At 35.4% G+C, this 72,089-nt stretch overlaps 1 protein-coding gene across 2 annotated transcripts; it reads left to right on the top strand.

Moving 5' to 3' along the window:
• Positions 1-38,618: 38,618 nt before the first annotated feature.
• Positions 38,619-59,792, top strand: TMEM207 (transmembrane protein 207). 2 transcript variants are annotated; one of them, XM_055381432.2, is made up of 5 exons: positions 38,619-38,737; positions 40,645-40,682; positions 46,985-47,029; positions 48,225-48,367; positions 58,647-59,792. In XM_055381432.2, exons 1-5 carry the CDS (start codon positions 38,663-38,665, stop codon positions 58,781-58,783), a joined length of 438 nt encoding a protein of 145 aa, XP_055237407.2. In that variant the 5' UTR covers positions 38,619-38,662; the 3' UTR covers positions 58,784-59,792. The 2 variants fall into 2 exon arrangements, 1 of the variants encoding a protein (XP_055237407.2); XR_008678042.2 differs by lacking the exons at positions 38,619-38,737; positions 40,645-40,682; positions 58,647-59,792 and having other exon boundaries at positions 46,872-47,029; positions 48,221-48,361.
• The last annotated feature ends 12,297 nt before the right edge of the window (positions 59,793-72,089 follow it).

Genomic DNA, 72,089 nt, shown 5'->3' with positions numbered 1-72,089 from the left:
GAGAGTAAAATTGTCCTGTTACGATCCTTAGGAAGTAATTGTCTGGAGAGGTCTATCCCTTAGGAGCTTGTATATTATCCATCTCAACTTGGAGGGAAGTCTCTGACGGGCGAGACAGGATTTTGTTTTATGCGTAATTTGAGTCAATGTTTTTGCTACTGGGTAAAAACAAATGAGATGATTTATAGCTACATAGTAAAGAACCACAAGATCTGTATAGGATTGAAGCTAAAGGCTGTAGTTTAACGGAACTAAATGAAAGTTGGGTCTTCAGTAGATTTATATTTCAAGACAAGTTCCTAAAATTTTACAGCTCTCCCCAAAGGAGGGAAGGTTTACTATTTTCTCAGCAAAAGTTATGTGTATTGCTTGTCTCTGCTGATTTCTCTTGGTGAAAGTAGAATCCTTAATGAATTTTCAGAGAGATTAATAAATACAGAGGATTTGTTTTCTTAATCTTGCTTTTTCCTAACAGCGCCTAAGGATCTGCCATGAGCTGTGCCTACAAAAAGCCATAAATCTGGTCAATTCACCTTGAAAAGATGAATCAAGTCAAGTGAGTGAGAAATAAATTAAAAAGGATGTTAGCTATAAAACAGCTTCCTGCATGATTCTATTTATCAGTTTGCAAATGTCAATAAGTGTCTTATACAGTATTATAAATAACCACAGACAATATGACATGAGTTTACAAAAGCTATAAGCATATATTATCATCAGCACATAATCAAAAATAAGCTACCATATTAATATATATAATATATACACATATACACATGTCTTCAATTCACTTTAAAAGATTTATAATAAACAATTACAGTATAATAGTAAAAGTATCTAATAATTATTGAGAGCATTCTACTTGTGAAGTACTGTTGTATTTTACTTATATTAGAGATTAAGTAACTCGTTTCAGGTCATACAGCTAAGAAAATTGGAATTGTTATATTTGAATCCTGCTGTGTCTGACTCCAGAACCATTTTTATGCACAACCAAGGTTGAAAGGAGACTGGAGATCATTTAGTGTACACCCTGTGTTGTTGGGTAAAAAGGACTGAGAATAGAAATGACTTGTAAAAAATGGACCCACACAATCAAACCTCAAACCTATACTTTCTGGTTCCTTGTCGGTTGTTTTCCATTGCATGAAGCCCATAGGAATATTAAATTCTACCTGGTGCTGTGAGTATGTGTTTCTGACTCTGTGTGAAAGGAGGTGGAAGGAGCAGTAGTTTAATTAGTTTAAGGCTGAGGGTATGGGATTTGCAATGTTCCAGTATAAATAATCAGTTCAATACCTATTTATTGATGCTTGCTATGGAAGAGTTACTATACCAGGTGCTATGGGAGAACAATAAATCAATCACATATAATTCTTCGCTTCAAAAACTCATAGTATAGTTGGGGAAATGTATAAGTCTATAAAGTAGTTTAATACATGGCAGCCCTGTTTAAATCCATATAAGATTTTTTTTAAAGGAGTAATAGCTTGGGTAATTAACTGCTGTGTCTTCACCAGATTATAATTTCCATGGTACATTGGTTAAGAGCTCAGTCTTTGAATTTACACTCCCTCTTGAGTCTGAATCTGAGATACACTGTTAGTTAATTGGATGACATTGGGCAGATTGCTAATTTGCCTGAGCTTCATTCAACCTGTATTTAAATGGGCATGGGACAATAAAAGCAGTCACCTGCTAGGGTAAGATCAAATTAGATCAGAGGGAAGGAAGGAAGAAAAGAAGGAAGGAAGAGAGGAAGGATGGAAGGAACGAAGGAAGGAAGGAACGAAGGGAGGGAGGGAGGGGGGAGGGGGAGGGAAGGAAGGAAGAGAGGAAGGAAGGAAGGGAGGGAGCGCTGTCAGATATAGAGGAGATATCAATTAATTTAATTAAGTGAAGTAGTTTTTGGCTCCATGAAAGTCACAGAAGGTATCTGAGCTAAGCTTTGAAGACTCTGTAGAGTTTCAGTATGGAATAGGATAATTTATCCAACTTCCAATTCTGTCTTATTTTCAGAGTTGTAAGAAATTTATAAAAATGAAAAGCTATTTTAAAACCTTCTTCTTTACCTCCGTTTTCACCATTCTTGATGGATAAACAAGACTTTGTATCCTAAAGTCTAAGACAGGGGTTGTGAACTTGCAGCCTGCGGGCCAAATTTAGCCATAGACATGTTTTGACTCACTTGTGAAGGATTTTTTAGACATTTAATATTGTTTACCAACCTTTAAGAAAATTGTATAAAAGTGGCATTTCCTTTATCTTCAGGACTGGTAGGAGCAGCCATGAATAAGTAAGATTGAGAAACTATTTTCCAAGGTTTCTGGGCTCTGCAAGCCCTCCGGTTTCCTGCATGACTCAGAAGGAGCGGGGAGACCCCTTTTCCTCTTCATGATGGCTGAGATCAGGCAAATCTACATATATTTGATGCAGGGTAACAAAAAATGTGAGTTTTTTGCATATAAACAACATGTATCATTTTCACAAATATGGTTATATGGGGAAAAAAGGCATTCTAGGTTGAGAGAGAAGGCAAAAAACAAAGTATGCTCAGGGAAGGTAAAAGGTGAAGAAATAGTTGTGTGGGATGGAGTGAGGTGGTAATGAAGAGAGAAGAATAAAGTGGGAAATGTAAAAAGGGAGATGTAGTCAGATCATAGAAAGTCTTGAATGCCAAACTAGGGAGTACCTCTTAAGCTCTTTCCTCATTCCTATTTCCCTTTGAAAAAGTTTTAAAACTCTTAAACACATATACCAACCTAAATAAAAATTAAAATGAAAGAAAAAATATTCAACCATAATCCCACTCAATTGCAATAGCTTTTTTCCCCGTATTCCTCTTGAGTTCTTGTTAATTATTTATTACATTCCTTAAATATTTTCTAAAACAGTTGTAAGAGGGATGCAATGTGAATAAATGATTTGGTCCCATAACCACCTCTCAGTCCAATAGTGCTTTAATGCTTGGTTTTACCATGTGCTTCGATACATATTATTATTCAAATCCCACAACAACTCTAAAAGTGGCTGAAATGATATTGAATTATGTTGAACAACCCTAGATGTGGCCGCTCCAGTAGCGGATGGCCTGAATATCAAGTCACAACACCAACAGGTGAAGCTAAAACAGTAAGCTGGGGCACATTAGCTGCCAGGGCCCGTAGAGTTGCCTTAGATGAGGATCCATTCTTAAAACGCTAACTTCCAGCTAGCAGATGGGGATCACCAACCTCTACTAATTAGAATAGGAGACTGAGAGAGCACAGCTTGACCTACCTCCCCAGGCACTGTTTGATGATGGTGGTGATGAAGAAGACTCCCAATTCAGCAAGCCAGAACTCCTCAGAGATCCACAAGCCATGCAGAACCATTCTGAAGTAATAATTTCATAGACCTATACTTTCCAGTCGGGTTCTCAAATCTTTGCAGAAAATTTGAAGTCCATCGTTTCAGACCCTGCCTGGGTCAGGGGGAAATAATAACTACTAGATTTTTATTGTTTTAAAACCGGCAGTAAATTTGGAAGCAGAGCTCAGCTTCTGTAGCCTGCCCAAGAGAGCTGAAAATAGGACTTGCTGGCAGAGAATGTCATCTGCTGTGTTAGAGATTAAAACAAAAGCCAGATGGGCTCCAAAGACAGAAGAAGAGATGGGGCAGATGGGAAATGCCCACCATGGGCTATATAAAGTACAGAATGAAAAACTGGTTTGTTTTTTACCCTTTTGAACCAAAAAGATGTTAGGGAAGAATTCACCTGGAGATGAAGTTGGAAGCTGTCTAAGAAGCATGATATTGAGGCTGCCGAGAAGTTCCTGAATGGCTCCACTTCTGAGAAATTCTGGAGCTTAAAACGTATGCTTACAGGGTTAGCTCTTTGATATGATGCAATCATAGCACAAAGGATATTATTTAAAAGAAAAACACATAAACAGCTCTTATAATAAGAGTGAAGTAAACCCATAAAAGATTAGTGCTGAAAGGACTTAAAGAGTTAATCTAGACAGCCCCATCCTCACCATTCCCAGTTCAGGTCCATTTCATAAATGTGAGAAAGCAATTAAAGGAAGATAAGTGTCCTTCCCAAGAGAGACATGGTAAAAGTTAAGGAAAGGGTCAGATATGTTTTAGTCAAAAAAAAAAAAAAAAAAAAAAAGTTGCTAAAGCAACGTGGGATTTGAATTTACAAATGCTGGGATTCTCCTCTTCTAAATAGAGTGGCTTCAAAAGTCTCCTCACACCCACATCCATGCCTATTCTTATGCAGCATCCATAGGCTCAGGTGTAGTGGGAGGCAGTAAGTCCCCAATGCCATCTGTGCTGCTAGGATGCCCTGGTATTTACACCCTCCACCCCTACATCTTATCTCCACCGCTATGTTGTTTTTCCTTTAGAAAAATCTGTAATAAATGAAGAGAACTGTTTGATCTCATTCTTCTCCCTCTTTCCACTGCCCCCACACCCGGCCCCTCCCCTCAGAAACACACATTTATCCCTTGAGTCAGTTTGTCAAACCTTTTGTTATTTAAACTTTAGAGTTACAAATAAGTCTGGTCTTGCCAACATTAACCACATTGCGGTATTATTTATAAAGCAGCAATTGCTTCCTGCATCTGTGATTATAACCTAGGGAAAGAACTAGAGCACCGGCTGGTCTCTCAAGTGTTTCCTTTCTGCTTAAGTCATTAACGTTCCAACATTCGGTGCAGGTTTTCTGCCACTAAACTAATGTTACGTTAAAGTGATAAATGATGCTACAAAAATGAGGAACCCCAGCTGAGGGATTAATGTGAGGTGCCCTTTAAAAAGGATTTAGATTGTGTGTTTTGAATGTATTTGTTATGGGATTCCTTGAGCATTTTAGTAATACACCAGCATTAAACCCCTGCATTCTGATGTTGCCTGTTTAAACAATGTCAGATCATCTCTCTCTACATAGGCACCAAAGAGAAATCTTCTCATTAAATGAAGCTTCTTTGGTCCTATCCAGATACAAGCCCATGGCAGACAAATGATTAAGCGGCTCCTCTGAACTCATTACCATTCATTTGGTCCACTGCCTTCTTCCTCCTGATCCCTTCCTTTCTTTTCACCTTCACAAGAATCACTCTGCTTTTTCACACCAAAAGGGTGAAGCCCTGCTCTGACATCCTACCATACAAAGGCTGTTTGGCAGTGGATAAAATCTTCATTACTAAGAACTATGCTACTGAGACTTCTCCCTAAAACAAGGACGGTTTTATGTGATCATTCAGTTGTTCCAGGCCACTTAGGAATACATTAAGGAAAAGCTCAAACATTTTCCCGGGTGTACATATGTAGATTTAGTTTATTTTACTTTTTACTTTTGTGGAAAGCTTTACAACTGAAACTCTTTCTCAACCAGTCATGCAAGTACCAGCTTTTAAAAGTCATTGCCTCATAAGACATATGTGCTAATATTTGCTATGAAGATAATTACCTTTCAATTGACTAGAATACTGACATTAAATTATTCCTTAATGTTACCTTTAGTGACTAGGTATTTTTTCCATCATGTCTTTAATCTTATGTCACTATTCTATCTCCTTTACTAACACTGAAAAACACTTTTGCTAAAGGGCGACGTAAGTTTAAGAGGTGTCATTGGCAAAGAGAAGAAGCTGTAATTATTCTGCATGCTATCAAGACAAGCAGTTTGGCTTAGCCGGCAGTTACGTTCTTTTTTCTTTTTCTTTTCTTTCTTTCTTTTTTTTTTTTTAAGAGTGTACTTCCTTTTTCAAGTTAAGGCAATTAAAAGTCTGTGCAGATTGGCCATTACATGGTGCCTTCAAAAGCACATCTAAGCACAGTTATTCAGCTTCTTATTTGCAATAGAAATAATACAGATTGGTGTAAAGGAAAGTGGAAAACTAAGGGAATTATATTGCTAATTCAAACCAAAATGCTTTGGGGGATTCCTATGTGCCTTTTATTTTATCATGAAATTCCTGACTAAATAACTGGAAGTCTTCTTACTTCTCAAGTCTTCTTATTTCTCTAGTTCTCGTTCTTCACTTTTCAAGAATTAATTCACAACTTGATAGATTTTGTATCTTTGGGCACATTCAGAGACACAGAGAAATGGTTTCTGGTTCTTAAAATCAAAACCCCAAAGTAAATCATAGTGATAATTCAAATATCACTTTCTGTTGATGGCTAATAAGCAAAATCAGTTTCCTATTTTAAAGGCCCCAAACCAAAAACACATTTAATATGTAAGAATGCAGTAGAAATACTGGAGTCTGGGCTTTACTTCACCCAGGCCACCATTTTCAACTCCCTGTCACTCATAGGTTGCCAAAGTCATGTGTTAGTTTCTTGCTATTTAAAATAAAAAAGATTTCTATTATAGGTAAATCTTCATTATAAAATTACTTGTGCCTGGTTCGTACATTTCTTATTGCCTCTTTTTTTAGGATTTGTTTATCAGAAACTTGTAAGGTGCCTTTATGAATATCTATGTGGCCCATCCAACATAGATGATGTGATGGGTGAAAATGTTATGTATTGCTCGCTAATTCTATAACTCCAAGGGTATTGGTTCTAATAAGGGTATTATCAATATTTTGAATGTTTTCACAAATGCAAATATTTAACCAATACATCTTTGTTCATCATATACAAGTTTAAAATGTATGTATTACCACCTCCATTTTACCCTCCTTGTCTATTTTCTACCATATAATAGTTTTAAGTCACACTTAATGATATAAATGATTTCTAAGCTTTAAGATATATCCCTCTATATTATCATATCTTCTTCATTCTGGCTGAACCTATATAGTCTTTCAGGAGTTTCTTAACAATCTCCTAAACTAATTTTGGTCAAATGAAGTAATCCTCAGATCCATCTTGAGAAATATGCTCAATTGCATTGGAATCAACAAGCCACAGATAGAAAATAATGGAGAAAGGTGAGCAAATACAGATGAGAAACTAAGATGGTATATGTAGTTTTAATTGTAATAGAGAAATATTATTAAAGGTTATTTGTTTTATCAACAGATAGGTTTTCTTCACACAATTACTTATCTCCCATCTATAATATTTTAATAAGTTACTTCTTGGTCTCTCTCCTTCTTTGCATCATTGCCCTGATTCTATCTTGCAGTTTTTCTCCATATATTCTCTTCTAGTTTTATCTTCCACTGAAACATTGTACATCTAAGTTTTAACAATCAAGAGTGTGATTAGCTTTTTTTTTGCCAAGCCAACATATAGGTTTTAGGCCAGCCTGTGAAGTAGCTGACTTCTAATACAATGAAGGACACTTGGAGACAAGGACACGTGGTCATAATCACGTCTGTCTAAGAGAAGGCCATGAGTGAGGGCTGGACGCATGAGTGCTCTCAAAGAAGAGGCTGTGTATAGGGCAAGCACTGCAACCAGTAAGCCAACTGCACCTCCACCTTCTCCCCCTCACGCTAAATATACACAGCCGGCATAATTGTCTTTCCTAAAAACCATTCTAGACTTTCCTATTTCTCTGCCTTTGTGTGTATATTTCAATCTGAAATGGCCTACTTTCCTCATCTATGTTTGAAGTCTTATGATTCCTTCAAGATCCTTTCCCAGTTTCATGATATTTCCTGAGCTACCTAAATAGAATTAAATTCTTTGTAATCTATTTTCTCAATGCTTCTTTTAAAAGGTCTTCATTTATATGTATGTATGTTTTTTCCTGTAAAGTCTATAGTGTTTGTCTATACCTAATGTCCCTTTGATAGTGGAATCACCAGAGGTTGGAAATCTTGTTAAATTCATTTTATTGCTCCTCTAGACGGTTAGGCACAGTACCTATAAGAATTAAGCATCAAAGCAGTGGTTTTGAATTTTATTTAATGACATGACTAATATAAAATTATAAATTTTGAATCATTGTTTTTGACTTTGGATGTGATTTAACGTAGTATTATATTCAGTATGGTTGAATCTTATATAATGTTAAAATTTAGATGTTAGTTGAAAGGAAAGAGTGCACAAAACAATACTGTATTAGTCTATTCTCATGCTGCTATGAAGAACTACCAGAGACTGGGTAATTTATAAAGAAAAGAGGTTTATTGAGTCACAGTTTCACATCGCTGGGGAGGCCTCAGGAAACTTACCATCATGGAAGAAGGCACCTCTTCACAGGGTGGCAGGAGAGAGAATGAGTGCAAGCAGGGGAAAAGCCAGACACTTATAAAACCATCAGATCTCATGAGAACTCACTCATTATGACAGGAACAGCATAGGAGAAACCAGCCCCATGATCCAATCACTTCCCACCAAGTCCCTCCCATGACACCTGGGGATTATAGAAACTACAATTCAAGATGAGATTTGGGTGGGGACACAGCCAAACCCTATCAAATACCTATGTGTTCCTTCATAAAACAAGGAGATTCCAAGATGTATTATATGTTTTATGGTTTATCTGATGATAAATAAATCAACATTAAAAATATCAACGCTTATTACGTTAGCTTCTCTGGGCCTTACTTTCTCATGAAAAAATAAAAGAGTTGGTCTAAATGGTCTGGATGCTGTATAAAATAACTTTGACTTCCGATATCCTGTAATCTTAGGGGATTTTTGTGCCATTACCAATATCATTCACCCTTCCTGTCACTCTTCTCTTTATTTCCCAACCATGAAAAATTTTTGCCCTATTTTTCCTTCGTCATCTTTAAAGATACAAATTAGGCATTTAAATCGATTGAATTTGCATTAGTCAGACTTAACTTGCTCACCACCTTGGGTTTATAATGGGCTTTTCATACTGACCCTATTTCTTCTATTTGAAGCTGTATTGAAAGAAATACTCTACGTCTCCTATTTTTTGTAGTTTAATTTCCTGGAATCTAACTTAATTAAGATGTTTAGAATATTTTGTGTAACTACACAACCTAATTGTCATGACAAAATGCATAGGGAGTTCCAGGAAGTTTGTTGGAGCACATGCGCTGGGGATTCTCTCTGCTCCTGTCTCTGCTCAGGAAGCCCCAGCTGGTGAGTCAGGGCTATGCTGGCAGAACTTGTGGAAGATCCTGGAAAATAAGATTCTGTAGAAAAGCAGATTATTCTTCTCTGTGGAAAATGCCAGGTTGTAAAAACAGAGGCTGAATGACTTAATTTACAGTGATAATTATCTCAGAATGATAATTAACTTTTTTTCTTCAAGTTTTCAGAGAACTAAATGCCACCTACGTTGCTGTAACTGTATCTGTTTTAGTATGAGTGTGTTTGTATCTTCTTTTTGGATTACAGAGAATGATTGCTAATTTGTTTTTCTTTTCCCTTTTAGGGTATTTTACACTCATCCCCCCACTTAGTCTCATGGTCTATGATAAAAATTGCTTTGGTGTAGATATTTCTTTGCAATTAAAATGATCATGAATGAATATACAAATTTTTAGATATTAACATCAACATATTTTTAACATATTGTAATGGTTAACATCTCAACCTACTTGGCAATAGATAATTTGGGGTCTAGTTTGGTTTTTAATACACAGTGTTGTGCCAAGGACGGGATGATGGGAGAAGTGTACCCCAGGTGCAAGCAATAAGAAGGTACATTGTTGGTTGATAATACATGAACAAGAATAAAACTAACTAAAAATCTGATTTTTATTATCCTTGTGTGTAGGCACTTCTAAGAAATATCAGTAATAAAATGTTCCTTCTTGAAAAAAATATTTTTTGTTCTACGTTCTAAACCAGTGGTTTTCAAAATGTGACCTCCAGACCACTGGGAGTCTTAGGGACCCTTTCAGAGGGACCATGAGGTCAAAACTATTTTTATAATAGTACTAAAATGTGATTTACCCTTTTAAAAATATTCTCTCATGAGTGTGTGGTGAAGTTCCAAAATCTGAATGAAGTGATAGTATGACACTTTGGATACAGAAGCAAACAGACATATTCTATATTAGTCAAAATATAAAGAAATACTTCAAGCTAATTTTACATACAGTGCAGTTTTTTATTAGAAATAAATTTAGCACGTAATATGTTCATTATTGTTATTCTAAAATTTATGATAAATATGTATTTTTCATTCTAATTTCTAATATGGTAAATATCACCAGATATAAGGCACAAAAACAAAAGATGTTTGAGATTCTCAATGACTTTTAATACTTCTTGGGGTCCTGAAACTAGAAAGTTTGAAAACCACTCTTCTAACAGTTGCTGGGGTTAATTTTCTTTTTGATTGTTGCATAGTATTTCTCTGAAAGGATGGACTATAATATATTTAACAAATTAATTTACTGATGGGCATTATTTCTAATCTTTCCTATTATAAGCAGTGCCACAATTAATATCCTCACATAGAATTACTTTCATCATTACTTATAAAGTGTCTATATAATATATCATCTAAATGAGGGCATCTGGTGAGATGAAAGAGTAGAAGTATTAGTAATTATGTTAGACAGGCAAGTGTAAACAAGGACTATATCCCAAGACAAAGGGGATGCATGACCACTCTACTTCTATAGCACTTATTATGTGCTAAGCATTTTACATATGATATCTTGTTTAATATTTATGGTAACCTTATGAGATGCTTGCTATTATTATGTCCGTCTTATGGATTAGAAAACTCTGGAATAAGAGATGTTAAACAATTTTTCCCAGTACCACACCATTAGTAAATGCAGAACGAGAATTCAAACCCACACAGGTGGTTTCAGCATCTATGGTTTTAAAAATACATTAAATTTCATTTTTAATCATTTTTAAAAATGCCATTCTGAAATATGAAAATAATATCTCTATGTATTTGCCTTCTCCTATTATGACTGTAATTGAATATATTTTTATATGTTTGAAAGTTACATATTCTTCCATTTCTATTTGTAATTGTTACACTTTTTCAGTTCTGTTGTTTATCTTTGGCTTATTGATTTGTGGAGACACTTTATGTATAATGGAAATCAGGCCGATTGTCTGTCACATATGTTACAAATATCATCCCTCTTCACTGTGTTAATATTACTTTGCCATGAAGATTTTTTAAAATTATAGAATGGAATTCAACATTTTTTTATTTCTTGGCTTCTGAATTTTCTTATTGATGCATAATAGATGTACATAGTTTCAGGGCACACGATAATTTAACACATTTACATAAGTTGTTAAGATCAATCAGTGTACTTGGAATATCTATTAAATTAAATACTTGTTTTCTTATTAATGCTAGAACCATTCACATTCTTATCTTCCAGCCATTATGAAATATACAATAGATTATTGTAAAATATAGTTAATCTACTGATCTAACACTAGATCTTATTTCTGCTATGAAATTGTATATTTTTATCCATTAATCACCTTCTCTTCATCCTACCCGCTACCCTTCCAGGCCTCTTGTAACCACCATTCTACTTTCTATCTTCATGAGATCCACTTTTTTAGTTCTCACATATGAGTGAGAACATGAAATAATTGCCTTTAGTGCTTGGCTTACTTCACTTAATATAATGACCTCCAGTTCCATCCACGTTGCTACAAATAACAGGATTTTGTTCTTTTTAAAGGATGAATCACATTACATTATGTGTATATATCACATTTTCTTTATCCATTCATTCACAAATGGGAACTTAGGTTGATTCCATATTTTGGTTATTGTGAATAGTGCTGCAATAAACATGGAAGTGTAAATGTCTTTTTAATATATTGATTTACTTCCTTTTGGGTATATGCCCAGAAGTAAAATTGCTATATCACATGGGAGTTCTACTGTCAGTTTTTTGAGAAATCTCCATTCAGTTTTCCATAGTGGCTGTACTGATTTACATTCCCACCAGCAGTGTATGAGTGTTCCCTTTTTCTGCATTCTTGCTAGATCTGTTATTACCTGTCTTTTTGATAAAAGCCATTTTATCTGGCATGAGATATCTCACTGTAGTTTTGATTTGCATTTCTCTGATGATTAGTGATGTTGAGCATTTTTTCATATATTGGTTGGCCATTTGTATGTCTTCTTTTGAGAAATGTCTATTCAGAACTTTTGCCCATTTTTAAATTGAATGATTTGTCTTTTTTGCTGTGGAGTTGTGTGAGCTCTTTAAATATTCTGGTTATTAATCTTTTGTCAAATAGTTAGTTTGAAAATATTTTCTGCTATTCTGTATGCTATCTCTTCACTTTATTGATAGTTTCCTTTGCTGTGCAAAAGCTTTTTAGCTTGATGTAATCCCATTTGTCTATTTTTGTTTTTGTTGCCTGTGCTTTTATGATCTTACACACACAAAAAAAATCTTTGCTCCGAACAATGCCTTGGGGAATTTCTCCAATGTTTTCTTCTCATAGTTTCATAGTTTGAGGTCTTAGATTTAAGTTTTTCAGCCATTTGATTGCGTTTTTGTATATCGTAAGAGATAGAGGTCCAGTTTCATTCTTCAAGGAGTTATTCAGTTTTCCCAACACCATTTATTGAAGAGACTCTTTTCCCTGTTGTATGTTCTTGGTGCCTTCGTCAAAGACTAGTTGGCAGTAAATGGATGGATTTGTTTCTGGGATCTCTATTTTGTTGCATTGGTCTATGTCTTTTCTTATGTCCGTATCATCCTAATTTTGTTACTGTAGTTTCGTGTGAATTTTGGAGTCAGGTAGTGTGACGCCTCCAGCTTTGTTCTTTTTGCTCAGGATTGCTTTGGCTCTTCAGGGTCCCTTGTGGTTTCATATAAAATTTAGAATTATTTTTTCTATTTCTGTGAAGAACGTTATTGATATTTTGGTAGGGATTGAGTTGAGTCTGTAAATTGCTTTGGGTAGTATTGTCATTTCAATGATATTAACTTTTCCAATCCATGAGCATGGAATATCTTTTTTTAATGTGTCCTCTTCAGTTTCTTTCATCAGTATTTTACAGTTTTCCTTGTATAGATCTTTCATTTCTTTGGATAAATTGATTCCTAGGTATTTTATATTCCTTATACCTCTTGTAGATGGGATTACTTTGTGATTTCTTTTGCAGATTGTTTGCTGTTCATGTATATAAATGCTACCAATTTTCATATGTTTATTTTGTATCCTTCAACTTTACTGAATCTGTTCATCAGGTGTAACAGGTTTTTTCTGCGGGGTGGGGGTGGGGGGAGTCTTTAGGTTTTTCCAAATGTAAGATCATATCATCTGCAAACAAGGATAATTTGACTTCTTTCTTTCAGTTTGGATGTCCTTTATTTTTTTCTCTTGTTTGTTTCAGCTAGGCCTTCAAACACTATTAGGTTGCTGCAAAAGTGACTATGGTTTTTGCTATTTTTTAATGGCAAAAACCACAGTTACGTTGCAGCAGCCTAATATGTTGAAAACAGTGGCGAAAGTGGGTATCTTTGTCATGTTCCAGATCTTAGAGGAAAGACTTTCAGTTTTCCCTATTCAGTATGATAATGGCTATGGGTCTGCCATATAGGGCTTTTATTCTGTTTAGGTGTGTTCCCTCTATCTCAGTTTTTGAGGGTTTTTATCATGAAGGAATGTTGAATTTTACCAAATGTTTTTTCAGCATCAATTGAAAGGATCACATGGATTTTGTCCTTCATTCTGTTGATATAATGTATCACATTGATTGATTTGTATCTATTAAGCCATCCTTGTATCCCTGGGATGAATCCCACTTGATCAGGGTGAATAATCTTTTTACATGTTCTTGAATTCAGTTTCTTAGTATTTTGTTGAGAATTTTTGCATTTATGCTCCTCTATGATATTGGCCTGTAGTTTTCTTTTTTTTGTTTTGTACTTATCTGGTTTTAGTATCAAGATAATGCTTGTCTTGTAGAATGAGTTTGCAAGTATTCCCTCCTGTGTTATTCAGTTTTTGCATTACTATGAAACAAAATCTGAGACTGGGTAATTTATAAAGAAAAGGTGTTTAATTGGCTCATGATTCTGCAGGGTGTACATGCATGGCATCAATATTTGCTTAGTTTCTGCTGAGGGCCTTAGAAAGTTGACAGTCACGGTGGAAGGTTAAGAGGGAGCAGGCACATCCCATAGCAAGAGCAGAAGAGGAAGAGGGGGAGGTGCCACATACTTTTAAACAACCAAATCTCACATGAACTAACTGGGTGACAACTCACTTAACACCATGGGGATGATGCCAAGCTATTCATGGGGGATCCATCCACATGATTCAAGCACTTGCTACCAGGCCCTGCCTCCAGTAATGGGAATTACATTTTAACAATAAACATCCAAACCATATCACCTTCTCTCTGTTTTTTTTTTTTTTTTTTTTTTGGAAAAATTTGGCTAGAATTGGTATTACTTCTTTTAAATGTTTGGCATAATTTAGCATTGAATCCATAAGGTCCTGGATTTTCTGTGATGGGCAAATTTGTATTATGGCTTCAATCTTGTGGCTCATCATTGGGTTACTAAAGTTTTCTGGTTTTTCATTGTTCGATCTTGGTAAGTTGTATGTTTCCAGGAATTTATCCATTTTTTCAAGATTTTCCAATTTGCTGGTCCATAGTTGTTTATAATAGTCTCTAATAATTCTTTGTATTCCTGTGGTCTCAATTACGTCTTCTTTTTTATTTCTGATATTATTTATTTAGGTCTCTTCTTTTTCTTAGTTTAGCCAAAGGTTTGTCAATTTTCTTTATCTTTTCAAAAACCCAACTTTTTGTTTTGTTGGTCTTCTGTGCTCTTTTTAGTCACAATTTATCTCTGCTCTGATATTTATTATTTATTTTCTTCTACTAATTTTGTGTTTGGTTTGTTCTTGCTTTTCTAGTTCCTTGGAGCACATTATTAAGTTGCTTATTTGAAGGCTTTCTACTTTACAATTTAGGTATTTCTCAGTATAAACTTCTCTTTCAGCACTGCTTTTGGTGCATCCATAGATTTTTGTATGTTGCACTTCCCTTTTCATTTTTATCAAAAAAACTTAAAATTGTGTTTGTAGTTTCATCATTGACCCATTAGTTATTCAGAATCTTATTGTTTTCTCTCCATGTGCTTGTGAAATTTGCAAGGTTTCTCTTGTTATTGATTTCTACTTTTCTTCCGTTGTGGTCAAAAAATGTACTTGATAAAATTTCTAATTTTTAAATTTGTTTAAACTTTTTGTGGACTAATTTGTGTTCTGTTCTGGAAAGCATTCCACATGCCAATGAAAAGAATGTGCATATGGATTAAATATTCTGTAAATATTAGTTAGGCCTCTTAGGCCTAATGTGTAGTTTAACACCAATGTTTCTCGGTCTTTTTTTCTGTCTGGATGATCTGCCCATTATTGAGAGTAGAGTGTTAAAGTTCTCTATGATTATTGTATTGTCGTATATCTTACCCTTTAAATTTATTAAAGTTTGCTTTATGTACTTGGAAGCTATGATGTTGGGCACATAGACATGTAAAATTATGTTCTTTTGCTGATTTAACACCTTTATAATTATATAGTAACCTTATTTGTCTCTTTTTACAGTCTTTGATTTACAGACTATTTTATCTGATATAAATATAGTTGCACCTACTTTATTTTGGCTTCCAGTTACATGGAATATCATCTGACATCCTTTCACTAACACTCTCTATGTACCTTTATAGGTGAAGGTCATTTCTTGTAGGCAGTGTGTAGTTGGGTCTTGATTCTTTAACCATTCAGCCACTCTATGCCTTTTAATTGAATAATTGAGTTAATGTATAGCCATTATTACTATTGACAAGTACAGACTTATATTGCCATTTTGTTAGTTTTTAAAAATTTGTTTTATAACTCTGCCTTTCTTCCTGTCTTCCCTTGTGGCTAAGTAATTTTCCCTGGTAGTGTGTTTTACTTTGTTGCTTTTTATTGTTAGTAAATTCGTTATAGATTTTTGTGTTATGGTTACTATGAGGCTTATAAAAACACTTCATGGATATTACAAGTTATTTTAAGGAGATAACAACTAATCTTAGATCACAAAGAATATAAACGATCAAAAAGAAAAAGAAAACCCTCTACACTGTAACTGTAACCTCCACAACTTTTGACTTTTAGTTATCTCGATTCATGATTTTTATATTACCCATCTTGTATCACATTGCTGTGTCTATTACTATTGTTGACAGATTTGCCTTTAGCACTTTACATTAGATCTATGAATAGATTTTGCACCACAACTTCAATTGTTAGAGTATTGTCGATTGTCTATGTACTTAATTTTACCAGTGGGTTTTACACTTTCTTTATACCTTCAAATTTTTGTTGTTGTTTATTTCATATTGAAGAATTTCCTTTAGCATTTCTTGTAATGTGTGTCTGCTTGTGGTGAATTCTCTCAGCTTTTGCATAAGAAAAGGTTTATCTGTCATTCATCTGTGAAAGATAAGCTTATTGGATACAATTTTCTTGGATGGCAGTTTTTTTTCTTTCAGCACTTTGAAAATATAAAGTTATTGAACTCTATCCTGGCCTGTATGGTTTCTGTTTAGAAGTCTGTTGCCAGAAAAATTGGAGCTCCTTTATATGTTATCTGATTCTTTTCTCTTCCTGTTTTAGGATTCTCTCCTTGTCCTTGACCTTTGAGAGTTTGATTATTATATGTCTTGGGGTAATCTTCATTGGTCAGATCTGTTTGGTGTTCTTTGAGCTGTCTGTACCTCGATTTTTATATCTTTCTCAAGTTTTGGAAAGTTTTCTGTTATTATTTCTTTGAAATAATCTTTCTACCACTTGCTCTTGCCCAATTCCCACTGGAACATCAGTAATTCATAGGGTTGGCCTTTTGAGGTGATCTTCTATATCTTCCAGAAAAATCTGCATTGCATTTCATTCTTTTTTTCTTCTCTATGCATTTTTTAAGTAGCTTGTTTTTGAGTTCACTTTTTCTGTTCTTTGCTTGATTCTTTCAGCAGTTGAGAGCCTCTAATTAATTTTTCAGTTCAGAAAATGTACTTCTTAGTTTCAAAATTTCAGTTTTTTATTATTTAAATCTCTTTGTTAAATTTCTCTGATAAATTTCTAATATCCTTTTATTTGTTATCTTGTAGATCATTGAGTTTCATTAAAATTACCATTTTGAATTCTTAGAGAACTCACATATTGCCATCTCTTTAGGGTCAGTGACTGGTTTCTTGCTTTGTTCATTTAGGGAGATCATGGTTCTCTGTTTTCTGTTGTTCATTGTGGATGGATGCCTATGTCTTTGCATTGAAGGATTATTTATTTATTCCAGTCTCCTCTGCCTGGTTTGTTTTGGTTTTTATTGAATACATTTGTTTAGAATAACCCATATATTAAGTTTTTTACCACTAGGTCACTGCCTCCTTTTCAGCTGTAGGTGATACCTTAAGCCAGGTTTGTCTTAGTTCTTGTAAATGATGAAACTGCTGTCCTTCTTGAATGAAAAAATGAAAGAGGCTCCAAAGAAGATATCCCAGCAATGTGGGAAGGCTAGACAAAGGTTTATGCTCAGGAGACCTATGGGATATACCTCTGACAGTATGGTGCTGCTGAACAGCTATTCTGATTTGATATCTCCTTTGGTCAACTATACAGCAGAGTTCTCTGGGCTGGGGATGGTGGTCCCACCTCCCTGCTTTGTCTCTGCCTGTTCTCAAAGATATTTCTTTCTTTGTTTATTAGTAATGCTTCCCGTGGGTTAAGGCAGAAATGGCTCTTTTGCCGAGAAACCCAAGATGGTGAGGAAGCTGGTTGTCCACCTCCGTCTTAATTTTACTAGTGTAGAAACAGTGATTTAGAGGGAAAACTTTCCACGTGTTTGGTTTCAGGCAGAATTGGGGATGGGGTGCTGCAGATATGGAATTCCAATTCTCTTGCCATCTGCTTGAAGTTTTTTTCACTTCTCCATAGTCCCAGGAACCACTGTCTCATCTTCATATTTGAGTTCTGAGATATTTCTAATGATTATCTTGGTACTGTAATTTTGGTTTTTTTTTGGTTTGTTTTTTTTTGGGGGGGGGAAATGGAGAGTGAAGCCAACTTGCTTCTATACCACCATTTTGGAGCCATAAATTCACCCATTTCTGAGTTTTGTTTTATAACCAGAAAAAACAGCCTCACTTCATTTATGGATGCCTGTGTTTCTACATGTGCATGTGTATAACTCTAATGATAATCTTTTTGGTTCTTTTGTGGCTTAATTTTTATATTCTAACCTCTAAATAATTTGTTTTTTTAATATAGAAAGTTGGGTAGGTAGTCACTTTAATTTTATTTTCTAATATATATTTTAGATTATTATATTGTCATAATAGGCTTTATATTTAGTAGTACTAGTCATCTCTTATTTCTCTACCTTTTCAAAATTTCCTGAATATTCTTTTTCATATAATTTTCTATATGAATATTAGAATCAGTTAATCTAGTTATTAAGCCAAAATTATATTCATATCTTTTAAAATAAAGGAGTAGAACAAAATAAATAAGCAAAGTATATTACTCTGTTTTCACATTGCTATAAATATACTACCTGAGACTGGGTAATTTATAAAGGAAAGAGGCTTAATTGACTCACAGTTCTGCATGGCTGGAGAGGCCTCAGGAAACTTACAATCGTGGTGGAAGGTGAAGGGGAAACAAGCACCTTCTTCACAAGGTGGCAGGAGAGAGAAGAGAACGCGAAGGGAGAAGAGCCCCTAATAAAACCATCAGATCTCATGAGAACTCACTCACTATCATGAGAACAGCATGGGGGAAACCACTCCAATGATTCAGTCTCCACCTACCAGGTCCCTCCCTGACACATGGGGATTATGAAGATTACAATTCAAGATGATATTTGAATGGGTAAACAGCCAAACCATATCACAAAAGTTACGTCCTGAGGCAGGTGAAGACTAATGTTCCAAATCAAGGCAGTCAAGCAAGAGGAGCTAACACTGATAAGTAAAAATAAAGCTAAAGAAAACTTCACAGAAAAACAATACTCTAATCAAAGCCCTCAGAGAGATTAGAGAAAATATTCCATAAAGAAAATAAAAACAAAATGCTATGGAAAAGGTAAAATGAATACAAGACAGAGCTCTTGGGGTTTAAAAATAATTGCTGAAATATACAATTCAAGGCAAGCTTCGAAAGATAAATTTAAAAATCTCCTATTTTTATGCAAATCTAATATAATTCTTCATTTTGGAAGGAAATAATTTTGTTAGCGTTAATGTAGACACTATAGTTTTAGTGTGTTTTGATTCACTTTATGAAATCTCCTTAGTTCCTCCAGACCAAATAAAACACACTTTCAAAGTAGTTTGTGATGTGTAGAAAGAGGGTGTTCATTGTTTGTTTTTCACCGATTCTGATAGTTAACTTTATGTGTCAACTTGATCGAATCACAGGATGATCAGACATTCGGTCAAACAATATTCTGAGCATGACCATGACGGCGTTTCTGGATGAGATTAACATTTGAATCCCTAGAATAAGGAAAGCAGACTGCCCTCACTGGTGTGGATGGACCTCATTCAATCAATTGAAGACATGAGTAGCCCAAAAGTCTGAGCAAAAGGGAACTCCTCCCATTGACTGTCTTGAGTTGGAACGTTAGTCTTTACCTGCCCCTGGATGTAAACTCAAACATTAGCTCTTACTGGGCCTTCAGTCTGCAGCTATTTAGAACAGATCTACACCATTGGCTCTCTTGCGCCTCTGTCTTACTGACTACAGATTTTGAGATTTGGGGATTGTTGGCCTACACAATTACATAAGCCAACTCTTTATAATAATGCTCTGCGTAAACACACACACACACACACACACACAAATACACAAAATATTGGTTCTGTTTCTCTGGAGAACAGAATTTGGTAAAATGTAATAAAATTTGGTAAGACCCTTGAACAATGAAGGTTGGAGAAGGGCAATGGGTTATAATGGAAATAAATAGACAGAAACCTGAGTTCTAGTTTAGGCTCTGCGAGGAACTCTCTGAGACACTGTCAATCACTTTACCTATCTAGAACTCAATTTCCATTGTCTACAAAATTTGGAGTTTAAGTAGATGAACCCCAAGGTAATTTTCTGCCTTACATTTCTATGAGTTTTTGAATTATTTTTCTTTCTTCAATTTCTAATTCACTGCCATTTCTTAGGTAAAGCTTTCTCCTCTAAGCCAAATTAGTCTCCATTTATTTTGGCTTCTTTTTGCATAATTTTCTTCTCACATTTTTGTTTAAGTATGTACTGTAGTGTACTATAAATTATCCATTTATACATTTCTCTCACTCTTACACTAGAAATTTGTAGAGGATAAAGACTACCTGTTTATGCTTTTTAACACAAATTCTAAGGAAAGTACATAGCACACAAGACATAGTGGTCACTAAGGATTGCTGTTGAATGAAAATTCAGTTAAACAAATGCTGATTTACTGTGTAGCAAACACAGTGCTGCATATTCTACATATGGAATCCGAGATGAGTAAGACACAATCCAAGATGCTTATAATATAACTAAAAGGAAAGAAGCTAAAAATTCCAAAAAAACATATTATACACAAAAGCAGAATTTCTCATTCTTAACCACATCACTGTTGACATTTTGGGCCAGATAGTTCTTTGTTGTGGAGACTCTCTTGTGCATTGTAGGATATTTAGCATCATCTCTGGCCTCCACTTATCGTAAAATCCCCCAATTTGTGACAACCAAAAATATCTCTAGACGCTAACAAATATCTCCTGGTGGGCATAATCATCCCTGGTTGAGACCTCTGAGTTAAAGTAAGGAGATTGCTGAACTAGCAAAAAGAAAGTGATTTAGGGGTTCAAAATAGGGAGAGACACACCTAAGTGAAAAGATCAGGAAAGTTTTTGTGGAAAAGATGTTTGAGAGGGGCCATCCTTAGCACTATGTCTAAAGCACATTTGAAATTCTGGCTAAAATGTTTATCTCTGGAGCTCCAAGCAAGCTTAATTTGTTAGTTTTCAGCATGAGTATCAGCAAAAGAAATTTATAAAGCTAGAGAAAAATTATGCTGTTAATATTTTCTAGTATATAAATATGAACAAGAGAATATTATTATTTGGTAAGTTCTTTTTATATTTTCCAAATAAATCTTTTGATTTATAAATTTTTGCTATCATTTTGAAAATACAATTTGCTAGCCTTAACTACATTCTTGATAAATTGTTCCAATTTTCAACATTTAATAACCCTCTTAATTCTCAATAATACATTTTTCCTTAATGTCTTTTGCCTATTATTAATGTAGATAAACTAAGCATCCTTTGGTTAGAAGTTGTTTTGTATTTTTCCCCTTTCTATACTTTTATAAATATTTTTATTATTATTTCTTTTTTTGTAAATAGCATATTTTGTTGCTACTTTTTAAAAGTTCATTCAGAAAGTCTTTTAAAAGATAACTTGATATTTTTATATTTAATAGGCAAATTTAGCTGTTTTACATTTATTATTATCACTGATATAGTTAGACTTACTTCATCATGTTAATTTTGTAGAAATTTATAGTGGTAAAAGATAGGACTCTAAAACCAGACTCACTGAGTTTACCACTTACCAGATGTGTGAATTTGGGCAAACTATTTAATCATTTGCATGTCAATTTCCTCATCTTAAAAATTAAATAATTATATTTCTTATCTGACATCATTATAAAAATTCAATGAGAGCACATCTAACACAATTATAATATTGCCTAATTTTACTGTATGCACTCAATAACTTTATAGCATAGAAACTACGATGCAGGTTCCCAGGGCACCTGAGGCTGCCCTGTACGCAGACATGACCAGGCTAAGGCCCTTGGAGAGGCCAGCAGACTAAGGGGTGGTCAGATCAGATTGGCTCCTTCTGGTGGGCAAAATGGTTTTATAGAGTTCAGATCCAACAGTTCCCCTAGGGCTAAAGCCTGCAATGGGAGGAAGTTGAGTTTAGTGGGATGGCTGTCCCTGGTCATGCTCTACTACAGACACACCTGCACCACCAAACCCTCTGGGCTCCATATCAGCTGGCTTGCTGCCCTTACCACTTCTCTAAGTAGCTCTTCCTGCCAATTCCAATGCCCGTGGTGGTTGAGGGGTCTCCTCCTGCTGTGATTCCAGAGGCCTATGGCCACAGCAGGTTGCTTCTTGCTAGTTCAACTCACCTATTCTTCCAAAGTCACTGGGGGCCAGGAACAAGTCCCAGTGAAGAGTAGCCCTGTGCAGGGTTTCCAGATTCCTCCCCTGTGAGTCCAGCTCCCATGTCTTCCCTCTACCCACTCTCTATCCTTCCCTCTGAAGATCTGTTAGGAGTGTACCAGTCATCTGGTCCCTTGGTGGTAGCTGTTTCACCAGTCTGTGTCTAGTTGGCCATTTTGCTCCATATATATTTATTTAATTTTCTCATACCATTCTTTCTCCTTTGCTATTTTTTCTATATTTTCATTAGATTAACTTTAGTGTAATATAATGTATCACCTTTTTTTTTGGAAATAGATACTTTACTTTTTTTTGACACTATCTAGGTAAGTTTTCAAAATTGACAACTCTTCACTACAGGGACAGATACTTTTAATATCCTTCCACTTGGATTGGTATCTAAGAGGAATCTATCTCCTTTTTTTGCCACTACTAATTTTAAACTTTTACATTTTCATTTACATATATTTTTGTGCTTAAATTTAACTTCAGATTGATGTAAACTTCAAAAAGTAACTTTACCTTTCAAACAAAGAACATGAAAATAGTAAGAATGCTTCAATGTTTATATTTTCTCACACATTTCTTAATATTTTGCTCACCATTGCTTCTTATATTCCATTTATTTCAGGATGTAAAACCCTTCCTCCTGAATACAAGCCCTACTAGGGAAAAGCCTCTCAGTCTTTATCTGAAATTTTCTTTATGACCCTTACTCTTTATAGATTAGCTGGATAGAGAATTATAGGTTAGCAGTTATTTTGTCTTCAAACTGAAGGTGTTTCAAAATCTCGACCTTCATTGTTTTCATTGCATTATCTATAGTCTAACTGCAGTACTTTAAATACATAATCTATATTTTCTATTTAGTTGTATTTTGCATATCTCTTTGATTTGACATTCTGAAGTTTCACTAAAATGTGTCTAAGTGTAGACTTATTTATCCTTTATATAACTTTTAAATGTTATATAAAAAGTATGTAGAATTTTAATTTGAATATGTAGCTTTTGAATACGTAGAATTTTAGTTCTGAAAAAGTTCAACCATGATCTCTTAAACTGTAGACTCCCTCATTTTCCATTTTGTGTTCTGGAACTCTTGTCAAATATATGTTGGGCATTCCTGTTCTATCCTCCCTGTCTCAGAACCTGTCTTCCACTTTTTATCTCATTGTCTCTGCTGAATTATAGATAATGTCATTTAATTTATTTTTTAATTCTCTAATTCATCTTTTAGTTCTTACTAATTTCTGGTAATCTACTTTTATTGTGATATTTTTCAAAAGGCCTTCTTCTGTAATATTTCCTTGTGACTTGAATTGTAGAATGTCTCTTGAGGGTTATTTTGTATTTGTTTTTGTTAGGCACACACTGGTTTGTGATCAATATTTATCTTAATGATTGAGACAAGGATTTCTGTATCTTGCAGTTTTGGGCAATTTAGACTCTAATATTCGGACTTGAGTTCAGATTTACAGATTCTTCTATTTTTTTGTTTCGATACAGAATCTAGATGGATAGAAACTTCATTCTTTTCTGTCTGCTTCCAATGTCAATGTGTAGATTTTATTTGTTTACCCTTTCACTGAGGTTTCAACCCTCTTAGGGCCCAAGCCCTAGGCATCAATCACTTTTACAACTTTTTTCTTGAGCAAGCTAAATTTACATCGTTAAAATCCAAGTGCTAGATAGACTGAGTCTGCTACTCAACTGTTCTATTTACTCTATTCCATGGTTTCCAGAGATTCAGCCCATGAATATATTACTCTTCATTTCTGGCACTTAGAGATTCTTTTCCATCCTGTTAGTTCAGCTACACCCTTTCTGTATTCTATTAAATCAAGCATCTTTAGTTGTCCATATGGGGAGGAATTTTATACTGCTTAGCTCACCATTTAACCCAAATAAGATAAGCTGTAACTTTTTATCAACATCAATAACTTATATATCAAAATATCAGCATGCACAAGAAATCATGGGAGAATGAAATGACACTTTTCAAAGAGTTTTATTTCAAACTTCTGTTGTGGTAATGGAACAAGATTTCTCTGTTTAGAAGTGGTTGGAAAGCAAGGGGTTACTCGGTTTATCAAAAAATCATTCAACAAAACTCAGAGAAGACACCCAGAAACAACTTCTAGCTTTACTTCTAGGGTCTACCTATACATCACACAATTTGAAAGAGCAGAAAGAAATATTCAGGACATCACAACACAACAAACCATTATCGTAGTTCCAGAGATTTTACTTATGAAAGAATTATAGGAAAAAATAGAGACTGAAATTATGTTAAAGTGAGAATTATGGACAAGTTCTTTGAAAATCTAAAATGAAAAAGAAAATAAATTATTCACAGTCATTAAAATTCTGAGGTTCTCAACAACCATTTTTGGTATTTATCAGGCTGCATTCAAATATACTACCCAAATGTAAAATTTCAAATAAAGCATTCATGAACTAGCTGATAAAATACCTTTAAGCAGAATATAGTTCAGTATTCATTGCTAAATGGTTTTGCCAAGGAAATTGACTTGATAATGCTTCATGAAAAGTGCTGGTTATTATCATATAATTTCAAAGTCCAGTCTAAAACTATATCAATCTATCAAAAGGGAATAAAAATTACAACTTTTATGTTTTAAAAAGTTATTTGCTTTCCTTCTGTCCTTTCCTTAACAAGATTAAATGAAATTTAAGACTTGAAATCTCAAATAACTTATTTTTATCAGAGGTTTTTTATCTGTACGCCAGTTACAAGTAACATCTGGATACAAATTCTAATAAATAAATGGGCATGCTATGGAAGGCAGAAATAAAAGTAACTGGATGAAGGATCAAATGTAATTTAAAAATTATTCCTTATCTCTTTACTGAAGACTAAAAAGCTCATTAAGATAAAAATTATAGTCACGGTGGTTTTCATCTTAAATCTTTAAGTTTCAGTTGTATTTTATTGCGTAGCTATTCTTCTAAGTGATCAGGACCATAAAGAGCTTTCAAACAGTGTATTTTTCTGGGTTCATCATATTTTTAATTGCCTTCATTAAAAATGAAACAGACCTATAAGTTAATAATCAGAGAAGATAATTTCTAATTTAGATCCCTAATTCCAAGACTGCCTGAAATCTTGGCAAAGAAAAATATGCTTAGAGCATGATAGACCAGCAGATGATGATTACTTTAGCTTTAACTGTGGGCGTGGCAACAATGTAGATAAAAAACTAATTCCTATATGCTTCTTAGTTTCCTTTTTTAGCTTTTCAAAATGGATGCATTCATGCTACAGTGCTTCATAATAATCAGAAATAGTAAGTAAAATCTGTTGAGATAACTGTTCAGGATTGTGAGTGTAATAATCCTGTATTTTCTATAAAAGTCTGGAGTTCATAGAGATTTTCCACAGGAGGTCTGATAATATAACCCCAAGTAAATTGAGGTGCTTAGAAGCAAAATCCCTTTTCCAAGTACAAACAACTAAATAACTTCAACTTCGACTGAAACTCAGACTTTCCTTCCCCTGTACTTTGAACCTCGCCATGTACCAGAAGTGTAGGATAAATAATTGAATACAACTTTTTTTGTCACAATGCTTTCTCCTTTCCTATAATCCAAAATATAATATCTTATGGAACATATGACCAAAAAAGAAAACAGTGCAAGTTCCAGCTCTAGTATTGTGTGAGCTCCTGATAGTCCCACTATCCTACTGATAACAAGTATAAATGCTACACAAAATAAGACAACTACCTTTTGCTTAGTCGGGATAGTAAACCAAAATAAATAGACTATGGAATGGAGTCAAAATGTGGAGAAGAAACAAGAGTGGGGATGGGTCGTCAGGTTTTGTTTTTCCTTTGGTGATACTTGAAAATGAACCACAGCTACAGAGTAGCACCATGTTGTCAGCCAAGGCTCCAACAACCCAGGGATTTTTTGTGGCCACAGGAAACAAGGAAAGGAACTGAGATGGAGTAGGATTGTGGCTGGAGGGAAGAGAGCAATAGAAATAACCCTTAATTATGGGAATGAACCCATAGAAGTCTAAGTCTAACTACCTATACCAGACTGGCCCAGAATTATAGCCAGAACCCAAAGTATAGAACAAAAAGTTGGAGAAAGGGTGAATTACGTCTTTCTTTTGGAGCTGGGACTTTCATCTCCTCTCGTTTTACATTGGAGCTTTCCTGGTTCTCATGGCTTTGGACTCTGGGGCTTATACCAGCATCCGCCTACCTCCTTCCCAGGCTCTCAGGCCTTTGGGCTCAGATTAAGAATTACATTATTTGCTCCCTTAGGTCTCAGTCCTTCTGGCACCAGCTGAATTACACTACTGGCTTTCCTGGTTCTCCAGTTTGCAGATGGCATATTGTGGGACTTCTTAGTCTCCATAATTGCAAGAACTATTTCCCATAAGAAATCCTCTCTTATATATCTATATACAGATGGCCCCTGACTTACAATGGTTCAATTTACAATTTTTCAATTTTATGATAGTGTGAAAGTAATATGCATTCAATAGAAACTGTACTTTGAGTATCTTTGTGATTATCTGGTTTTTCACTTTCTGTATAGCATTCAACAAATTATATGAGGTATATATTTTTATAAACATTTTGTTATAAAATAGGTTTTGTTTTCTGTTGTGTTAGATGATTTTGGCCAACTATAGGCTAATGTTAGTTTTTAAAGCTTGTTTAAGGTAGGCTAGGCTAAGCTATGATGTTGTATAGGTTACATGTATGAAGTGCATTTTCAACTATTCATATTTTCAACTTACAATTGGTTTATCAAGAAGTAACCCCATTGTAAGTCATGGAACATCTGTATATCCTATTCATTCTGCTTCTCTGGAGAACCGTAACTAATATACCACCAAGTGTCATACAGACATTAAAAAGATAATGAGAAAATATAAGAACATCTTGATGCCAACAAATTGGACAATTAGACAAAATTTGCAGGAAAAAATACAATAACAAAACCTGACTCAAAAGAACAAAAAAAAAATCTTTATATCACTTATATAAATTAAACTCATAGTTAAAACATTTTCTTAAAAGAATCCCAGGCCCATGAGGCTCATAAAATTTGAGGATTTATTGGTAAATTCTGTCAAATCTTCAAGTCAGATTTATCATGAGTTTTACACATAATTTTGCAAAGAAAAAAGTAAATATCCAAAGAAGATACATGAATGGCCAATAAGAACAAGAAAAGTTGCTAAAATCATTAGTTATCAGGAACATGTTACTCAAAACCACAATAAGATTCAACTTTATACCTACACCTAGACTGGCTATAATTTTAGAACATCATTAATAAGTATTAACAATGATGTGGAGAAGTCAGAACCATGACACAATCCTGCTGGAACTGTAAATTGGTACAGTTGCTTTGGACAAGAGTCTGGAATTTCCTCAAAAAAACTAAATATAAAGTTACCATTTGACCCAGCAATTTGAATTATTTATATACATATATGAGATATGTAATCGTTTCATAAATAAATATATTTATGTCTTTGACTCTACATATGATATATATCTATATGATCTATATATAGAAAGAAATAAACATTTGTCCACACAAGAACTTGTACATCAATGGTCAGAACATTATTCATAAAAGTTAAAAGGTGAAAACAACCCAAATATCTGTCAACTGATGAGCACAGAAACATAATGTGGCAAATCCATACAATGGAATATTATTTAACCACAAAAAGGAGTGAAGTGATAATACATGACACAGTATGGATGAACCTTGAACACATCATGTGAAGCAAAAGAAGGCTTTAAGTAGAATATATTTTAGTATTCATTGCTAAATGGTTTTGCAAAGATTTTCCTATTTTGCATATATAAAGCAAATGAAATCATACAATATGCGATCCCAGAGATCACATATTGTGTGAATTCATTTGCGTTATATATGCAAAACAGGAAAATCTATGGTGATAGAAAGTAGTTTAGTAGCATTTAGGGATGGGGAGGATAGACAGTTGGGAGGGCGGATGATAGCTAAAGGGTACAGGGTTTCTTTTAGGGATGATAAAAATATTCCAAAATGATGATGTAGCACAGCTCTGAGAATATATTAAAATCATTGAATTGTACACTTTAAATGGTAACTAGTATGATACCTGAATTATATACATCTCCGTAAAGTTGTTACTAAAAATAAGATCGTATGTTAAGACCAATTCCTATCTTAAGAAAGCAAGGAGGTAGAATTTGTGTGTTGTGGTGGGGATGAGAGCAGGCAAAGAGAATGATGGTCTAAAGGGGTAACTATGTTTCTTCTTTGAGTGATGGGGTGGATAGAGATGATGTATTCAAGTTGAGGATAGATTTAGCTGGAAGGATATGTGAAACTTCCAAGTAGCTATGTCTGTGAGACAGTTAAATACACAGGTCTTCAGTTCAAAACTTTTTTTATCTAGAGATATAAATCTAGAAACATTTAGCATACTAACAGTAGCTGAAGATAAAGGGCAGAATGAAGTCATCTAGTGTATCTTTAGAGAACATGGCAAAAGGATAAGCTACTGGGAACATTGATGGTAAAGGGGTTGGTTAGTAAAAGAAAAAGAACCAAAAGAAAATGAAAGAAAATCTGAGATGCAGGAAGAAAACCGGAAGACAGAAATGTCTCAGAAACTCGAAGAGGAGAAAATTGAAAAGATGAAATGGCCAACATTTTCAAATGTCAATTTGGGATGGCCACATTTTAGGTGTAGCAACTAAAGTGTTTAATCCAGAGAAGTGAAGACGATAGGATAGAAGCAGAAATAAGTGCAGAGTTAGTTACCTGATATCTGAAGACTAATCATATATACACTGGAATAGATTTGTCTTTTTGTGGCTCTAAATGCCAGAAACAACATATCCATTTCCTCAGTCGCTCCTTGTTTCTTTGTGGTGAAAACACTTAGAATCCATTATTTTAGCTATTTTGAAATATACAATACATTATTAGCTATACACCCCATATGGTGTAACAAATTACTAGAGCCCATTTCTCCTTTGTACCCTTGGCCAACATCTCCCCTTTCTTCATCCATGTCCCCAACCACAATTTCACTTGATAATTACAAATTAAATAAGACAACATTTATTAAAAATACTTTAAAAATCCAGAATTAAAACCAATGTGTGGGAAAGAATTCAGTTCCATTAAGGAAGAAAATTATGTATTTTGTGAGAATTACCCAAAGATAAAATCGACTGCTCCAGTGGGTTTTTCATACTAGAGTGATAAAAGTGTCCATGTTCAGAGATATGATATATCTACCATCATCATCTAGAAGTCCTTAATAAACAGCAGGTTGAATCATGTATAATTGAGAGTATTAAATCATTTTAACCAACAAAATATAATTTTATATGGTTCAATCTAATAATTATTGAATGAATAAAGGAATAAATTAATATTAAATTAGGAAGTCCTTTTAATTTTCAGTAGATAAAAATATAACTCCCTTAAAAAACAGTTTTAGCAGGACGAAAAAAAATAAAAACACAAATTTACTACAGCGCTTGCCAGAAAAAAATAACCTTTTCTTTCACTGTGTGCTAAACATTTTTGAAGAGGTCTAAAGCACTTAGTTAAGTATTGCGTGTATATTTATTTACTCGAGTAGATTTACTCAGAAACATTACATTGAAAATCCATTGTGCCTTTTATATACTGATAAGCAAAATTGTTATTTTACTATTTATTACTATTATGAATAATGCCAAAAATGAAAAAAGCTACCTAAAAAGTGACAGAAAATGTAACAGCAAGATATTTTTTCATTTAAAAGGAAAAGGCCTTATCCTTTAATTCAGCTTATATAACTTATATCGTTCAATATTTGTTGTTTTTTGTCATCTTTGCACAAGAATCTTAAGCTTCACAGAAAGAAAGAAGTGGCTAGTTTAAAATTTTTTTTTCAAGATTCTAAGTTACTCGTTACTCTGAATATAGTTTTCTTATGTTGTTGTCAGGGAGTCATGAATGTCACCACAAGTGCAATTTTTTGTTCTTATTTTGATTTCCATTAACTAAGCTTTTCCCTTTTCAGCCACTTAGTGTCACCCTATCACAACCCAAATTACAGCCTAAATTACAGAGACAAAGTGCTCCTGTCCTCAGCCATAGTGGAATGCAGACTCCACGGAGCAGAAATTCTCCCTAGGGCGTTCACTGGTCAATCTTTCCTTTTCCTTTACATTCCTCATTCAAGGGAATTGCTGGCAAAATTATGTGATGGGAAAATGAATATTTGGTTTCCTTGACATTTTGGTACATTTACAGCCTAAATTACTTTCATCATTCTGTTAAAAATCTGATCAATTATTAACATGTTTAACACCTAAATAAACACTAAGTAAAGACATGATTAATTATTAATAATATGCTGAAGTACATGCAACCGTTTTGTGGTTTAGATGTTAATAGTAGCAAGCACGTCACTTGACATTTTCTCCAGCCAGAACGATCTCTCAATGAGATACTAATCATGGTGTCACCTTGCTTAAAAATCCTCGAAGCAATTTCATTTCCTGAAGGGAAAGAGTTGTGCAGTCTCCTTATTCTAATAATCAAACCTCCACGGTATGTCCCTGCATTCCTGTTTCCAGCTTCATTGAAGTCCCTTGTTGCCATACCCCAAGGATACCTTACACATTCTTGACTCTGTACCTTTTCTCATCTGTTATCTGCCGTCTAAGATGCTCATAACATTCACTTTTCTTTTATGCATACTTAATGATTTATCTCTAATAATGTCTCCTCCATGAAACTTGCTATGAAATAGACACAAGGTTATAACACAAAGAATTCAGAGTCAGAAAGTTTCCTCATCCTCCAGTTAATATTTTATAAGTGTGGAGAAATGTTTCTATAATCCAAATTCCCCATGGTGTATTTCTTCTCGTGTCTCATTATCTAACACTGGACACACCTAAACTAATACCATGCCGAAACTAATTGTTAACAAAGTGAATGAATGTATACCACAAATGGTTGAGCCTTCCGTGGGGATAAAACCTACGCTACATGGAAGAGGAGTAAATAGTTCAATAAAACCACTGCTATAAGAAAAGAGGAATCGATTTTGATTAGGCAGTCATTATTGGTTTTAGCGCTTTCCAATGCAAAACTAATTGCTATCTCCTTAAATCCAAATTGCATTTTCTTTACACAGTTATTAAAGAAATCATATTCCAGTCTCCTGTGTGTCTGACATGAGAAACAGACTTGAGACTTCATCTCTGTATCCCCAGTATCGGGCACACGGTGAATACCAACAAAGGTCTGTGGAAGCAAATGCCATCAAGTGTATTCTTGAATAACAGAATGATGACTCTGTATGTACTTCATGTCTAGACAGCAATACATTGAAGTTAAAGGGAGAAGAGGAGCATTTGTGTACACACGCTGCTGGCAGGCATGGTAGTTTCTTTTACCAATTCCTCTTCTCTCAACTTCTAGCTATATCAATGTTGGCAAGGTACACAGGTTCTATTGTTTTACCATCTCCATCTGTAAAATGGAATGACTTTACATGAAAATAAGTTATGGTAAGGCTTAAGCAATCACTAATTGTAGATTGCTTAGCCCAGTGTCAGAGACTTGGTAAATAGTATCTACAATTAGTACAATCTGCTTAGATCAGAAGATTCTGGCTATTTTGGTCAGTGTGATATGTGGAAATAAAAGAAGCTTCCAGGAGCTTGTATTCTCTCCACAAACCAAACAGAGCCAATTTTCATAGTGATGGATAGGCCTAACAAGTCACATTTGTCCTTTACTAACTGTCATGGAAACAGCAAAATTGATAAATTCTGAATTCTCTCATCACTTCTTCTGGATTTAAAACAACAAAACGAACAGCTCAAAAAGCATTCTTGATTATTATTTTTAATATAATACTGACTCTAATATTTATGTACAAAGTGAGAAAACCTGGCAGCCCAAAATGAAAGTAGGAAGGGAGGTAAGTAAAGTGAGATATAAAAGAAGAACTAAGAGTATTTATTCTTCATGCATTCACAAAGGTTTGGGTAATACTTTGCATAACCAATTTTGAAAGTTAGAATTCTAAACTTTTAATATTTTACAATGAAGAAAATTCCGGTAAAATGTGTGAAAGGAACTATGGAATAGAGTTTAATATCTGCCACACTGTATTTAGTAGACCGGTAAATTCACCTATTAAACAACTGCAATGTTTATTCAATGATTTTAAAAACAAACCAGAATTTGCAATTTATCAGGAATTCGATAATGTTGTCAGTTAATAAAACAACTCCTACCCTTACACACATCTAACCTAAGCATGGTTTGTCAATTATTACCATAAACAGTGCCACTTATAGCAAATGTTTAACTCCAAGTTATGTCAAAGCACTTTTCAGAGTGATATAATTTGTGTTAAATTTGCAAAGGACTACATTTAATGGTCCATTTCAGACATGGCCTCTTAGTTGCTGGTACAATCTAGTAATGAATGTAGAACAAACCAATGTCAAGTTTTCTGTTCAAAACGCTGTAGAGATACTATTTCCCCAACCTGGCCTTAGATTCATCTACCGACTGAGCCTACGTAGCAACATTGATTCTCTTCTTTCCTCTTCATATTTTTCTGGTTAACAGTTTCTTATATTCACATGACATTAGCTTAATCAGTAAAATTCTAGCAAAAGTGACCTAAGCAGCTTACTTTCTAGTTAGCCAACTGTTATGATGATTTTTAACCAGCCTCTAGGCCAGGTCATTTAAACGTTACTTAGTTAATCAACTAGTTCATCCATTCATCAAATATTTATTGAGGACGTAGTATGTGAAAGGTTCTATTTTAGGTACTGGAGATACACAGTGAATAAAAGAGGCAAAATTCCCTTTCTTCATGAAGTTTACATTCCAAATGATGGGGAAAAACAATAAATAAATATTGTATATGTAGTATTACAAATGAGCATTTTCCAAAAATTTTTTGAAAGCATAAATTACAAACGTAGGATAGAGAGTGTTGGCTGGGGAGGAGATTGTTGTGATATCTATTATAGCAGCTGAGGAAAACATCAATGAGAATGTGGCATTTCAGCAAAGACCTTAAGGAACTGAGGAGGTAAGCCATATGGAAAATGTGAGAGGTGCATTTCAGACAAAGGGAAGATCATAGGAAGCCCGCGAGGCAGGAGAATGCCTAGGAAGTTTGTAGAAAAGCAAGAAGGCCAGAGTGCCCAGAACAGACTGAGTTGAGAGGAGATTAGCAGGCCAGAAACAGAAGGGAGACCAGACCTTGTGAGGCCTTCTAAGCCATTATAAAAACATCTTTGTTTCACTTTGTGGTCATTAAGAAGTTACTTGAGAGTTTTGTATGGAGAAGTGACAAGATCTGACATAGTTAAGAACATCATGGCTGGGCACGCCTGTAATCCCAGCGCTTTGGAGGCTGAGGCAGGTTGATCACCTGAGGTCAGGAGTTCGAGACCAGCCTGGCCATCTTGGTGAAACCCAGTCTCTACTAATAATACAAAAATTAGCCAGGCATGGTGGTGGGCACCTATAATCCCAGCTACTTGGGAGGCTGAGGCAGGAGAATCACTTGAACCTGGAAGGTGGAGGTTGCAGTGAGCCAAGATTATACCACTGCATTCTCCAGCCTGGGTGACAGAGGGAGACTCTGTCTCAAAAAAACAAAATCATTCCAGTTGCTATATTGAAGGTATATTGTAGATGGGCCAGTGGAAAAACAGAAGTACCTGCTAAGAACCTATTGGCAGTAATTTTGGTAACATATGAAGGTGGTTGGTGAGTAAGTTAGGTAAAAAGTTGTTAGTCAAGGTAGTAAAAAGTGCTGGGGGTCTGTATATATTTTGAAATTTGAGGCTACAGGATTTACTGATACATTAGGTATGGCATATGAAAGAGAGAACTAAAAAATATTTATAAGATTTTTGGTCTGAAAAAACAAAAAGAAAAGGTTTTAACTTACTGATCTAGGAAATATTTGGAGAAAACACAAAGGATAGAGAAGAGATAAGAAAAATGAGAAGCTAGGTTTGGGTTAAGTTTACTTTGCAGAAGTCTAATATGTCCAATGATGATATGGACATTATGTGACATGTGATGTTTTCCTCAGCTGCCATCACAACAATCTCCTCCCCAGCCAACTGAGAGTCTTCGCTCAACTCCGTCTGTTCTAGGCACACTCTGCCTTCTTGCTTTTCCACACACTTCCCAGGCATTCTTCTGTCTCAGGGAGCTTTGCATTTGATCTTTCCTTTGTCTGAAATGCACCTCCCACATTTTCCACGTGGCTTACCTCACTTCCTTAAGGTCATTGCTGAAATGCCACATTCTCAGTAATGTTTTCCTCGGCTGCTATATTAAATATCACAACGATCTCCTCCCCAGCCAACTGACATGGAGTTGACAGTTAATCTCATGAGTTCAGGGGAAATACCTGGATTGAAGATACAAATCTCAGAGTTGTCACTTTATGGATGATAATCTGTAAAACTGACTGAGATTCTTGAGAAAGTGGATATATACAGAAGAGAAAGAGGCCTGAGAACTGAGTCTTAGGGAATCCCTAACATGGCAGGTCTAGAGAGTTGAATAGAAATGGTCAGCAAACTGGGAGGCAAATCAAAAACGATATCATTCTGGAAGCCACGTGAGGAAGGTAAAGGAGCAAGAAGTGATTAACTGTGCCAAATGTTGTCCATTACTTAAAGTAAGATGACTAAAAGTTGACCATTGATTTGGCAATGTAATCAATATTTCCTTTCACTAGGGAGAAGAAGCAAATGGAGAAACTAGAGACTCCGACAGCTTGCTGCCTCATTTCATGTCCTCCTTATATTACTTCAACTCCTATTGTTTCCATGGATCTCTGAATTAATTTTGAAATTCTCGTTTATTTTATTGTATTTTGTTGTGTTTCATGCTCCAGTAATCAACATCTTACATCTGTGCTATATCTGATTTCATGTTGATATTTTCAATGTGATCTTTAATGAAATTATTTGAGGAAGATAATTCAATATTATTATCATTATTTTAGAAAATGCAGTTTTTATAAATAACTGTTTATTGTCATACTGCTGATTATTAGTGACCAAGGCTTCCTAACTCCTAGAACCTTAACTTGTGCCTTTAATTTTGATAAAGAGAGTAGCTGGTGATCCCTTGCTTGCTCTTTGGACCTTCCTTTATGCATGCCCACTTTTATTCATACCTTTTATTTATTCTCGCTTAATTCCTTGAATTTTGGTCCTCAATCCTTTCGAACAGCTGCATGCCATGACCTTTAAAGACAAATATTGATATGACTTCAGAGCTTCAGGGAATTTTGACTTATGTCAGGCTCCAAATCCAGAGGATAGTTTTCATATTTCCTGAACTCCAGCCATTTCGGAAGGATTAATCTCTTCTCACAAAGAAGAGAGATAGGTGAATAACCAGAATTGTGAAGTTGAATATATGTGTGTCCATTCTCTTGTAACAAAGATGTAGATAAAAGGTCCACCACCCAAGTACTGGGTGAATTTTATACACTATCACAGTGCATGTCCTCTTTCTTCTTCTACAGATTCTTTTCAAGTTTTGCTTACTTCTATTTTTATAATCAAACATAAAAAGTCCCTAGAATCTTAGTGATCTAAGAGACTATATTGCTATGTATAGCAGTCATCCACCTTCAGTTTGACTTTCCAGTGATGACAATTCACTACCACAAGTTCATGCACATAAGGATGTAGTTGGACTTACAAAATTGATCACACATTTTAAGTGATAAAATATCACATGTACCCTATAAATATGAACGACTATTATGTACATATAAATTTTTTTAAAAATCATGCCGATGGTGGATTGCCTCCATGTCAATTTTCTGATTGTGATAATGTATAACAGTTATGTAAGATGCTACCACTGGGGTAAACTAAATGAAGAGTATATGGGATCTCTGTAGTAGTTCTTAAGACTGCCTGTGAATTTAAATTTATCACAAAATAAGCTATTTTAATTTTAAGTATCTATTAAAAAAATTTTGCAGGTAAAATTGCGCTCATGGTCAGATTTTGTATTCCAAGACCACCAAACTCTCATGATGCTAGGAAGGAAATGTACTAGAGAAACTACTGTCTTAGAAACTATTATGCTGGACTTTGGAAGTGGCATGGGAAAGTCACAGAAGTAAATGGATAAATGGCAAGGTGGAAATGAATATAAATTTTGATTTTAGCACCAAATATAATTGTGGTGTTTGCATTACTATTGTGACTATAGACTCCATCTCCATTCAGCTGCCATATTCCTAATCAGGCAGCTGCTGCAGAATCATGCATTTTTTTGACAATAATTACTTAATCCATGTATGTAGTTGGTCATTATTGCAGTTTCTGAAGCAAAACCAAATATGCTGCCCTTATTTCCATTCTATCTCTTCTCTAGTCATCTGGCCTCTTCCTTTCCCAGAAATTCTTAAGATCATTGACTCCACTGACGGAAGTCAGGCTTCTGACTGCCTAATAAATAAGTTCACCAGTGAAAAGCCCATTTTTCATTCTGTTTAATTACAGGCTTCAGAGACACTCAAAATGGAGGGTGTCTTAGGGATAAATAATACTGTAGGTTTGGTTTACTTTTCTCCTATTGGCATTGGCACCAAGCCCTTCCTCTGCTTTGAAATTCATGGCTGCGACCGTGGCTGCATACTAAACAGAGCGTGGTCACCACACAGACGGCTTCACCCATCCAGATGCAGCTCAACTAGTCCGTATATCGCGATGGCCAACTCTGTGCAGTAGTTTAGATAACTAATACTGCTGGTTTGTTTCTAGAGCAATCTACGTGTGTGATTGTAAATGGGTTCACCATACATTACAATTTGAATTGGATTTGGTGAACTACACTGGAGCTTGAATTATGATATTCTCATTCTGCATTGTGGATCATTGCCTTCAAAATTGGCTCTTAGAAGTGAATATATGTAAAAAATAATTAGATGACATATAGACATTGTAAAAAATATCAAAAATACAAGGAAGTAACAGTGAAAAGTAAATTTCCTTCCCACTCTGGTCTTCTTAGTTTGCAATTTCCCTTTCACAGAGCAACCACTGTTAGCAGTTTCATGCAGAGACATCCTATGCATATATAAGTATATATGCATATGTTTTGTGTATGGAGAGAGTACTATAGCTCTACCTTCCTATTTTTGCATACAAATGTGACATGATGTACACAATGTTCTGTGATTTTTGTTCCTTTTATTCAATAACTATTACAGACCTCTCTATATCAACATCTGTGATCTGTCTCCACCTTTTAAAACAGATTCCTAGTATTCTGTTGAATTTATATAACCATTTTGTACTTAGTCTGTCACATTTTCATGAATATTTGCTGTTTCCAATATTTTGTTAACATCAACAAAGCTTCGATGAACATCATTGCATATCGTAGTTTGTGCCATGTGTAAGGGGTACATTCATGTATCTTGCAAGGAGAATCCTTGCTCTAAGGGCATATTTATTTTTTATGTTGATGTATATTGCCTACTTGTTTTCCAAATAAGCTGTACAGTTTTCCCAACCTTATATGAGAGTATTTGTTTCCCCGTATTTATCCCTCTTCCCTATATTATCAATTTTTTGAACTTGCCAATCTGATTATAATTCTAAGGTATGTTTATCTAATTATGACTGAGGTTAAGCATCTTAACAATCATTTGTTACATTCTTTCCACATAACCATTTAGCTCTTCATTATACCCTGAAAGATACCCATCTTCTCTCCACTAGTTTCAAATGGAAGCTTAAATAAATTTGTTTATTTGAGTCTAAACTCTCCATTTCTAAACTCTCTACTCTTTTACATTTACCTTATTATTTACACATATCAGTACTAATTTTTGTAAAATGCATAGATTAAGACGTCTTAATGTACAATAGGTTAGTGCCTCTTCTTTTTCTCAGAATTTCCCTAGATATTCTTGCTTTATTTTTCAGTGGTAGTGATGGAGTTGTTTCATAAAATAAACATTGAAATATACCTTGTTTAAAAGAGGGGTATTATCACAATAAAACAAGGAAAGCTTTATGCCTAAGTTTGGGTTAGACCTGGAACTGAAAATGGTGTGTAGGAGGACAAAGAATACCAACAAAGGGAAGAAAATTGAATAAATGTTCCAAATATGAGCTACTATTAGAAACCCAGAAGTTTCCTGGAATAAAACATGCACTTGAATGTGGAAAGTTATTAAGTAGCCAGCTAGCTCTGTAGGTCAGCATTTATAACCCCTACTTTTAAAGGCCTTGACAAACAGTGCTAAAGTTCTCACCTTAAACTTAAATTCCTTGGGGTCTTAGTACCTGTAAACATGTACCCAACATTCCTTCCCCTAGCATGCACTTTGCGAGTCACAAGGAGCCATTATTAATGCATGTCCTGGTAGGGAGCATAACTTACAGAGAAGCTAGTAAGTTCTGAGAAAGAAGGAAATAAACACAGGCACCAAACCACTATCCTAAACTGACTGCCCTTTAAATATGTCAAGATCCAGACTTTTCAGTGTCACTTCAGCAATCTCAACGATAGGGATCTTGTGTTTGCCGCTATTCCAGGTAACTATCTTTCTTTCTGAGTTAAGGTTTTCAGAGGTACTCTGAGGTACTCTGAGGACTTGATTTGCTATAGATTTATATGTCAGCAGCTTAACTGCTTCTACATTTAAAAGATTTCCTTCAAGCGTTACTAGCATCTTATGATTTCTTGTATTCACTGGTCAGAGGGACAAAACAAAATGTCCACGGCATTAGTCTTATTTCTCCTTTAATTAGTTCTATTGCTACTGAAATAACGTGATTGCAAATTTAACCTTTGTTTAACTTTGCTATGCTGTAATTTTTTTAATTCAAAATGCTATTGACACAGAACAAAATGCTATGGCTGGATTAATTTAAGACATGTTTACTATTGCCTGCAACCATACTTGATGCTTCACAGTTTTTCAATGCTGACTGATGTAGACAGAACCATTTTAGGATTTATTTCAGTTCCTCTGCTCCAGCATCCCCTTCTGACTAACACGTGCATCTCTATATCTGTGTGACTTCAATGCAAGGTTTCTGAAAGATTTAGATCTAAAGTAAATTATAGCTTTTCTTACCTCTTCATAATAACTGGAAGTTTGGACAGCTAATGTGTTGGCAGTGAGGTGCTAATAATTTAATACTGTGTACTATTGCTAGGGTACAACACACAGAAAAAACATGGAAGTGACTTGAAAGTGAAATACTGGTTTTATTTGTTTATCTGTTAAGCTGGATCCCAAACGATTTCATCTACTCATAAATAAACTTTATGGACAAAATGTGAATGTTCATTTTCCTTTCACTTAGTATGCAAATCTATTTGCAGCATTCTAGCAAAAAAGAATGCAACTCATTTTCTGTGCTTATAAATTGTTCATTACCATGCTCTCCGATGGCCAATTCATGGCTCCATCTGCAACGCCACAAATCTCTTTGCCCAGATAAACTTGGTGGAGTAAATACAAGGTGCTGAAGAAGATGCTTTTGGGATTAAGGGGGGAAAAGACACATCTCACACAGAACTCCCAAGTCTATCACTTTAAATTTTGTAACTTCTTACTTGTACTTTTATTTGCATGTTATAGTCCAGGAAAATAAATACTTCAACTGACCTCATCAACTAAGTGTACAGAGCTACACATAAATGCCGTTTAAAGACTTTCTCCTTGTACGAGGAAGGAGTCCTGGTTCAAAGGGTCAAGCAAGCAAATAGATAACAAGATCTTTAGAAAGAAGTGCCTTTTTCCTTGTGATTTAGTGTATGAGATGTTGTAACCTATGACACTCAGTGCAGATAACTAAGAGCATTATTTTAGAATGCTTATAGTATTGGACTTTTCAAACAAACCAACAAAGATGATTACTTTTTTTCTCTTCTCTGATAAAGAGAAGACTGTAAATCTCAACTGGAATGTCATGTGATCTTAAATGGACCTTACCCTTAGAGCAGGTTAAAGTCGCCCTTTCATGAATATATATTTAATGCCTATTAATGCTAATAGGCTTGACTTCTGTTTCCATGTATGTACTTGGAACTTGTATTTTTTTTGCGTGAAAATAATACTCACTAATAATGAACCTCTGACCTCTAGCTACAACATGAAAACAAAAAATGCAAAGTGCACAAAAGCTCTTTTAGAGCAAGCAAAATCTGCTTATAGAAAAAACAAAAATTGTCATAAAATCCATTTATATTGGTATGTAGAAATGGAATCTGGTTCACAAAATGTATCTTCTGCCACTGCTGAGCTTAAGAATCCACCCAGAGATTTTTTTCAATTAAAATTCTGTGTACCAACAATAAACTCTGCTATAGAGCTTTTAATTAAAAAAGCAAACGAAATGATATAAACCCACATTGTCTCTAGGCGCTGCTTGTATTAAAGGATTAGACTGATGAGATGTTTGGATTTTATTGTTCTAAACATGTGTTTCAGTTGGTGCTCTCGGACCTACCATGTGAAGAAGATGAAATGTAAGTAAACAGCGAAAAACTCCATGTTTTTATTTCGCCTTTAAAAAATTCAAAGTATAAAAAAGGCTCAAGCCATTAGAAAAAGCCCAGTTGAGTTTCAAATGATCATTATAATCAGAAGAAAAGTAAATGGTTTGTAAATGCAGATGGCTCCATTTTTTTTTCTGAAAACAGGAAAGGTAATTTTCATTATGATCAGCTTTGTTAAATAAATAAGAGGCCTAGTTGATTTCTAGATATTTTTGCACACTGAATTTATCTTCCTCAAGGTTTCAAGGGTACTTTAAGTTCATAAAAGAATCATGATGTCATCTATGGCTTCATCCACACTCAAAAATCACAGTGACCAAGGGAGGCAGTTTTCTGTATAACTCAGTTTAAAATACAAGCAAACTGACCAAAATTCTAACCTGTACTGTGTGTCTATTTCAAAGTGCTTGTGATATGAATTATGTGAACAATTGACTCAATTTTTTCACTTTTTGTGCTATAGACTTAATGGTTCTCAGAATTCTATTCAGGAGATGAAGAGAAGGTGCCATTAATAATGATACTGATAATTAATATCTGTAATTCATTGTGATTTAGTATCAGAAAAGCACTTCCACCCAGCACTATCTTCTCCTGCTTGCAGCCCTTGCTGTTAGCAGCTGTTTTCAGTTTTCATTGCCTGTTACACTCGAAGCCATGCTCTCTGTATAGCAGGAGGCTACGACTGTATTTCACAGCAGAAATTGGGACCATTCACCTGCTTCTGGTGGATCTTCTTATTGTTAACAATCTGCTTATTAAATTTGTGCTGCTCTTTCAGCTTTTGCATGGCTCTCGATTGCTATTTCTTTATGTTAATTTTGGAACTGCTTTTTCACTCTGTCTTATGCTGTTTGTGATGTAACGGAGTATTTGATTGTTTGCATGCATATCTGACTCAGGATTTCCTGGCTGCCCTTATCTTATCTCCTCATCTTCTGCCTTTGACCCAGACTAACAAAATAAAGAAGTTCAGAATTGGAAAGGATCTTAAATGTTGAATCTAACTCTAATCAACGTGACAGAAACATATGGTATTAAGAAAGTTTTTATGCTGACTTTAGAGCTACTGAGGCTACTGCTCTGCCTTTTAGGTGAAGGGATTGAAACCTAAGAGAAACAGTAAATGAGTAGTAGGGCTTCAACTGGTACTTAGGTATCACATTCTTTGGCTACATCATTTTGCATCTAAGTGTCTGTAATGGTTATCATTATTTAATACAATTGCTTTTGAGTAAAAACAAAAAAAAATTAACCCTCAAATGAAATGTAAATTGGCAGAAAATAAAAACAAAAAAGAGAGTGGCTGGGAATGTAGGGTGGTCATATAAGGTAAGTAAATGTATTGAAGACGTGCACAATATCTCAAATCTTTTGTTATCGCAAGACAGTGTCAGTGGAATGAATCTGTAAGGAAAGTCATGCTGTTTTCTGAGGGAGTAAAAAGTCCCCTCCAACAAAATCCTCTTTCTCTAACTATATTTATACAAGAGATTTCAGTTTCAAATCACTTCTTTGATCTGAGACATTATCTCCTGTTAAAATACACTACCCAGCCAAGAGACCATATTCATCCATTTACCAGCACTGCTATAAGAGAGTGACACACAAACATGGCAGATTACAGTGAAAAGGACCGTAAAGACGGCCTACTCCAAATGTCTTTTAAAAAATGAGAAACACAAAAGGACAGTAGCTTGTCCAAAGTTCACATGCAAAATGGACACAGAAAAGGGAGACTTGGATTGGAATGCAAGGGAGCATCAAAGTAAAAACATGAAACATGGATCGCCTAGGTAGAGGCCATGGTGGAGGAGGTGCTGATTAGCTAGAAATAAAAACATGTGTATTAATCAACTTCTATGTTCCAAGAATTGTGCGAAACAATTTGCATATATTTTCCATTAAAACAAACAAACAAACAAAAAAACTGGTCGACCGGGCGCAGTGGCTAACCCTGTAATCCTAGCACTTTGGGATGCCAAAGTGGGTGGATCACCTGAGGTGGGGAGTTCGAGACCAGCCTGGCCAACATGGTGAAACCCCATCTCCACTGAAAATACAAAAATTAGCCGGGCATGGTGGCACGCACCTGTAATCCCAGCTACTCAAGAGGCTGAGGCAGGAGTATCGCTTGAACCTGGGAGGTGGCGGTTGCAGTGAGCCGAGATCGCACCACTGCACTCCAGCCTGGGTAACACAGCGAGACTCCGTCTCAAACAACAACAACACTGGTCTATTTTATTATTCCCTATTTAAATTTGTTTTCAATACCAGGGTACGTTTTTCTGATCCAATCCAATTATTTTACTTTTCTAACTGTATTTTTAACATGAACAAAGCATTGCTGTGCTGTCTTTGTATAAAATTTAAATGCTATAAGTAATTTATTTTATGAAATAAAGCATGAAGAGCCCCTCTTATCATACTTCTGACTTAGTCCTCTTCTGATAAATAGCCAAGGACACTGATGTGCATGAATGAACAAAAATAGATTGATTTATGAAATATAAATATGACTATACATATAAAAGATTCTGTAAATTAATTGCATTGATAGATTTTCTAATGATATACCACATCTTGCTTGGCTTGATAAAGTGAAATAGCTTACTCAAGAGTAGGAAAGCAAGTTAAAAGGCAGAGCTTGGACTTGGACCTGGGACAGACTCCTGAGCCCAGAATTTCAACCACAAAGTTATATTGTATATCCAACATTTAATCAATTATACATCTGGTGAAATACCTGAGAGATGCATAGTCCATTCATTCTTTGAGATACTATACAATTTACTACCAGTTTCTGGGTAATATGATTTGTGACTCATCCATCCCTCAAAATACTGTAGCTGAATTGCACTTTGGCCTATGTTGAGGAATGACTTTTTAAAAAAAAAAAAAAAAATTCGTGAAATTTGTTACTGAATTTATTCTGAGAATACTATGGAAAACATTGTTCTTATGTTAACAGTGTTCTCTTTATGAGGCCTCATAGCTTGAATTTTTCTCTGGTTTCGATGCCAGGAATAGTTGTACATCTGGTGAGTAATGCTGTTCATTTTGTTAATTTTAGAGGACACCATATAACCAATATTCTCTCTCATTATGCTAGCTGCTAGGAAGCTTAAGTCAGATCTACAGTTCAATTCAAATTTTATATATGGTATTTACTATATTCGGTTTACAAACTGATCTCACTATTGGCCTATTCTCTGTCTGATCCTCACCAGGCTATCATTTCTATTTTTTTTTTAATTTTCAGTATTTCCTTAAAGCATTTGGAACACGGGATATTGGATTCATTCAGGCAATACTCCACACGGTAATATGAGGTTAGAGCTGGCTATTACTGTTCCCAGTCGCACCACGACATGGTGCTGAGAGACATGGACTCTGCAGACAAGAGCATTCGGGTTGAAAACCTACTTCTACCGCTTCCAGCTATGCTAACTTGCGCAAGTTACTTAACGGCTCTGTGACTGAGTTTTCTCAGTTGTAAAAGGAGAATTATAATAGTATGACCCTACTATATAGTGGCGTAAGTTTGAGAGTCCGTTATTTCGCAAGAAGTTACGCATCTGGTTTTAGAAGAGTGTCTGCCCTAGAAAATGCTGAGTGATGTAACAGAGAAACCAATGAAGCAACTCTGCATATTTCTTCCTGAATTTATCGAATTCATAAATGTATAATCTAAGGTCCACAGATTCTCAGCACAGAGAAGAAGAATAAAGATCAACTCATCTAACCATTCGTATAGCGCAGAAATCATCTCCATGACATCAAAGTAACAAAAGGAAATCGTCCTGATAAGGACAGAAATTATCTCCCTCAACAATTAATTCTAGATCATTCTTATTCCAAATGTCTTTCTCACACATTATAGTCAGCTCTCACTTCCCCCTGATGATTAATTTTCTTTTTAGCATAATCATACCAATTTGACCAATCCCTGAGGAATAATTTCAGTTTCAAAAATATAACCTTTCCTATACTGAATATCTTGGAAGTAATATTGGAGTAATTAGAATACTCTTACTTTTTTAGGAACTCAAAAAGTTTCTGTTTAAAACTTGAATTTAAGAGAGAAATGGAAATAATGGTTCAAGGAGGGGAGCATACGGAGCCAGAAGACACATGTTCCAGTGTAGTTCTCGGACTAGGTAGTGACCTCCCCTCTTCCTTTCTCCACCTTAAGTCTCAGCGGTACACTGTGCAAAATCCTAAAGGTCAATAAATGATCTCAAAGATGCCTGCGATTTGGAACTTACATGATTACTGCACTTCTCCAGCTAACTGCTTCCTAGCCATGTTATTTCTTATCAGAAGCTCCACCAGAGGGTGCACCAGCTCAGAAAAAAAAGCGAAATAAAGTTGGTTTGGAAAATTGTTAGCCCAGGAAGAAAAAAAAAGAGGGCCTTAAAAATTAGATTTAAGAAACACAATGAGGTGGTTAATATTTAGAATTGAGTTCAACGATAAGTAAAGGGGCTATTTTAAAACAGAAAAAAAGTAAAGGAAGAGGAGGGAGATGAAATAATCCATACTCCTGACCATGAGCTTAGATGTCACAATTCAAAAAAAAAACAAAAAAACAAACAAAAAAAGCTTTCTGGTTTTTTAATTGGGTCAGGACACCAAGAGAATTTCCGCACATCTGCCTCTTAAAAAATATATTTTTTTAAGGTTTTAATTTTTTAATATAATATTTTAAAGTTCTTTTTACTACAAAGTGATTCATGTACATTACAATAATTCAAACAATATGAAAGGGATGGAGTTTTTCATAATGCCATCTTCAAGAGAAGTGGGCACTTCAGTAGTCTGGTGTAAATTTATGTCTGGTAGTAATTTTGGTGAAATCATTGTACTTGTAGAAAATAATATATACAAAGTAAGATTGAAGTCTCTATACTATTTTATGTAGCAAGACTTATTTATAAACATGTTTACATTATTTTTGATGATTGAATAATATTCCTTTGTAAGTATGTCCCATTAATTATTTTTCACATCTTTTATTGATGGCCATTTGTCTTAGGATGCTTTTCAAAGTCACACTTCAGTTGCCATTTTTTTTTTCCAGCCATACCTGTGAATTTTGCTAAACACTCTGGGCACTCAAAAGAACAAAGAGCAAACAAACAGAAAACAGACAGAAGAAAAAGACGCAGAGATTTATATGTGGAGGGGAATGAAATCATCTGTAGGCTGGGTGATTGGTTTTTGTCTTAAATGTTTGTGATAAAATTTTTAAATTGACACTTCACATATGTTAAAAGTCATTTCTGACTGGTACGATGATGGGATGACACACTGCCTCCTCAGGGAAGCTAGACGCAATAAACTGACTGACATTTATGAATGTCTTCAAACTGAAATGAACTGAGTTATTTTAACAATGGCTGAAGAAGATATGATTAAGTATAGTGTCTTCTCAGAAGTGTATCTGACTGTGAATAACAGATTTCCACTGTTCAAGCTCAGCTCAGAATACCTTAAAAGTAGCTTGTATATTGAGGTATGAAGAAACTCCATCAGCCCACATACATTTAGTGTGCCATGTTAGGCATAGTGAGGGACTCTACACCTACGGAGTTATACCTCCCAAAAATCACTCTGTGAACTTTGTCTGTCTGTGATCTTTTAAAACTGGTCTCAAGAAAGATTGAATTGTGGCTAGACACACACAGGAGGGTCAACTTCCTGACTGAAGGAGTCAACTTCTAACTCCTTGGTAAATGGTAGGTATGGCCACGTTCATTCATTTTCCTCCTAGCCTAATTTCTTTCCTCACCGATTGTATAACAAGAGGGCAAACGGTTGTCCAATGCCTCCTATTCTCTACCAAGATATTCTCCCCGGGAGAATTTAAGTTTTACATGACTGTAGTTCTCTAGATGAACAGAATATAGCTATAATGGTTATCTACCTAATACCAAACACCTACGATTTGTTGTCCCTGAAGAGTTAGTCACTGCCTTCTTAATGCTTAACAGTATTTGTAACTCTAGAATCAAACCCATTATAATGCATTTATCTGTTTATGTATCAGTCTGCTAATTTCACATTTACTTGTATTCTCAGTGCCTTGAATTGAGTGGGCATAAACATTTGCATAATTGTGCTGGGTGCGGGACGGTATGGGCTGGTATGGGAATATGTAGGTGATTGTTCTGGAGAAACAAGTGTGATCAATACCAATTTTATTGGGTGAAAGAAACAGGCTTTGGCTATCCTGAGTTCCAGGACTAACGCTCTCCCTTTATCACCAGGTGTGTAAATTATAATGACCAACACCCTGATGGCTGGCATATCTGGTAAGGATATCTTCCATTTGTTTTATATGACAGTTGGTGGTATACACACTCTTTGTCCTAAATAATTTGAGATGGTACATGAAATCATACAGCTTAAGGAAAGATTAGTGGTCATGCAAATGAATATAGAAACATCACTTTCAGATTGTTGGCCAATGTGTACTTAAACACTTCTTGTGACAAAGGGACTCACTATTTTAAAAAATAAGTTTATTCTAGAGTTGGAAATCTTTAACAGCAAAATAATTGTTATTTGTCTTGAAATCTCCCTAAATGACCCTCCACTGATACCAGTTCTGGCCTTAAAAGCCATTCCAAATGACCACTGTCTCTTCTGTGAGATAATCCTTCAGATTTTTTTTTTTTTTTTTTGAGACACAGTTTTGCTCTGTCGCCAGGCTGCAGTGCAGTGGCGCGATCTCGGTTCACCGCAACCTCCGCCTCCTGGGTTCAAGCGATTCCCCTGCCTCAGCCTCCTGAGTAGCTGGGACTACAGGCGTGCGCCACCACATCCAGCTAATTTTTTGTATTTTAGTAGAGACGGGGTTTCACCATGTTGGCCAGGATTGTCTCGATCTCCTGACCTGGTGATCTGCCTGCCTCGGACTCCCAAAGTGTTGGAATTACAGGCGTGAGCAACTGCACCCAGCCCCTTCAGAAATTTTGACCTCTTAAATCTTGACATTTGTATATTCTAAACTTAACATTGTCAGTTCACTCAATTAGCTGGTTAGCTCCTTAAAGGCAAAGACCCTCTCTGCCTACTTTTGAATTCCTATCCCCAATATCTAAAGTGTGTGTAGTTGCTTAAATACTAAATGAATAGATGGATGGATGAATGGATGGATGGTTGGATGGATGGATGGATGCATGGATGGATGAATGGATGGATGGATGTCTGAAAGGAAGAATGGATGAATGAATGAAGACACTGCCTTTTAGAATAACCCTCCAATTTCAAAGGAGAAAATGATTATTACCACCTGGAAAGATCAACCCTTTCTAAGGCCAAAGAATATTTCCAGTTCAGTGGAAATGTATGGGTGGTGGCAGGAAATTGCTTAAGGAATTCAGTGTCCCACATTGCTTGCGGCCAGTCTAGCTGAGTCTTCACCCCACTTCTAGGTAGTAATGGAAGCTCTTAACTTCCCTGCATGCTCTACCTCATTCTTTTCTCGGTTACTTTTGGAGTCAGGATCCTGCTGCTGGTTTTGGTGGCAGCTCTTCTCTGTGGAGCCATGGTCCTCTGCCTCCAGTGCTGGCTGAGGAGATCCCGAATTGATTCTCACAGGCGCACCATGGCCGTTTTTGCTGTTGGAGACTTGGACTCTACTTATGGTGAGTTGTCTGCACACTTCTGGACTCTTTTTTGATACTTTGTGGTTTTGTGGTTAATTGAAAAACTGTTCTCCCAAAAGCAGATCTGGGAACTTAGAAAAAGATGTGGCTTATTGGAGACACCAAGGCCTGCATTGAGGAGAGTTTAAGGGAAGAAATTTCATAAGAAAGACAATCCCAGAAGAAAGAAAATGTGTCTTGGGAACTGACCCACAGTTAAGTATAAGGAAAGCAACTAAATATTTTGTTGTTCAATAAGCAGAAGAGAAGAAGTATGCAGGGCTGGGCAGTCCAGGTGAATGGTAGGGTTTAGGGTACTGCAAAGCATCTCTGAGCTTTTATTATCAACTTGTCTTAAGTTGTATTTATAATTAAATTTACTGAGCTTTCTATGCTTTACTGAGCTCATCTGAAGTAACATTGAACGACACTTTCCAGATTGTCTGCAGTCAATGCAGAATCTGAAATTCCATGGAATAGTCAGGTGAATGTCCATTTTCATGCCCTTTCATCTCAGCGTCCTGATCCTGTCAGCTCCCAACTTCCCCTCCCAAAACCATGCCCTTCCCTTCATTTTCCAGTTTGCATAAGGAAGTAAAGAACAGAGGAAATTCAGGGCTTAGAGTTATTTGCAGCTGCCAGCCTTAGCTGTGAGCAGAAAAAAACAACTTACTGATTTCTGGGAAGCCATAATTGATAGCTATTTCTTCATCTTAAGTATTGGCTCAAGCAGGGACTGTTGTGAGACTTCATTCTAAGTTACTGCGTTACACACTACAGTTACCTCGGGAGCGCTTAACAGAGATAATAGCTAAAGCCGTCTTTCAGAAACTGGGCCACCATGAAATTTACAATAGATGGAGCAGGGTGTGCCCTGGGGAAAACTAACAGCAAGATGAAAAGTGGGGTAAAAATAAACAAAAATTTGTTAACATCAAACTTAGTTTTCCAAGATAATGATTATATTCACCTCCAGCTTTTTTTTTTTTTTTTCCTTCAAACGTTATTACTTAACAGAGGCAACGCATTATCAGTTTGGGAAATGGTTCTTTTAGGAAGGATAATTAAAGTCTCCAAAACAATAGTTCTTCCTCCTAAAATCAAAAGCACCTTCCACAGGGCATAGAGGGGAACAGGGTTATTGATATGTTAACAAAATATGTTAGTCAAAGGAGTCAACATGCTAACATTGGACTATTTTTTTATTTACCTCGAGGTATTTAATAAGTAAATGCAATTATGCTTCTTTTATCTGAACTTAAGTTTCTAAAAAGAAAAATGCAGCCTAGTATTTTCAGCTCTTTTCTCACTTCGAGAAAGACCTTTTCCTCAACTATCTTGAATCTTAAAAGAATTTTGATTTTAATTTTAAGTATATTATTAAGCTAGGCAGTTATACTGTTAAAATTTTTTAAAGCAGTTTATGTGCCATGGTTATACCCTTCTTTATCTAATGTTTTTATATTTCCTGCACGGCAGGTTCCATATGTGCTCCTGAACTTGCCTGAATGTCATGAGTGTGAAGGAAGTGTCAAGGCTGATGTACTGCTTTAGCAATCTGCATGTGCTAGCACTGAGTGACGGGCAATAGACTCACATTCCCTATGTTTCTCTGAAATCATTCAGAACAGGAAAAAAAAAAAAAAACCTTGGGGATAAATTGCTTTATTATTATTATTATTATACTTTAAGTTTTAGGGTACATGTGCACAATGTGCAGGTTAGTTACATATGTATACATGTGCCATGCTGGTGTGCTGCACCCATTAACTCGTCATTTAGCATTAGGTATATCTCCTAATGCTATCCCTCCCCCCTCCCCCCATCCCACAACAGTCCCCAGAGTGTGATGTTCCCCTTCCTGTGTCCATGTGTTCTCATTGTTCAATTCCCACCTATGAGTGAGAACACACGGTGTTTGGTTTTTTGTCCTTGTGATAGTTTACTGAGAATGATGATTTCCAATTTCATCCATGTCCCTACAAAGGACATGAACTCATCATTTTTTATGGCTGCATAGTATTCCATGGTGTATATGTGCCACATTTTCTTAATCCAGTCTATCATTGTTGGACATTTGGGTTGGTTCCAAGTCTTTGCTATTGTGAATAGTGTCACAATAAGCATACGTGTGCATGTGTCTTTATAGCAGCATGATTTATAGTCCTTTGGGTATACACCCAGTAATGGGATGGCTGGGTCAAATGGTATTTCTAGTACTAGATCCCTGAGGAATCGCCACACTGACTTCCACAATGGTTGAACTAGTTTACAGTCCCACCAACAGTGTAAAAGTGTTCCTATTTCTCCACATCCTCTCCAGCACCTGTTGTTTCCTGACTTTTTAATGATTGCCATTCTAACTGGTGTGAGATGGTATCTCATTGTGGTTTATATGGTCACAATTTGTTTTACGTCTGTCAAATGCTAAGCGGTAATTTGCGGATTTTCAGATACTATCTCTGATTCCTAAATATCAACTTGGAAAAGTGACTGTTATTTATCTTAGAGGATGTTATGTACTTCTCTCACTCTCAAAGGGACACATACATGCATAGATGTTTACTGCACGTCAACTAATCGAGTTTAAACTGTCCAGAATTGGGGCTAGGGAACCAGTGAAAATATGGGCTGGTCACTCACAGCCCAGCCCATCCCTGGACACTAAGTAGAGCCTCACTATTTGAACACCTAGACTTTTCTATAGAGCAGCTTTTCAGTAGCAGGGCTTGTGCTCCAGGATCTTCATGCCCATCCTCACTCTATTCTTTCACCCCAATTCCACTGGTTTAACTTCTGGATCTTATTTTGCTCAAGAAACATTTAAACTCTTCCATCCTGAGTTGCACTGCAAATCTCTCTACTATTGATTCCCCTTAGTTACTCTGCCCTATTTATCTTTTTTTGTGTGTGCCTATGCTGAATTCATTGTTAGGTTGTTCCACCCACTGCCCATGCTCCATCTTGTCCCAGGGATGCTCAGGATGGCAGGACAGGCAGGGAACAGCCATTCATACAGTCTTTGATGTGGATAAGATGCCCAGAGCTGTGCTTTTTGGCATTTCTGTTTCTCTTCTCCAAAACAAAATACAAAAGAGCAATTTAGGAAGTGGTGATCTCCCATCTCTAGTGACTTCTTACCTAGTAATTTCTGGAAGCAAATTTCAGGCAGTCAATATTTTAACACAATTTGAAACCTGGACCCATGCTAGATTTACGTTCCTCACTGGATCTTCATGATACCTTCACTTCTCCATACAAATCATTCTTCCTACCTAATATTTCTATAAAAAGAAGCTGCTCTCCAAAAGGGAAGTTAAAGAACCACTTGCTTTTGTGGCTACAGAAGGAGGTGAGGGTCAAAACCACAGCATCTACCTCCACAGCTCCCACAGAGTATGTGCTCACAGCTGAGAACTGAGTCCAGCTGCCACAGGATTCATACGCCCACACCAAGGTTATGGGACTGTGCTTCTGAATTTCCCTCACAGTCCCTGTTCAGAAGAGAAAGAGAAAAATGAGAAATCTCTGGAATGACACTGGTGACAGAATACAAAATAAGGTTTCTGGACTCCCTGCCATTTCTTGAGCACAAAGGAGAAGATGGGATGTTCCCCACTGAATACAGAATGTGGGAAATGGGTCATTTATTTGAAACATTTTAATGGAGAGACTAGATTTGATATATTAACCTTGGGTTCCTCCCAGAACTTAATTTTTTTAAATTTTTACCAAAACTTATTTTACTTAATTATCACCATTTATTGAATATATTAATTGAAATAGCTCGGCTCTTCTGACGTGTAGGGCAAAGGTTTGACTCTCAGGATCTCCTGGAAGCTGCCCTCAACTGAGCAGAACTCAGAGGAAACTTTTGACTGAGAAACTGAGGTGAACAAATTGTGCTAATGTTAAAATACATAAAACAGAGAATTTCTTTCAATCAGAGCTACTGACACTATTACATGGTGCAGGTTGCCGGTTATTCTGATTAGAAATGCTAAACAGAAAAAAGAAAACCCTTGGCTTGGATCCTTATAAAGGTATGTAAGAAGGGTGTTGCCAGCACAGCCCATCCCAATGTCTGGTGGAATTTCCTGTCTGGGAGAGGTCCATGGGTTCTCACCCAAACACCACAGACCACAGTAGTGTTTCCCGGGCTAATGTTCCTGTGTTTTCACAGTACTCTGCTGATTCAGTCTTTAGATAACTGGTCTTCCTTCCTCTTCATAGGATCTATACCCCTGAAGTGTGGATGCTAAACTCAGGGGCTTCTCGAAAGTCTTTGGATTCTGTAGAAGAGACTCTGGCACTTACTGTGCGCTCAAAGATCACTCTCCGTGTCCACAATATGTTAGGAAGATCTTTACCCTTCAGAAAGGGAAAAATATTCCCTCTGATGCCCCCTGTTGTGGGTTGAACTGTGTCCCACCCAATTTCATATGTTCAAATTCTAACCCCAGTATCTCAGAATATGACTATATTTGAAGATAGGGCCTTTAAAAAGACAAAGGCAATGAAATTAAAATGAGGTAATTGGGATGAACCTTAATTCAATATGACCAGCATTCTTATAAGAAGATGTTAGCACACAGACAGACAGGCACAAAGTAAAGACCATGTAGAGACGCAAGGAGAAGGGTGGCCATCTGCAATCCCAGGAGAGAGGCCTCAGAAGAAACCTACCTTGCCGAAACCTTGGTCGTGGATGTCTAGACTCCACAATTGTGAGAAAATAAATTTATGTTATTTAAGTGATCCAGTCTGTGGTACTTTGTTATGACAGCCCTAGTAAACTAATACAACTCCTCTCTTGGGGAGTGAGGAGGAAGAAGAGGGGCTGTCAGAGAAAGAAGAAGAGGAGAAGATCAGAAGAAAGTCAAGAAGGCAGAGAAGGAGAAGATGCAGAGCAAGACGAAGAAGAGAAGAAACAGCTTAAAATCAGAGATATTTTAAGGACTAAAATTTAAACCTACTTATTTTATACAGATTCTAAATTCTTCTTTTTTTCTTCAGCCCCACTTCCTCTTCCTGGTCCCAGCTCCAGAATCTCCTCCTCTTTCTTCTCCCCTTATTATGTTCCCCTGAACTTCACTCATCTTCTGGATCCGGTTCTCCTTCACCATCTCTGCTACAACCCAGAGAGCGTCCACTCAATGCCCTTGTGTCTTCTCAAATGGCATCATCCATGCTGTAGCTTCTGAGACCTTCTTAGTTCCTTCTCTAAATCGTCAAAGATGAATAATTCTAGTATTATGTGGGTGTGTTTTGTTCAGTATCTGTGTTGAGGTAATTTTTTTTCATTCGTTTTGATGTTTTCTTTTCTTAGTGTATTAGTCCATTTTCATGCTGCTGATAAAGACATAACTGAAACTGAGCAATTTACAAAATAAATAGGTTTAATTGGACTTACGGTTCCATGTGGCTGGGGAAGCCTCACTATCATGGTAGAAAGCAAGGAGGAACAAGTCACATCTTAGATAGATGGCAGCAGGCAAAGAGAGAGTAAGGAAGATGCAAAAGTGGAAACCCCTGATAAAACCATTAGATCTTATGAGACCTATTCACTACCACAAGAACAATATGGGGGAAACCACCCCACCACTCAATTGTCTTCCATCAGATCCCTCCCACAACACATGGGAATTATGGGAGTACAAGTCAAGATGAGATTTGGGTGGGGACACAGCCAAATCATATCACTCAGTATCTTACCTAATTTAATAATGCCTTCAGAATATCTCCTAAGTGATAATACAACTGAAAACACAGAAGACTTCCTGTGTTAGTCCATTCTCACATTACTATAAATAAATACCTGAGACCGGGTAATTTATGAAAAAAAAGTTTAAATTGGCTCATGGTTCTGCAGGCTGTACAGGAAGCATGATGCTGGCATCTGCTTGGCTTCTGGGGAGGCCTCAGGGAACTTAAATCATGGCAGAAGGCAAAGAGGGAGCAAGCACTTCACATGGCTGGGCCAGGAGGAAGAGAGTGGGAGGCGGGAGGTGTTACACACTTTTAAACAATCAGATCTCATGGGAACTCACTATCATGAGAACAGCACCAAGGGTAGGTGCTAAATCATTCATGAGAAGCCATTCCCATGATCCAGTCAACTCCCACCAGGCCCCATCTTCAACACTGGGGATTATAATTCAACATTGGATTTGGGTGGGGACACAGATCCAAATCATATCAATCTGCAAAACCAGTTTTCTCCCCCCTCTCAAATGTGGAAATGGGAAGTGAAAACACACATTGAGCCACAGACAATGATTTTTTCAAAGGAATGTATGCAAATTTTTAGTAAAGATTGAGAAAAAAGAAGAGAAAAATCATCAAAGTCTTCACATGACCATCTGTATCCCAAATCTCTATTGTTTGTGGTCATCGCTCAGCAGTTCATAAATCCCAGGACTATAATTATGATAGGGTAAAATAAATATTAAAAATAGTTTTTTTAAAAAAAGATAAGGATTTTGGTTTTGTTAATTAGGTTAATTGTTTTGTTTTATTTTTTAAATTTGTATATTAAAAGTAGGCAATGTCAAAGGAATTTTGGAGTTTATTAAAAATGAAAGGTTGTTTTTATTTTAATTTACTAAAAATAAGCATGACAATAAGGTTTTATTAAAAATAAAGTTGTGATGCAGAATAAAAGCCCATCTTAATGAGGAAGCAAGATATTTAAAGATAATTAATGGAAAATGGAGTTTTGGAGGTGAGAAAAGGACAAATAGAGCTTGAGGCAGAAAAACAATTGACTAGGCATTAGAAAAGAGAGAATTTGAGAGCATAGGAGAGGGACCCCCACAATTGTTTGTCCATGTTTTTAATAAAACATAATCAATTACATAACATTTAAATAAGGGTCCCTTTGCCTTTATGCCATGAGGTCTGTGGATTGGAGCTGGGTTCCCTCAGGCTTGACAAGGCTTCCTAATGAGGTTCCCTGCCTTTCCTGAGCTGATTGCAAGGTGAAGCCCGAGGTGACACCCCTCCTAGGGACACTCATCTTGGCTTAGCTTCTCCCTGGGGCTGATCGCTTGATAATGCTGCCCTTCAACTATACAATCTCTCTGATCCCATTTCTTCTGCAGTTTCAGGGATAATCTTCCCTCTTTCTTATTTCTGGGAAAATAGAAATACCAGCATTCCAGCAGTGATTATATATGAGTGCTCTGAGCGGGAGGGAGAAATAGGAGGGCTGCAGAGAGGTGAACAAGAAGCAGGGTCTTACAGACTCTGCTGTCTTCTCCCTCCAGTCTCCCAGGATTCTTTCATTTTATGATTTTTCAGAAATGTCATTTCCCTATGTTTCATGTTCTAAGTGTAAATATTCTGTGACTTATTTTCAGTAATAAAAAAGGAAGTATTTCATTCACAGATTTTCATGGAAAGACATGATAATAGTAATGACTCATTCATTGAGCATTTCCCACGAGCCATGCTCTGTGCTAACACTTGACATCCCTAGACTCATTTATTCTTCCTTACCACTCTATGAACGTTCACTATCATTCTGACCACTCTACTAATGAGGGAACAAAGGCACTTAGAGATTAAGCAACATAGTAAGTAGATGGCAGAACTGTGACTCAAATTCAGTCCTTCTGGCCACTCCCATAGAAGAGAAAGGAATGAGGTAAAGGAAAGAGAAGAAACAGGTAGAAAGAACATGTAGAAAGAGGTGAAGTCTATTTGAGTGATTCTGAAAAACATAGGAAATCTCAACTCTGGCTATAAAAACTAAGCAGTAAGTGTATTGGTTTTACAAAATTAAACAGTAAACTCTGATATCTTAGAGAGCAGTTCTGTAAAAACTATAGGATTTTTGCTGGCATTTTTAATTCAGTTCTCTCAGCTTCTTAATTTGTCAAAAGATAAAAATGCCTGTCCTCCCCAGCATCCAATCACTTGATATTATATGTAAACATGCTTTGAAAAAACTTGAAAACTGATATAACACATATTTGGTTTTCAAAACTTCCTGAACACATTGGCTTAATGATGTTTACCAAATGCCTTGTGGTTTTAATAACAAGTTTAAGATCAACAGCAAAATTTGTAGGAAGAAGATAATGAGTTTTCTACGAAAGCAACTGTGAAGACTCTATTACTGGGAGCACAATATAGACAGTGGCAATCATACAAATAAATTGGAGCTAGTACAAATAATAGATGTGTCAAGTCAGTTTGGTTGACCATTTCTAGGCAGAAAGATAGTTACCTTTGACTTTGTACTGAATACACTAGGCGCAGTTCACCAAGAAAATAGCCATCATTCATTACAAGTATTCACAGTGGAGGAAATTACTGGGGCAACTGTGTTTTACCAATGTTAACTCTGATTGATCAAGTCCCGCAGACTTATCTGACATCAACCCAAACTTACAAACTGCAAACGGCTCTAACTCCATGATACTTTTCATTTAATTATATAATTTAATTTTATATATAATCATTTAATTATATATAATTAAATATACAATAATAATCATATAATAATCATTTAATTATCATATAATTAATTATAATTAATAATAATTATGTTTAAATCATTATTTAACTATGAAAAGAGGATGGATTGAAAAATAATATTGTAAATAAAAGAAGATGCATGCATGCTCCTATCATTAGTACAGTTCTTGACATATTGTAATAATAATAGTAAACCTTGATGCATAATTCCTGTTCCAGGCCTTGTTTTAAGTACTTTATGCTCATTTAGCCTTGCTTTTATAGAGGTAGACACGAGTATTACACCTTTATTGCCTAAGAGAAAACTGAGGTAAAGAAATATTATGTAATAGCCCAAAAGTAGACTATTTAATTAAATAGATAACTCTAACAAAAGTGCTAAACCAGAAGGTGAGACACATATACTAAACACAGCTCCACCCTTTACATACTTGACTTATTAGTCTTTGCTCTGGTACCAGTGAGATAAGAAATAAGACAAACACAACTGTATGAAAATCCATTATCCTAAATTAACATTATCTGCTTCAAAGTAATCATTTTGAGTAATCTCCATATGGATCCTAGTGAAGCAACTAATGCCTAATATGCAACTAGTCTTTGAATTCTTTTGATCATTGTGGCATATTCTTTGGAATATTCCTAATGGCATCAAATCTTACTCCTTTAAGGAAGGTCAGCAAACTTTTTCCATTAAAGACAGATATAAAATATTTTTGGCTTTGCAAAATATATGGTCTAGGTGGGGACTACTCACCTCTGCCATGGTATTGCAACAGCAGCTATAGACAATATGTAAATGCATAAATAAGATTGTGTTTCATAAATTCAATACACAAAAACAGAGGCCCGATTTAGTTCACGGGACTAGTTTCTTTTTAAAGATGAATTTTTGATGGTTGCTATTGTTTTGGCAGAAAGCAGTCAAAATCATTCAAAGGTAGGTAAAGATCCAGGTGAATACATATTCGTTATATATAAGCATTTATATATATATATATAACCATCTTTATATATATAGTCATATATTAATATAAAGATGGTTATAAAATAGCACTACTTTTTTTTGTGTTACCCAAACACAGTCTTTCAAGGAAATACTAACAGACAATTTCCAAAAGAGCCATTAGAGTAAGTGCATAGTCTTTCAAGGTTACCAGTAGTGGAAGAAAAGGCCAGTTTGTAATAGTTAATGGCCTATATTATGCCTAATCTAGAAGTCAAGAACTTTGATTTCCAAGTTTTTTTTTAATTTTAGAATATATTCTCTTTATTGTGTGTGTATACTTTAAATGCATGCTTTCATCACTGAGCTTAACATTTTTACTGTTTACTAAAGAGAAATAATTATATTAGTTGAAGTTTGCAACCATACATGTAAAATAATACAATTTAGAAAGTGATATTTTAATTTTTCTAATGCAATTTACATTTCCCATGTTGGCAGCATTAGCTGAAATGCCATTAGTGTTGAGGAATCCTGTTCTGTGATCTACAAAAGAGGATATTCCTTCTAGTTTCAGCTGCTAAATTGTAAATGCTTCTTGATGGGTTAGACGATGATGATTTCATAGTTCAGGCAAGCAATTTTTTTTTTTTTTTTTTTTTTTTTTTTTGCTGTGGTGACTAAATCTTCACTGCAAAGAGCAAGATAGTTGTAATTTTTTTCTCATAGATACAAATAATTTTCTGTTGCTTCAGTGATCCAAGCAATGCCAGATTTTATCGGGCAGTTCATGTACTTATGTTTTATGCTCACTAGAAAGATTACAAGTCTTCATCTTTCTCTTTCCAGGGACAGAAGCAGCTGTGAGTCCAACTGTTGGAATTCACCTTCAAACTCAAACCCCTGACCTATATCCTGTTCCTGCTCCATGTTTTGGCCCTTTAGGCTCCCCACCTCCATATGAAGAAATTCTAAAAACAAGCTGATTTTAGGTGTGGATTATCAATTTAAAGTATTAACGACATCTGTAATTCCAAAGCATCAAATTTAGGAATAGTTATTTCAGTTGTTGGAAATGTCCAGAGATCTATTCATACAGTCTGAGGAAGGACAGTTCGACAAAAGAATGGATGTTGGAAAAAATTTTGGTCATGCAGATGTTTAAATAGTAAAGTAGCAGGCTTTTGATGTGTCACTGCTGTATCATACTTTTATGCTACACAACCAAATTAATGCTTCTCCACTAGTACCCAAACAGGCAACAATTAGGTGCTGGAAGTAGTTTCCATCACATTTAGGACTCCACTGCAGTATACAGCACACCATTTTCTGCTTTAAACTCTTTCCTAGCATGGGGTCCATATAAATTATTATAATTTAACAACAGCCCAAGCCGAGAATCCAACATGTCCAGAACCAGAACCAGAAAGATAGTATTTGAATGAAGGTGAGGGGAGAGAGTAGGAAAAAGAAAAGTTTGGAGTTGAAGGGTAAAGGATAAATGAAGAGGAAAAGGAAAAGATTACAAGTCTCAGTCCAAGAGGTTTTATGCCCCAACCTGAAGAGGAAGAAATTGTAGATAGAAGCTGAAGGAGATTGCTGAAGATATGGAGCACATATAATGCCAACACGGGGAGAAAAGAAAAGTTCCCCTTTTACAGGAATGAATGTGGCCTCCATAGTCCATAGTGTTTCTCTGGAGCCTCAGGGCTTGGCATTTATTGCAGCATCATGCTAAGAACCTTCGGCATAGGTATCTGTTCTCATGAGGACTGCAGAAGTAGCAATGAGACATCTTCAAGTGGCATTTTGGCAGTGGCCATAAGCAGGGGGACAGACAAAAACATCCATCACAGATGACATATGATCTTCAGCTGACAAATTTGTTGAACAAAACAATAAACATCAATAGATATCTAAAATTTAGCTTGACCGAACTTATTTCCTAATCTTCTTTTTCCAAATCTGTTTTATCCAAACCTTCCCCATCTCAGTTAACTGTTGCTCAGGCCAAAAAATACTTGGAGCCATAGAAGTTAGGGTAATCCTTTTTAATAAACTAGTTTTAGAGCAGTTTTAGGTCCACAGGAATATTGAGCAGAAGGTAGAGAGATTTCTTGTATACACCCTGCTTTGACACTTACATAACCTCCCCCATTACCAACATTTCTCGCCAGAGTGATACACTTCTTACAATTGATGTGCCTATACTGACATCATGATCATCCAAAGTCCATAGTTTATATTATGATTTACTCTTGGTGTTGTACGTTCTGTAGGTCTGACAAATTTAGAATGACATGTACCTACCATTATAGTGTCACACAAAGTAATTTCACCGCCCCTGAAATTCCTCTGTGCTCTGCCTATCTATCCATTCTTCCCTCCCTTCTAAATCCAAACAACCATTGATCTTTTTATTTTCTCCACAGCTTTGCATTTTTAGAATGCCCTATAGTTGGAATCATACAGTATGTAGCCTTTTCAGGTTAGCACGTAAGTTTCCTCTATGTCTTTTCATGGCTTGATAGTTCATTTCTTTTCAGGGCTAAATAAAATCCATTGTCTGGTTTACCAAAGTTTATGTATGCCTTCACCTGCTGAAGGATATCTTGGTTGCTTCCAAGTTTTGGCAATTATGCATAAAGCTACTGTCAATATCCATATGCAAGATTTTGTGGAGACATAAGTTTGTAACTTATGTTTGTTGGGTTGTATGTTTAGTTTTGCAACAAAACCACTAACCTATCTTTCAAAGTGTCTGTACCATTTTGGAGTTCTAGCAGCAATGAACGAGAGTTCCCATTGCTCCACATCCTCACCAGCATTTGGTGTTGTCAGTCTTCTGAATTTTGGCCATTCTAATAAGTGTGCTGTGGTATTCCATTGTTGTTTTAATTTGCAATTCCCTAATGACATATGATGTAAAGAAACTTTTGATATGTGGAGTAATCTTTTTACAATGTAAGGAGCATCATTTACTTTAACTAAACTCTAACTGAGGCACTCCACCTCAGTCAAGGAAAATGTCAAATTCCTTGACACATGGCTCTATATGATCTGTACTCCTTCCCCATCTCCATTCTTGTGACTTTCCCTTTTATTCATTTGTTCCAGAAACATTGTCCTCAAACCTGTCAGGTACTAGCCTACACCCATTTTGCAGTTATTTTTGTCCACAACATTCTTCCCCCAGATATCAACATTGCTTCACCAACTCACCTACTTGAACTCTTTGTTGGAAAGTCACCTTCTCAATTAGGCCCAACCTTTCTATTCTACTTTAAATCGCAGCCTCTCCCAACCCTGACACTCTCAACCTCCTTATACTAGAAACACTTTTCACTTTTCCGTAGCACTTATCATCTTCTACTATGCTATACAGCTGAATTCTACTGGTAGTCTGGTATGTTTCTTCCAGGGCTAGAATGTAAATCCACAAGTGAAGGAAATCATTGCCTGATACTAAAACTAAGTTATAAAGTAATGTTTCCTAGTTCTGGAAATTCCCAAAAAACTGGATGAGGGTTTAATGGGGATAAGACCTTACGAAAATGAGGGTGAGTAAAAGCCAGAGACAGCTGACTTACTGCTGTTAACATAATCTCACTTGTATCCGCTGATGAAAAAGATCTGAAGAAGCATGTGTTTATGTACTGCAATAATCCCTGGTGTGTGTGTAGGGCTTTATAGTGAACAAACTGCTTTCATATACGCTATCAGATTTTATTCTAATGACAATTTTGTGAACTGGCTATTCCTAACTTCAAGTTGCACATGGTAGAATGAAGACATCTACTCTCTTCAGAAACCTACTAAGATTATAGGAAAGAAATTAAACTGTTTTTAATTCACAGAGACAGAGGTAAGAAGATGACAGTAAGAAGAAAGTTAATCAGAATATTTTAGTACTTGGAAAGATGAATGAGATGGACACAGATGGTTGTCATGATTCACTGAGATTTTGAGTTTTTCTGGTTTGCTAAGTGTCAGGGAAGAAATAGAATGATTAAGCTAATATTTGCTATGGCAATCCAGAAATGTCCTAGAATTAGAGGCAAAAGAAGTGAAGAGAATTCTGAAAATGATAATGAAGCTAATCTATAGGAAGACAGCATTGCAGCAGCCCGAAGAAGAGCCAGTTCCAATCGGAACACAACAGCAATGAGCTACAGGAAATAAGAGGAATGATTAAAGAAAAATATATATGTAGCTTTAATGTTAAATTAGTAGAAAGTGGAAAACAGAGGAAGTGAAAAAAACAAGGCATTTATTAAATCCATGAAAAACAAAAATTGGATTAACTATAAAATGGTTAAACTATGAAAATTACAAATAATTAGTATTGTTATAAATGGTTAAGCTATGAATAATATAAATAATACTTAAATTGATTAAAATGTTTAAATTAATATTTTAAATATGTATTATTTATATTAACAAGATAGACAAAGGGAAAAGGTTTGTGAAGGAAGGTGGCAGGATACAGTAAGAAACCTAAATGCTAATCTCAGATTGTGAAAATTTAATTAATTAAATTATTATGTATTAATAATTTATTATTTATTGATTTATTAAATTAAATAAAGTATTAATAAATTAAAACCAAATGGTGCCAAAACACATCATTTTAGAATTAGATAATAAATATTTGTAACAAAATACTTAAAGAGTTGAAAATTGTTGTCTCAAGAAATTGGACTCGGAGATAATGTGTGGCTTAGGTATGGCAGAAAAGTACTGATTTCTATTTCGATTCTATAGTACTACTTGACTTTTAAAATTAAGTTCATTTATTACTTAAATAGAAAGAAATATAAAATTAAACAAGTACATGATTTGGCAGTGTTATAGCTTGTAATTCCAAGCCAACAAAGGAAGTCACACTATAAAGAAGTAAAAAATGTAAAACATATCTTCACGTAATGGGGCTACAGGTGATTTTATTTTTCATGTTTCTTGATTTTCTAATTGTTCAATTAGACTTCAAAAGTATATATATATACTTTTATAGTTGAAAAGCTCACAAATTCTGTTTTAAAAAATAGACAAAAAGTTATCTATTTATCTATCTATCTATCTATCTATCATCTATCTATCTATGCATGTGTGTCTGCTTTGATTTAATAGATGAGAAAGTGTGGACCCTGGAAGACGATTTGACTTGCCCAAGTTGTATAGCTAATTAGTGTAAGAAACAAAACTAGAGACTAGGTATTGACATCTTTCAGTTCCTGTTTCAGGCATTTTTCCACTATGATCTTCTAACTTTAAAAGTGACTGTAATAAGTAAACATCAGAGAATGATCAATATAACTACATTGATCTCAAATGAGTGACTCTAAGAAAAAGTTTTTGTTTTTATCCTATGAGCTACGTATGTTACACCCCATTCCATTTACAGAGCAGGCAGTGGTTATAATTAACCCTTAGAAAAGCGTAAGCACATCTAGAAACGGAGCTAATGATTTAGCAGCTAATTTGCCTAAGACAGTAGTGAAAGTCGGAGTTGAAGTAATTGGAATTTATTTTAAAGTTAATTGCTTTTATGAGTCAGTACGCTTCAAACAAAATACCTGTTTGGTGTTGGTTGGTTGATTGGTTTATTTCTGTGTTTGTAATAGGATTGAATTTTTTTTCTTCCCATGTTAAAGAATGTTATTTATTTATTTATTTTCGGAGACAGAGTCTCACTCTGTCGCCCAGGCTGCAGTGCACTGCAACCTCAGGTAGGTTGAAGCAATTCGCCTCCCTCAGACTCCGCACCTGGCCACAACGTCTGGCTAACTTTTTTTCTTTTTTTTGTATTTTTAGTAGAGGTGGGGTTTCGCCATGTTGGCCAGGCTGGTCTCGAACTCCTGACCTCAGGTCCTCCGCCCACATCGGCCTCCCTGGTATTACAGGCAGAGCCACAACGCCAGGCCAAGAATGTTTGTTTTTTAAAATGAGGGTTGTTTTTTTTTACTTTTTACTAATGATTGTAGCAATTTCTTTGAGCATCCACCAGAGGGCATGAAAGCCAATCTATGATTCCAGCCCATTAGCTAGATTGGATTTAATGGCTAGAAGAAACTATGAAGCTGAGTTACTACTGATATCAAATTTTTGACAGACCCTAGCAGAATGAAATAATAATGAGGTTCACATTTGCAAAAAGGTATCTGGTTTCTTTCACAAGAAAGCTGAGCATCAGGTGAAATGCCTGGCATCAGAATGTAGAAAATTTTAAATAGAAACCACCTTTCTGAGGATGAGGCCTATGAGCTTGAGGTGTCTACAAAGGTAGGCTAATTTGTGCATATAATGCCCACGTGGTACGCAATATCTACAACACTGGCCTTATAGATCTAACCTATATCATTTTTACCTGACTGCAAGTTCCTTTTTAATTTTCAGTTTTATAGTTCCAAATTTGTTTCATTTACATTAGCACCACAACTTTATAAGAGACAACTTTAAAATTCAATATCTTTCACAAAAATGAAATAGAGCTGGGATAGAGTTAAAATAGCATTCATGTGGACAATAAAATGAAACTCTCCCAGAATATTATATTTAAGGCAAAATGTGAAATTCTTCAGAATTGTGTAAGAGAAAATGAAATAATGAAAATGTGTTGGCTATAAAACCACTCTGTTGAGAGTGATCTAAAAAAAAAAAAAGAAAAGAAATAGACTATACATTCCAAGGGAATCTTTTACTTTCAAATTCATTTTGCTTTGTGATTTTGTACAAAATAATCCTATGCAGGCATTTTTGAATGTTTAATATTAGATGCGATAAAAAGTACCATTTTTCTTTTTCACAGAACTAGCTATAGTTCTCTGAAAATGAAATAAAAGTAATGCCTGCTTTACAAAATGGAATAGGTTAATAATAAACAAAATGAAATTTGTATTTGTGCATTTGGAAAATAGTTATTTATTCTCTGAAATTATGCCAATCTATGCTTGCGATCTAACTCATGAAGAAAAAATCTGTATCATTCAAAATGCTAGATTTTTATATTATTAAGATAAAAATGGCATTGCTCAGAATTACTGACACTGTTGATTAATGCAGGTTGCTTAATTTTACTATTATGTTTGTTTGGGAGGGTTTCCTTTTTGGAAAATCTGTTTTGGGACATAATGAGAAAAAGTAATATCAGTTCACTTTTTCTAATAATTAATGTAATAATGTCTCTCTTTATATTAAAAAAAGCCAACTTTTGTCCATAAGGTAGGAAAACTGGCCATACAAAATGAAGTCATATCAACTTAGATTATTCTCTCTTTTATATACCTAAATCCAGGTAAACTTATAATGTTAGAAGAGTCTTGGGTACTACTAATTGTCTTCTACATTTAGAAGGGCTAGAGCTATTATCTTGTTTTGAAAGGTGCAAAATAATTTTTTAAAAGCCTAGATATTTGTTAGAAATAATCAGTGGACATTTGCATGCTTATCTAATATTCTGTGGACTGCTTTGCCACCTGTGACATGGTCAAAAACTACATTAATGCTATGTGAAGACAGTTGAAGTAAGAGATGTAATGCCAATCTCTTAAGAGTGGGAAAGCATTGCTGGAATGTTAAGTATCTCCCATAATGCAAAATTTCTTCCATCTTTATTTTTTCTCCTTTTAGCAAGGTTTATTGACTGCTTCAGTTTCTGCTATATTAACTAAATTAACTTACATGGTTCCTATTTACAGAATTTGAAGATTTCCCTTTCTCCTACAGATATCGTCTCTAACACCCTCCTCTGATCAATACTTCCCATTCAATAGCTTTTTAAAAAAACAGTATAATATTTATTTTAATTTAGAAAAAGGAAAACTACGATTTGAAACTAAGGGATTCCTCAATCCCTTTTCCCAATTTGCTTAGTTACATGGGCTTAACTTTGCACACAATAACCTAATTTAGAAAACAGCAGAAAACTTTGATGATTTTAACAACTATTTTCTATCTATTTTTTCTAGCTGACTTAGGATGACAATTAAAGGGATCAAGGGTACTTTGCTTAGTCTCACTTCATCTGTACTTTATTAAATATAAAGTCTTCCTTACAAAAGCATCCCCTTTACTTGATTTTTGCTTCTATTTTTCTTTTCAACTCCAATTTTGTTTTTTCCCCCCAATTATCGTCAACAAATATTTAACCTGCCGGTTTTGTGAAGGCAGTCTAATTTCTGTAAAAGAAATCTTATAGTATTTCACATCTTTCAAAAATCTCCCAAGCCCTGATGCAAATAAAAGCTACAGAAATTAAAATTACAGTACTTAGGCGTGACATCAACCCCAAAGTGTGAACCATTTTCGTTGTTGAATTTTGGATCCAATTGAAATGGAGATCTTACAGACTACTGCAACAAAATAAACATTGAGAAAATTCATATTAAGGAATTGTTAATTGTTAATCTTGTTGAATGTGATACTGTATTGTGGCTATGTTGATAAAATATTATATAACTATAATGAAGTTCTTATGAGTGGAATTATATGACTTCTAAGATGTTTTAAATAAATGAATATTTTTGCTTCCTTATTTTTTAGTTGTGGATAAAGCCTATACATTGAATGTAAACATATATCAATTTATATTTGCTAACTCTGATACTATTCTATTTACACTTGCTAACTCTGACACTATTATGGCTATGCTTTGCATAAGCAATGAAACTTAATAAACTATCTTTCCTCTTGCTTGGAGTATATTTAATGGTGAGAATAATACATTGATTAACCCAGTGTGTACCAAAATTCAGTTACTCACATACAGACGGAAAAGCATTTCTACTTATTTTATTTAATGTATTTTAAAGCCAAATTAGTTTCAAATTGAAATGTTTTTTAAATTGAATCTTTAAATTATATTACAAATGGAAAAGTGACTTTTTTCCAAGTCCTCATAAATATTAATAATGGCTATAAAATAAAAATATTCCATGTACTACCTAAATATGTTTCAAATGCCATTTGTAGTAAGTATGTCAACCTTTGAGAAATTCATTAATATATGCTACCAAATTGGAGACACAACATAGGATGAACTAAGAACAAGAATATCTTTATAATTCCCCATTTTCAGAAATACACATCCAAACAATTAGTGAAAATAGAAAAAGTTGCTCAATTGGCTCCATTGTGCTCAATTTAATTAGATAAATGCATATCAAAACAACAACGCAACGCAATACTATTGTTTATCCATAAGATTGGCAATATTAAAGATGGTTAATATCTTGTTTTGGCAAGAGTATGGGGAAGCAAGCGCTTTTATACAGTGTTAGTGGATGTATAACATAGTGCAGCCTTTTTTGAAGGCCAATTTGGCTACGTGTATCTAAAATTTTGATGGATATTAACATGCTGTCAACATTTCTACTTTCAGACACAGATATTAATTCTACAGCTAGCGTGCTATAAGAAGGCAAAGATGTTTCTAAAAGTATATTCTCTGAAACATTGTTTATAGTAGCAAAATCTATCAATAGCGATGATGCTTAAAGGGACATTTTAGACAAATATTGGTACATTGGTACAATGACCTATGTAGCTATCAAAAAGAAGAAGGTCATATAGAACAAATAACAATGAATAATTAACTCTAGTCATCTTGCTATATAGTAGATCTCTTAAATTTATTCTTTCTGTCTAAATGTAATTATGCATCCTTTGACCAATATCTCCCTACCCCTCTTCCGACTAACCAAGGATCCAGGCTCTGGTGACAACCACTCTACTCTCTATTTTTTTGTGTGATTTTTATTTGTATTTTTTTAGGTGGAGTTTCGCTCTTATCGCCCAGACTGGAGTGCAGCGGGGCGATCTTGGCTCACTGCAACCTCCGCCTCCCAGGTTCAAGTGATTCTCCTGCCTCAGCCTCCCAAGTAGCTGGAATTACAGGTATGCATCATCATGCATGGGTCATTTTTGTATTTTTAGTAGAGATGGGGTTTCTCCGTGTTGGTCAGGATGGTCTCGAACTCCTGACCTCAGGTGATCTGCCCGCCTCGGCCTCCCAAAGTGCACGATTTTAGACTCCACGTAAGTGAGACCATGTGGTATGTGTCTTTCTGTGCCTGGCTTATTTCACTTAATGTAATGTCCTCTAGGTTCATCCATATTGTCATAAATGACAGAATTTCCTTTTTTATGGCTGAATACTATTTATTGTGTATAGATTCTTATAGACTTAGACATAGCATTATTGCATATGATACCATTATTTTTAAAGCCTCTATATTTTTATTTTGTTATTATAAAAATGATTGAAAGTAAGCACCTTTGTAGAAAGCAGTGGTTAAACATGACCTCAAAAACTTGTCCTAAGGCTAAATCGGTATTATTACATACATCTAAATCACTAATATAGTGATTCTCTCCTAGCTTTAAATTTTTTCTTTTACATTTAAAAAGTTTTGAAAGAAAATAGCTATATTCATTAATGTCACAGCATGTATGTATAAATTTCTAGTTCTGTGAAGAATTATCTAAGACACTCTGTGGCAATTAGAGTTCCATTTCTGTATTTACCTCTTTCTAAAGTTAGATTTAAATGAAAGTAAATTTATTCAGATAATTAAACCAGTAAATGTCACTATAGAAGACTGCTTTGTAAATAGAGCAATAATCTAGATAAAATTCTCTTCTTTCTACACTGTTTTAAGCATGATTTGCAATTTTAGGAAATTTTCTAGAATTTCTTCATCATCATCTTCTTTCTTTCCATATTTTGTATTTTTATATAGTATCTGATTTTCAATAAGAGGCACTGAAAAGAAGTTAGTTATCTTAACCTTTACTGGTTGGAGTAATTGTCAAATGAAAACTACTTTTTCAGGACCCCAGTTGAGTATTCTGTGAAAAAAAAATGCTAAATAAACTACTTTTATAAGAAGTATGTTAAAGCCAATACGTCTTCTTATAGGAGGAATGTGTAAGTTATTTTTTAATGACCCTTTTACTGGCAAATAAAATGATGGCTATGCAATCATTCATTTTATTTCTTAAAATACATTTCTTCAAAAATATTTAGATTCATATTTAAATTGAGCAGCAAGTCAATTTCTAAAGTGAGTAAGTGGTAGAGATTTCTACTGTACTTAAAAAGAAACAGTTGCTCATGCTTTCAAACAAATTAAATTTTGAGCCTTTATGACGTCTCAAGCATTCATAAAATAAAACCTATGTTTAGAGGAAATCAAAGAAATACTCCTTTACTTTATAGCCTAAATACACTACTTGATTTTAATCCCAATAAGGATCGTGTGTGTGTGTGTGTGTGTGTGTGTGTACCTTTGGATGTGTATGTATAGTCAATCATTTATTTTTAGTAATATGTCTATATGTAAGCTAATATTGATCATTATATTTTAATTCAATATATTTAATAAGTTTAAAGTTTGCGGTACTATAAACAAGAAAATTAGCTGGGTGCCGTGGCTCACACCTGTAATCCCAGCACTTTGGGAGGCCGAGGAGGGTGGATCATGAGGTAAAGAGATCGAGGCCATCCTGGCCAACATGGTGAAACCCCATCTCTACTAAAAATACAAAAATTAGCTGAGCGTGGTGGCGCATGCCTGGAATCCCAGCTACTCAGGAGGCTGAGGCAGGATAATAGCTTAAACCTGAGAGGCGGAAGTTGCAGTGAGCCGAGATCATGCCACTGCACTCCAGCCTGGTGACAGAGTGAGACTCTGTATCAAAAGTAATAATAATAATAAAATAAAATTATATGATGAAAAACATAATTAGAAAGCTGAATAGTACTATTCAGTTTCCTTATAAGGAAATAACTTTTACTCAGATCTTTTTCTTAAAGTAATTTTTAAACTTGAGTCAGTCAACTGAGACTATGCAACCTGCAGAGGACTCATGTAGGGAGTGTATAATAAATAACTTCTGGAGTTCTGCTATAATATTATTTCTTGATCTTGATGCTAACAGTGTTTTCAGTGTGAAAAATTCATCAAATTATACACTTATGATTCATGTACTTTTCTTTGGGTATGTTATACTTGAATAAGGTTTGCACAAAATAAAATACAAGTAAATATTAAAACATAATTTAGAAGAAAACAAAAGAATATTATCATGATTTTTGGTAGGTAAAGATTTTTTATCAGGGCCCAAAATCTGAGAGCCATAAAGGAAGAAAATAATAAACTGGACTATATTAAAAATAACTTCTCTTTATCAGAAAATATCATTAATAAAATAAGAATGTGACACATAAGCTAGAAGATATTTGCAATATTTATCTCTGATAAACAACTCATATCAAAGGTATATAAAGATTATCTACAAATAAATAAGAAAAATACATACAACAGAAAAATTGGAAAATAAATTGAACATGAAATTAAATAAATATGATCTCCAAATAGACAATAAACATATTAATATGTACAGGACTTCATTACTTATCCGAAGGATGAAAGCTAAAGCCACAAATTTTTATTTGTGGATACCAGTACATATACACACTAGAATGGCTAAAATGAAAAAAAAACAAAGATAGATTATACCAGGTGTTGGGCAAATATGTGTAGAATTGAACTCTCATATACTGCTGTGCAAGGGTAAATTGGTATAAATGCTTTGTAAAATTGTTTGGTAATATCCACTATATATGAACATTTATATACCATTATATGGTTTGGCTCTGTGTCCCCACCCAAATCTCATCTCAAATTGTAATCCCCATGTGTTGAGAGAGGGACCTGTAATCCCCAAGTGTTAAGGGAGGGAGGTGATTGGATCATGAGGACAGTTTCCCTCATGCTGCTGTCATGATAGAGAGCAAGTTCTCATGAGATCTGATGGTTTTATAAGTGTTTGACAGTTCCTCCTTCAAACACTCATGCTGTCTTGCTGGCCACCATGTAAAATGTGCCTGCTTCCCATTCTGCCATGATTGTAAGTTTCCTGAGGCATCTCCAGCAATTCAGAACTGTGAGTCAATTAAACCTCTTTTCTTTAGAAATTATTCATTCTTGGACAATTCTTTATAGCAGTGTGAGAATGAACTAATGTAGTTAATTTGTATCAAGGTAGTGGGATACTGCTTTAAAGATACAGAAAATGTGGAAGTGACTTTGGAACTGGGTAACAAGCAGAGGTTGAAACAGTTTGAAGAGCTCAGGAGAAGACAGGAAGATGTGGGAAAGTTTGGAACCTCCTAGAGATTTGTTGAATGGTTTGGACCAAAATGCTGATAGTGATGTGGACAGTTAAGTTCAAGCCGAGGTGGTCTCAAATGGAGATAAGGAACTTAGTAGGAGCTGGAATGAAGATTACTCTTGCTGTGCTTTAGCAAACAGACTGGTGGCATTTTGCCTCTGCCCTATATATCTGTGGAACTTTGAACTTCAAAGAGATTATCTGAAATTGGATCTTATGTTTAAAAAGGAAATAGAGCATAAAAGTTTGGAAAATTTGTAGCCTGATGATGTGATAGAAAAGAAAAACCCATTTTCTGGGGAGAAATTCAAGCTGGCTGTAGAAATTAGCATGAGTAATAAGAAGCCAAACATTAATAGCCAAGACAATTGGGAAAATATCTCCAAGGCATGTCAGAGACTTTTGAGGCAGCCCCTCCCATCACAGGCCTGGAAGCCTAGGAGGAAAAAATGGTTCTGTGGGCCAGGCCCCCGGCTCTGCTGCTTTATGCAGCCTTGGGATTTGGTGTCCTGCGTCCCAGCAGCTCTAGCTCCAGTTGGCACTACAAGGGGCCAAGGAACAGCTCAAGCCATAGTTTTAGAAGTTGCCAATCCTTGGCAGCTTCCACATGGTGTTGGGCCTGTGGGTGCACAGAATTCAAGAATTAACGTTTGAGAACCTCCACCTAGAGTTCAGAGGATGTATGGAAATGCCTGGATGTCCAGGCAGAAGTCTGCTGCAGGGGTAGAGACTTCCTGGAGAATCTCTGCTAGGGCAGCATGGAAGGGAAATGTGGGGTTGGAGCTCACACACAGATGCCCACTGTGGCACTGCCTAGTGGAGCTGTGAGAAGACAGCCAATGTCCTCCAGACCCCAGAATGGTAGATCCACTGACAGCTTGCACCATGTACCTGGAAAAGCTGCAGACACTCAATGCTAGCCCATGAAAGCAGCCAGGAGGCAGGCTGTACTCTGCAAAGCCACAGAAGCAGAGCTGCCCAAGTCCATGGGAGCCCAGTTTTTGCATCAGCATGACCTGGATGTGAGACATGGAGTAAAAAGAGATCATTTTTGGGGCTTTAAAATTTAATGATTGCCCCCACTGGGTTTTGGACTTGCATGGGGACTGTGGCCCC

The sequence above is a fragment of the Gorilla gorilla genome, chromosome 2, assembly GCF_029281585.2.
Source record: "Gorilla gorilla gorilla isolate KB3781 chromosome 2, NHGRI_mGorGor1-v2.1_pri, whole genome shotgun sequence".
Classification (NCBI taxonomy): Eukaryota; Metazoa; Chordata; class Mammalia; order Primates; family Hominidae; genus Gorilla; species Gorilla gorilla.
The sequence above is the reverse complement of the archived record's forward strand: the minus strand, read 5'-3'. Positions and strand labels throughout refer to the sequence as shown.

Coding starts and splice junctions, on each gene's coding strand:
- TMEM207 (XM_055381432.2), top strand. CDS start 38,663: ATGTCAAGATCCAGACTTTTCAGTGTCACTTCAGCAATCTCAACGATA. Junction 40,683..46,984: donor CCATGTGAAGAAGATGAAAT/GTAAGTAAACAG, acceptor CTTTATCACCAG/GTGTGTAAATTATAATGACC. Junction 48,368..58,646: donor AGACTTGGACTCTACTTATG/GTGAGTTGTCTG, acceptor TTCTCTTTCCAG/GGACAGAAGCAGCTGTGAGT.